At 30.9% G+C, this 71,468-nt stretch overlaps 2 protein-coding genes and 1 pseudogene across 4 annotated transcripts; 2 read left to right on the top strand and 1 right to left on the bottom strand.

Annotated features, from left to right (window-relative positions):
* The first annotated feature begins 31,429 nt into the window (after nucleotides 1-31,429).
* Nucleotides 31,430-34,862, top strand: LOC113517275 (cytochrome P450 18a1). The gene is made up of 6 exons (XM_026901909.3): nucleotides 31,430-31,968; nucleotides 32,367-32,488; nucleotides 32,571-32,795; nucleotides 32,880-33,084; nucleotides 33,324-33,588; nucleotides 33,676-34,862. Exons 1-6 carry the CDS (start codon nucleotides 31,584-31,586, stop codon nucleotides 34,094-34,096), a joined length of 1,623 nt encoding a protein of 540 aa, XP_026757710.2. The 5' UTR covers nucleotides 31,430-31,583; the 3' UTR covers nucleotides 34,097-34,862.
* A 3,756-nt stretch (nucleotides 34,863-38,618) lies between these two features.
* On the bottom strand, nucleotides 38,619-51,073 carry LOC113517412 (cytochrome P450 306a1). 3 transcript variants are annotated; one of them, XM_052894632.1, is made up of 10 exons: nucleotides 50,921-51,073; nucleotides 46,533-46,599; nucleotides 46,093-46,245; nucleotides 45,306-45,630; nucleotides 43,746-43,891; nucleotides 42,078-42,277; nucleotides 41,418-41,868; nucleotides 40,955-41,104; nucleotides 40,413-40,587; nucleotides 38,619-39,920 (listed from the first exon to the last, which is right to left on the bottom strand). In XM_052894632.1, exons 4-10 carry the CDS (start codon nucleotides 45,622-45,624, stop codon nucleotides 39,739-39,741), a joined length of 1,623 nt encoding a protein of 540 aa, XP_052750592.1. In that variant the 5' UTR covers nucleotides 45,625-45,630; nucleotides 46,093-46,245; nucleotides 46,533-46,599; nucleotides 50,921-51,073; the 3' UTR covers nucleotides 38,619-39,738. The 3 variants fall into 3 exon arrangements, with proteins under 3 accessions (XP_052750592.1, XP_052750591.1, XP_052750593.1); XM_052894631.1 differs by lacking the exon at nucleotides 46,533-46,599; XM_052894633.1 differs by lacking the exons at nucleotides 46,093-46,245; nucleotides 46,533-46,599; nucleotides 50,921-51,073 and adding an exon at nucleotides 45,707-45,828.
* LOC128200613 (uncharacterized) lies at nucleotides 48,068-70,505 on the top strand (annotated as a pseudogene).
* The last annotated feature ends 963 nt before the right edge of the window (nucleotides 70,506-71,468 follow it).

Raw genomic sequence — 71,468 nt, 5'->3', positions numbered from 1 at the left:
TTTACAATATATTGCCGGGTTCAGTCACCGGCCATGATCGTATTAGTCGGAAAAAATATTTATGTGATTGGATTACATTGTTTGTCATTTGCCAGTAGCGTAATTGCGTAATGCCTTCGCTTCCGTTTATTAAATACGTACATACTCGTACTAATGGCCTGCGCTGACGGGGAGTATTTTATCTACGTTAGGGTCCCCATAAGAGGAGTTTTGCCAGTAGTTACCACGCTTGGCAGACGAAATGGCAATCGCAGTTAGGTTTTGGTGATGTTTGAAAAGGGGCGCTGCTGATCATCTCTCTACTATTGAATTTTCTTAGTCACCTTTATGGACACCCACGGGAAAAGAAAGTGTCCTATTATATGATGGGACCACACGGCAAGTTAGATTTTATTACTAACAATCTCTTTCCCATCGACTTGAATTAATCACGATGGGCTAATTGATTTGCTTTCATCCTTACTTATCATCTCTCACTGATGCCCTGTATATTAATAGTACAATCAATGTTACCGTTTCATTGTAATCCACTAGCTATTTCTCTTAGCTTTGGCTGCATGAATTGGTATAAAAAGTATCCTATGGGCTAAGTTAGGATATAAGCTACCCGTGTACCAAACATTCAAGTCGTGCAGCTGATTTAGCATGATTGTGTAATAAACATCCGTGCACCTTCAAGAACTTTTTACATTTCTAATATTAATAGAATTTTAAAAAACTACACAGCTTATTCACAAAAAAATGTCCGTTAATAAAACCAGTGTAAACAATGCACAATTTGTTCACCACCTGAGCAGGCCTTATTGAGCAAAAAGCAGTACTTTAGTAACACGATGCCTGTGGTAGTGAAAATGGATTTCAGGAACGATAGGTGATCATAATACGATAATGTTGGTACTCGCATGCAGTAGCTAATGCAGGCAGTGATGGAATGCTAATTACATATGAGACACTTCAATTAAAGTTATCGAGGTGTCATTCAAATAAAATTAATGAGCTCATTTGCTTCTAAGATATCACCAGCTGTGTTCTGCTGCTCTGACTGCGTGAAATAATATAAAATATATCCCATGTATAATCCGGATGCATGCCATACCATCTGTGTACCAAATTTTATTGAAATCAGTTATTGTTATATGCCTTACAATGGCAATAGCATAAATATTAAGCTAGATAATATAAATATGACAAACTTGATTACGCTAAGGTATCTTAAATCTATTTATTAAAATTGATTCTCAAAATCAATCAAGTTTCGACCACCAGAACTAATTTTTTAATTTGTTTGAACTTCTATGAGTTAGTAAGAAGTTACTAACTTAACGCAAAAGAATTGAAGGTTAACACATAAATGTGCATTTGTAATGTATTAGAAATATCTTATTGGCAGATATTCAATAAGTCACCTTTATCTATCATACAGATATTTATTTAAAGTGTATGTAGTGTATTAATTTTAAGAATTTGCCCTTCATTCGACATTCCTTAAATAAAAAGAGAAGCGCCTTCAAACTTATGATTTTTTTAGAGTAGGTAGTAAATTTTTAAAAATAACTACATCTATATATATATATATATATATATATATATATATATATATATATATATATATATATATATATATATATATATATATATATATATATGAAGCAAAAACTTTGTATCCCTTTTTACGAAATTTGTGCGGACAAAGGAGTATGAAATTTCGCACACTTATAGTTATTTAAATATATGGTCGTAGAGATTGTGAAAAGGCTAAAAATATAATATTATATATTAATATTTTGCTAATTTAGCGAAAAATGCTCAGACGCAATGCTCACACTAATATAAATAAATAGACACTAAGAATAATTTTCAGTTTTATGTTTTCCTTCTTAATAAAATAAAAAATACTACTATAATACATACATAATTTTGTACAGAATTATGTTTCAAGAATATGTAATTGGAAGACCGTATCAGTGACAGGGTTTCGTCAGTAAATAGTAGGTTTTGGTTTAGTCAAGTTGATCACCCCTAGTCTTACTGAATGCCAAACATAACAATAATAAATTCATTTATAACAATATATGTTATGGTCGAATTTCGACCACTGGGCGACCACTAGTTCAATTTTTCATTTTATAAGGTATATCCATTCATCAGTAACCGTGTTCTTGGAACATATTATGTTAGTGGGTTTTAACTTATGCGTACATTACACTTGACTTTCATAAACAAGTGATTCATGATCATGACATTATTTATATGTACGTAAACAGTTGCTTTTCTACGTAACAATACATTAGTTTATAAAATACCTACGTCTCGCAATCAGTGACGTGTTATCAATGTATATATTACAAACAAGCCCATTGAATGAATTCGATATAGGTAAGAAATATTAACTTTTAATAAATATTTTTTTTCTTAATGTAACTTATTTAAAATACAATGTATTCAGAAGAGCTGGCTTTAAATAAAGTTAGGTTTTAACTTTTAAACAACAAAGCCTTTAACTTTATAACATCGAAGCCCTTTAAAAAAAATACAGCACAAAAGAGATGTATTATATCATAAAGGTCCACAGATTGGAGGCATCTCTACATCGAATAATTTCATTAGCTTGCCACACCTTTCAAATTGGCACAAAGAAGCATGGCAGAAGAAACTGTGAGACATAAATATCCATAAAGATAACTTTGTACAAAGTCTTCCTCTATTGAGTAGAGTATCATCTATCATCATCATCATTATATCAACTTTTAACTGTCCACTGCTGAACATAAGGCTTTCCCTTGGGGAAGTTTTGCCAGTAATTGCCATGCTTGACAGACGGATTGGCAACCGTAGTTGGGATTTAAATATGTTTTATGAAATACGCTGTTGCTTATCCTTCTGCTTGCCTTTCCTTAGTTGCCTCTTACGACACACAGAAAAGGCAGGGGTGGCCTATTATATGCCGAGACCACAGGGCAAATACCCTTACTACTTTGTAAATACCCTTTAATAGGAATTAATTACACTATACACTCGCGAAGCCACTTGTCCCTAAAAACTTACAAAATCTCGTTTTTACGAGATACTAAAAACTACTGCTAGACTATATTATGGATATGTAGGTTTCATGATGAATAGAATATTAGTTACCGCTGTCATTGTATTATCAATACTGACTTTTGTAGATGTAAAATCCTTATTATTTAGATTCTTAAACCGGTGGCAATGATGGATGATAAAATCCGTAATGAAAAGACAATAAATATATAAATATTTTCGTCAGTAGTAACTTAAAGTTTTTACGAATACAACAGTAAATATTGTTGGTAGGTAAATTCACTGCGAGTATTCCAGCTGTTGTTTATGATAAAAAATTCGTAAATAGCGTCATCAAAGTGGCATCACATTTAATGCACTAAAATTGTAATACGTAAACAATTATATAATAAATATCCAGTATAAAAGATAAGTACTTTTCGATTAAATTACGCTTGTTTTCCATTAGCGATTAAAGCAAACAAAACGTCGTACTTGAAGAGAATAAATTTTGTATACGCGAAGAATGTTTATGTAATTGGTTACTGTACGCACCAAATAATAAATTGTAGTGGAGAATGACCATGAGTAATATTCCCACTACGGTGTCAATTAACATAACCGAGACACAAGAGTGGAGTATGACGCACGTGCCGATACAAACTGTTTAAATATTTTGTGCATAAACATGAACGTGTTCTACTGATGTTGGCCCTGAACTCTGCGACCTCGTTACGTGCAGTTATTAGAATCAATTGCTGCCGGGATCCCTTCCAGGAATAGATGGGCAAGTACTGCTTGCTACGAGACTAATACTAACGTAGAAAGTAACTCAATGTCAGTGTAGCTCTTTATCTGTGAAGAATTCTATCCTTGTAACTTTATTCTTTACCATTTCTTCAGATTATTGAACTAAAATAAAAATAAGAAATAAAAATGAAAGAGAAAGATACAAATAAAAATAAATACCTATTATGGAACTGTAGGTTTTCCAGTGTTAATGTTGTTCAATACGTGGACATAAAAAAATTTAAAAATCGAATTTCGAAAAATTTTAAACATGGATGATGGTTTTCAAATAGGTTCTCGTGAAAGTTCAATTGACTACTGACAAGCAATGTATCCTATTGCTGGCACTGATTCCATCCCATCACTTCTTTATTATTAGGTGCGTAAATTCTTTTCCCTCTCATATACTTACAATTATTACATTTAATTAATATTACATTACATTAAATGTAAATAAATAAATAAATAAATAAATTATTACATTTAAAAAATAATGAAATATTTATTATTTTATCTGTCGATCAACTAAAGTGATTAACTATAATGTAAAATTCTATTTTATTATAAGTTTATTGCTTTTTAGAGAAATTTAGTCATTAAAGTACATTAATGAAATAAAACATAATTCTTTGTGGCTAACCCAGACTATTTTATAATTAAAAGCATCAAAAGACCCAAGATGTCCCACGGAGCAGTCCACAGCTGTTCAAAGAAAACAATGCATAGAACTTTTTTAATATCTCTTTCCATTTACCTATTTTAGTTATTGAAGATTTTATATCTTTCGTTCAAATTAAATTCTTAACCTGAAAGGAAGTGAATATAATCACTATTCATTAAATTAATTAGTAATGCTAGTAAGTATGTTTTAAGATACTGATTTTGCTAACATTGTTATTAACTTCTTGTTATTACTGTATGTTTTAGTGCAATAAAGAATATATATATTAAGTGTTTACTTTATTAGAGTATCCCTCCGTAAATACACAATATTTTTTTATATACTCGCACATACAATTAAGTACACTGTCGTTTCTTGTTGTTCCTTGGCTATTTTTAATCTAAAAATAGTAAGATATTTACATTCAGAACGTGGAAGTTCAACAAAGGTGTAGGCAATTTGTTTTGCTACTGTTCGGTGTATTTTCTGGTTAGTGACTGGTTCATTATTATATGGGTACTTTCTAGACATGCTGAATTGACAACTGCACAGCTGCAACACTAGGATATGATAAGTTGAAATACTGTAACTCATTACATAAGTTACGAGATATTATTTTATAGTAAGTACGTCTTTTGTTCCATAAATGTATACTTAAAATATGAATATAATTTTATTTTATGTATATACATAAGTGTTTCAATAAAAAAATCGTACTAATATTACAAACACGCTAGTTCGCCTTTTTATCAATATGTTTCGTCTTTTCACTAAATAGATTGTTAATTAATCTAAAATCTAGAACAATAATAAAAAACCATATGATTCAGCAGTGGACTTAATGTTCAGTGGTGTTAATGGTATTTTTAATGGGCGATAATGCAATGGTAACGCGTGCTATCGGTATACATCGGCGGGTCACCAGTGAAGGATGATAGGTGAGGATGAAACAGCAGCCCACCGTGACGAATTCAACAAGGATTGTTCACGATAGTTTCCAGGTAGAACCACGTGCTGGCCGACCTAATAAAGCATATTACTAGCAATGGGGCTGTCAAATTCCATTACTAACAATCCCTTTCCCCCCCAGACTGTTAATGATTGATATGATCATATATCAACCGTTAACTGTCCTTGGGGGACTTTGCCAGTAGTTGCCATGATTGGCAATCACAGTTAGACTTCTGTGATGTTTTAAAATAGATAATACTGTTGTACATTCCTGGAACATTTAGTTCCCTCAATTGTTGTCTTACGACGCCCATGAAAAAGGAAGGGGTGGCCCATTCTATGCCGGGGCCACATGGTCATCGGCAAAAACAACAATATAGCTACAATAAATTTAATTCTATTCTAAAATACATATACGTATTTGATAAGAGTATCAAATAAGTCGTATCATCGATGGATATAGTTACTGCTATGTATAAAAAATAGGAAAAGGAAGTATTGGTTACTAATGTACAAAAAGCCCTGTACGAGTACGTAGACGCTATTAAATATTTTTTCAACTCAGTACCTATCATGTTTTGTATAGTGTGTTTGTTGTTTTTTATATACATGCATTTAATATAATACAATCATAATTACTATATATATATTAAGTCCACAATGAATGTCAGTCTTTTTGTTTTGTCTATCAAACTATTGATTAAATTATCAGATTCAACATACCTACAAACTGGTATTAAATTTATTTTTCTTTCTTCATCACTTATATGATTTTATTTACTTAATGCTTAATGTATTAACGACATAATAATACCCTATTAATACTTGTCTGATACACTTTTGTTGTTTTTGTTTTTTGTCAATTGTGAATCTAAGATAACTCTTCCATTTTATTAATATAAAAGCTTTTTTAATAGTTTTGATTTTATAAAAAATATAGTTTTCTTTTACAGAATATTATAATAAATGTTAGATTAAAACTGTTACCTAATAGTTGTAAAATTTTATCTATATTTAGCCCGAATATGTATTGTATCAAATATTTTTAGCATTTAAGTAAAAAAAGAAACTCTTTATATTTGATCGTCTAGTTATTTTTACGAATATAAAATCTGAGATATTTTGTTGATTAAGAGCTTTATTCTTCAATAATAATGTAATAATATTAATAGGAAATAAATATGCTTACAGCTATAATCCCTAATAGGTCAAAGGCTATTATAGTTGTGGTGAACGTAACAATCGGCATGCTCACAGCACGTGCTGGTACAGATATTTTAATGACGATGATAGACTCAGGAATAATAATAAACTGCTATTTTTTCCAGTAGTATGTAGATATGCATCTGAGTCATTAACTTTTTATGAATCGATGATGTTTGACCTTAATGCAATGACGAGTAATGGTCATTGTAAGGTCAAACAGTCATTTCGCCAAAAAATTGCATCAACTTTTACAAGGTTGTTGCTAATGCAGACTGTTGACACTTATCGACGTCACCTTTTGATAGCAGAACACGGAATGCACACCGAAACCAAATATAGTAGATAAGTAAGATAAGAAAACATAATAAAGATAGATTTTATCTAGAAACAATTACTATAGTACGCTGAAAAAATTTTATATTTTATATTAAGTGCAGTTACATTATTAGAAGAAAATTGCTCTTAACAATACAAAATATATAATTTATAATTTTGTTTTTCCATTTTCAATTTATTCAACCTATCTTTGTTTACAGTCGCCGCAAAAATCTACTAATTATAAATAGTACAATAAATATTATTGGTAAGTATTATTAGACAATTACGATTATTGTCATTATAACTATTACGTTAGCTGAACTAGCAATGAAGAGAAATTTCCTTCATTGTCTAATATTTACATTAAGTAGGTACGAATTAAATAAAATACTAAGTAGTAGTAAAATTAATATAATAATACGTAATACAAAATGCAAAAAAAAAATCACTTTGCTCCTCAAACAGCGGCTTCAATCGTAAAAAAACGATGAACAACAAGCAAAGTAATCACGTAACATAGCAACAACAAAAAATACAAACCTACTGGTGACGTATCCTTTTTAAGAGTCACTTGAAAATACTAAAAGAAATAACGAATATGTTAAGTACTTAATGCAAAAAACAATGACGCCATTGATACGTGTATTTTAATAATAACATCGGCGTTGTATTTATCTAAGTAAATTATCATTGTAAGTGCACTGTTGTTTATACTTATCAATTACTTTTAAATTTTACTTTAAACTGTAATCTTAAAGCATAAAGTATGAACACATACATGGCCGGTCAGGTCACAGAATACAATTAAATAGATAGAAAATATGGAAGTGGAAGTAGATTTTTTTATGCAACTTAGAATGGCAAACAAGCTGACGGCCCACCTGATGGAAAGTGGTAATCGTCGCCTATAGACATGAGTAGTACCATGGACATAACATAATATACTGTTTCGTCCATGATACCCCTATGCGTTGCCATTCCTGAGGACTCAGATGTTATTCTTTTGTACCCTGTAAATTCTCTGCCATAACTCACCCTTCAAATCGAAACAGAGCCATGCAAACACAACTGCTTCACGGTAGAAACACGAATGGGACAGAGGTGCCCAAGCAAACGACTTTTGTACAAAGTCTTCTTCTGGTGAGTATAAATCATTTCTCATAAAAATGAGAACTATATAATTTTAAAACATCTTCAAAATTTGATATTTTTATTTCGGTTGTGTAAATTATAATCTTGTTATGAATGCGATATCTTCACCACACATAAATTTGTTGAACGAACAGATCGGTTAAGCGTTTTTTTAATAGCTATTATTTACTTACATAGAGATTTCAAATTAAAAATTGTTCTCAATTTCTTTAAATTTGCTCATTTATACAAAATAAAATAATCAGTAGCGTCCATTTAAGAAAGGACCCAAATTTCTTTTTAGAGACAGATGTTAAGTTTCCCTGGTAGAATAATAAGTACCTTAAAATTAACTAATGGATTTAATTTGATTGATATGTAAATACATAAGCTATTGATCTATTTACAAGCCTATTTGTTCGACCTAAACAATAGATAACACTACAAATTAAAACCAAATTATCTTTATCTTCCATTATATTCCGTATTTTCCGTAGGCAATTAAATATACCTAATTACGTTTACAATTTGTAGTAGTGTAAATGAATATTGATATAATTGACTTTATCAACAAGGTGACCCAACGTAAATACCCACAAAATTTATCAGTGTTCGGTATCCAAGTGTCCCCTATCGTTAACGACTAATAATTAACTTTATCCATTCAAATTTTGCTGTGTTTATTCCACATCTTTAAACAATTGTAAGATATTATTATCTGGATTTGAGATAAACTCCACATTGTGTGTGAGTAAGGTTGAGATATGATTTGAGATTCATCACAAAATTTATAATTATTTATTTATTATTTATAGTTATAAAGGTTGAGATTTTATATCTTCCAAAAATCTTATAATAATAAGATAATAAAACAAAGATACGTAACAAGCTGGAACCCAACGAATTCATAAATGAATTTCGCCTGCAAGGAAGGTGAAGGTTAATATTTTGGGAATAATGATTCTAATGATAAGGTAGATTACTTGTTATATACTTATTATTATACTTATTAGAGAAATTTCAAATAAAGACAAATACTAATTTCAATCAAGACAATTAAATTAGTGGTAGTTTTCCAAAGGGAATATTTTCCGTTGACAGCCATTTGAACTTTCAACTAATGTTTGTGTAAAATATGTAATATTCCATTTGTTACCTACTTAGATACCGATATCGTACGTATCTGAGCTAAGATTCTATGTATTGTTAATTTTTGCAACGCAGTTGATTGAACTGGGTTATCGGTTGACCTACGACGCGAGCCGTTGCTCGTTTTGATCTCGTGACGTCACAGAATTTGTGCCACATCAATTTGGCTAACGGTAATCATCTAAAACACAATTAAGTTATATGAAGATTACTAGATATAAATAATATCTGATTGTCGTCACCTTATTTTATCATTAGGTCGAATATAATTATAATTTAAGGCAATCGGCAAACTTAAATATTGCATTCATATCCGGAAAAAGAAGATAAAAAAATTTGGTTTACTTTCAAATAACAATTATTATCATTTTTATACAAACAAGCTGTTGGCCCAACTGATGGAAAGTGGTAACTGCCGCCTAGTACCGGAATATTATAAATAAATCAATTTCAAGAACGATTAAACTAATATCGTTTCGAATTTTCATTGATAAATATATTCTTATTCCATAAAAATCCAAACGATACAAATTTTTAATAAGAATTTAACGATAAAACAAGAGCAAAGCCGAAGAAAACATATGAGATTACAATAATAACTCAATCTAATAGTATAATTATTAGAGATATATTTGAATTGCAATATAAAAGTTTTGTTAAACACATAAATTAATTTACCGGATCGGTTTCACCGTGGTGTCATTCCAGGTCTTTGACATTTCCACAACAATATGCAAATTCGATATTACCTGTATCTAAAATTCCATCCCGATTCGGTCATTCCTAAAGTTGTATCTAAATCTCTCAAATTTTACACTAACTTATATATTTCCATGAAAAATAAATTAAGTGATTGAATAAATCAACTAAATAAATTAAGTCAAATAATATTTAACTTGTTCACAGTAGCTTTCAAACATCACTCGTACATTCACCACGATGTCAGGTGGTAACAAAAGGCCTCTGATTATCATATCCAGATTCCATATATATTATAATATATTTTTAAATGATTCCAAAAGGGTAGAGGTTCTCAATTCGTTTATATTTTCTTAATACATACTCCATTGATACATGTTTAAATATAATTGCAAATTAGTTAAGAATCGGCAAAGATATTTTGATATTTTCTTATTAATTCCGGACCAACTTTGATGATACTGTTTTTAAAAGATAGAGTTTACTTCTCTAATTATCTTATATTCATATTTTCTTATTTCATTTCTGATTTAGAATCTAGGTAGATTTTTTTCTTTTATTTTTAACGAGCGAAATCATAAAATTCTCATTTATTTGCTTCGTTTTATATAATATTATTAGTGAATGTGGATTTTGGAAAGTAGTAATTCAGATTTGCATGTTTTCTGGCACAAGAACACTTTAAGATGAATCAATATATAATCTTCTGTAATGAAAAGTTAGATTACATTAAACTTCGATCATAATCAAATATGTAAGGCTAAAATATTTAGTGAAAACTGACCACGCTAAAACGACTATAAATAAATTATACAAAAGTAGTAATAAAAATATTTTTTTCAAACATATATATAACACTCTATTACTTTACAGTAATTAATAGTAATCAAAAAGATTGACGTTGATATTGAGAGTTTAACAAGTAATAATTTGTTTGAAAGTGGAGAAAAAGAAAGCGAAAATATCATAATGGATTTATAGAAGAATGTTGTTATTCTCTGAGGAATAAAGTTCTTTGACTGTTCCGGAAATTTTCCTAACTTTATATAACAGAAATTATTATAAGGAAACGATTCTTGAAAGATTTCGTATAGTTACACCCTTAGCAGGGCGTACCGTGCGCTTACGCAAGTGGTCTTATCGATTGGTCGCGGCTGCGTAACACTCAGTACTAAACAGGCCATTCACCCCGACCATTCACGCAAAATACGTAGATTTGGAAACCTATGGACCGGCTGCGGCAGCTGCATTCATTTACTTCCTTATCTGCCAATTCTGTTGGAGCGGCCGCAGTTGCTCCGCTTGGACATCTTGAATTAATTAATGGACACGACTAAGATTTTTATTAATTTCCAAACAAATTATTGTTTTTAAGCAACTTCAAAAATACCTCCTTTTCAAATCAATTCGTCTGTTATTTTTTTGTTTCTGAATAGATTTATACTCGATTTCACGTTCAATTTAATTATTTGATAAAAATATTTTATATCATATAGGACTATGAAACATTCAACTACTCAGTCTTATAAAAGATAAATACAATAAAATTTATTTCGGCGATAGGAACGACAATCCTTACTAATATTATAAATGTGAAAGTGAGTATCTTTGTCTGGTTTGCTAACTTATAACACCTTAACGGCTTAACCAATCACTATGAAATTTCGTTTACATGTACTTTATTAGAAGAAAAAGGATATAGGCTACTTTTTATCCCGGTCAGAAAATATATCCCGGTCACGAGGACTAAATCGCGAGCAAAATCTAATATGGATATGATTTAATTTGAAATACGGGTATAAAACAATAGAGTCAATAATTTAAATGCAAAGTATACTAACATGTCATCCTTTATAAGTTTTTATTCGCCAGCTTCCATGTGCATATTACTTTAAAAGACGAAACTAAACAATTTTCAGAAATTATAGGAACAAAAAAATGAAGTTCGAGAAAAGCTGCGGGAGATAACTATCATGCCATATGAAATGCCATGCAAAAATATCGTTCTTAAAAGATATTATAAACGTTAACATTTTTATAATTGAGATATCGTAGTAAATTCCGAAGTAGTATAATATTTTTTATTCTTGAGGCAACATTGTTATGCAATAATAGATATTCTTCGCTTATCAGCTTCGCTTATGTAAGTGATGCTAATTGAGAACGCATTGCGAGTAACGTTTCAGGTCTACATGCAATCCTGGGAAGACATTTCATTACCACATAGCTTAGAATATGTAGCGCTAGTATGTAGTCATTAAAGATGTATTTACAAACCTAAAAAATATTTTTGATGACTTCCGACAAGAGAGATATTGATTATCTGTGTCTTTTTAATGCGATTAGATTCTTTAGCAATTGTGAACTGATTTTGATTAATTTTGCAATTGACAGAGTTTACTCCTGTATTTTTCCAATCTGGCGATTGAAACTGGCTTTTTTTACAAAGTAAAATCCTACCTAAAAATGCATAGTAAATGAAAAAGTGTAAAATTATAGATATACGATATTGCACTTTAAATTCAAATGTTTAAATTCGTTATTTCTTTGCAGAGCAAATTCTATATTTTTTATTTTTCGGCTTGATTCAACATTTAATTGATTGTTTACACCTCTGGCGTCGGTTATCGAACCCAGGATAACAAGTTCAGTATCCATAATAGAAGATATGTCGAAAAATGACAAAAAATAGAATTGTTTACGCACACATGCAGCTGGACACGCCATGTTTATATGAGAGGCATAAATGTTTTTGTCGTTTTTCGATTCTTTGAGAATGTGACCAGATTCACTTATAGAATCGCTCTTCTAATTCCCTTTGTAGTTGAAATCCAATTACCAAGCGTCATTAGATCTAAATACCATAATAATTACATTGTTTAAAAATTAGTTTCGACTAACTCCAAAAATGAGAATAGTATTTACATACAAGATTGTAGGCCTTAAAATAAAAAATAAAAATATAAGATTTTTAGAAAAATTACTTACTTTTATTGTTCAACTATTTTGATAAAAATAATATTCAAAATCGATTTTATGCCTTAAAAAAAGCATATACGAGAATAAAGAAAATAGGGGGATTAATAAAGAAATCCTTTTTTGAAATCTCTTAAAAATAGATGTCCATACAAAGTTATTATGCATACCATCGTAGAGGATAGGTGTAGGAAACATTGCTCATATAAGAAACGCCACTTGGAACCATAGTAAAATATTTGCCAATTACAGGGACCACTACAACTGACATCGGATCACAGTAGGTACCTACAAGATATTTTTGTTTACGTTTAAAGTTAAAGTTCGTAATCATCAGATTGAAACATTGAGTAACATAACATGATAATAACGTTTTTGTTACGTATTTTGCTTACTTGTTTGCGTAAATAATGTTGTAATATTGTTTAAACTGACGATAAACAATATTTTTATTATTAGTATTAACGTGTGCTTGCCTTATAGTAGAAACTCATAAATTGTTACAATTATTTACTTTAATAAAATCATATAAGACCAACTCTTTACCCGCTACTTGGTAAACATGGATTTCAAAATAGGAAATACAACTACTAAGACCAATTCTAAATAGCATATTAACATATAACATACACCACTTTTTTAAGTTATAATAAGGAATACAACTGTGAAAATCGCATCCAATTTGATATAGTACTTTTTTGTATGATGCTAGAATAAACACACCGACAGAAAGAGAGACCATTTTAAAAATAATTGTTTTGACTTCTAATCTTTTAATTAGGACCGTTCACATCAATTATATTTTTTAAATATTTCTTATGTACGGCCATTACCTAGTTATAATCTTGTTACATTAGTAAGAAAATGCGAAAACAAAGATTTACGTAATCTTGTACACAGATGAGTAAATTGAAATAATTCTAAAACTCCTGCAGTCTGTGAATAAAATAAATTTAATAATAAAAAATATCACAATATATTAAAGGTTAACAATATGTTAGTATTTTTGTAAGTTATACACAAATAAACTATGTTATGTGTCATTTAAATATATAATTTGTAATGCCAAATATAATGCCAATATTACAAAATAATATCTCCCTTGTAAACATATGCATATGTCATTTTCATAATATGGTATTGAGTTATATGCATGTTTAAACAAGTTTTTTTTTACAAAACTTTAGACTAAAATAACATGTTTATGAACATGACCTCAGCATTTTATTATCAATTAAAAGGTTAATTATCTATTTAAAAAAATACAAATGCCTATAAAGTTAATCTACTCGTACAACCGACCGACCAATTTGGTAGTACCCACTTTTTTATATAAAGAATATTTTAATTTCATATAAAATTGTACCCTAAAATTCACAATTTTAAAGGTAAAGTTAAAAAATTAGATTTAGCAATATCCAATGAATTTAAAAAATTAAGATAGCGTCTACCAAGCGTGACCACTATTGGCAAAACTCCCTTTATGGGGAAGGCTTATGTCCAGCAGTGGACAATTAACGGCTGAAATCATAATAAATAATAAGAGAATATCTAAAAGCTTCATAAATGTTGTACTCATAATCAAGTTTGGAAATTCTGTTTTCATTTCATACTAAAACAAAAGCCTATATATTTTATAATTAGCTATATTTTTATGCAAACAAAAATACCCTTTGGGGTTCTCAAGGTCTATTGGAAAACCACCTGTGTACATTGTCGTTCTAACCTAGTATCTATAATAAAAGGGAACGTACAAAAGCATGTAAATACATAAATCCAACTATTTCTTTAGATCATACCACAATTGTTTTAAAGAAAGTATTGTTGCTACGTTATTATCACGTGCAGAACTTTGAGGTTTATCAATAAAGTTATCAAGAAGTTGTAAGAGAGTGCAAAAATGGTGTCACCTACTTTTTACACATTGAAGGTCGCATCGTATGTCATTTTGAAATATAAATTATTTTATAATCATTTATTTTAATCTATGTGACCCCAGCGTCACGGACAATTAGATAATCGGCTCAGTAAAAATATTTTAACTGAAATAACCTCGACTTCTATGTCTGTATAAACATAATTACATCCCGTATATATTTTTTAAAACTAAATTCTGCAATATATAATAAAATAACTTCAAACTTTGTAAAGTTAACGGTTTTTAGTTTTTCAAATAGAGTTTACTATTTTATTATTCTGATAGAATTTAAATTATTTTATTAATTTATGATTATTGAACTTATACATGTGTAAATTTAAAATTTACTATAATTATGTATCAACTTTGAAAGTGCTGTATTTTAATGATAGTTTTGTTCGTTAATATATGTATACTGTAATACATGACATGTTAAAAATGTATAGAAGCTTTTTACATGACTAATAAAGGAAATATTAACATATATATTATTTTTAATAGCATGATTATGGCAAACAACGACAGTACTTTCTGATATTATCGTAACCCAAACATAGGTGTTTTGTATGCCTTACCTATCATAAACATCTACTATTTGAAGAACCACTGTTTTGGTCTATTTGGTCTCAAGGGAATATCTATGAAGAAAGCTCACTCCATAATTGCACTGTATATAACGACCACTTACATTGTAAGGTACATCCTACTGAGTATTATATAATATGTACTAAGTACGTAAGAAATTTATACATAACCGAAATAGCTTAATTATCCTCGAAATTCGGCATCGATTATACTTGTGTTTATACCCAACTTTATAACTTACATAGCAATTATTGCAATAAAAAAATAAATAATACACCTGTATCTGTAAAAACATTATATAAATTGAAAGAAGTAGGTAATTTTATTGTAAAATCTAAATTACCTAATGACTAATTTTACGCTATCGTATCGTAACCTCAAACAAAAACGTGGGTATTGCTACTCGACAATAAAATCGAGAAATAAATGTGATTATAAGACAACATACTTCGGAAATGCTGATTAAGCAATTGTCATAATATTTGGACAAATGAGTGGATTGAGGTTAATGATTTTTGTATCGACAGTATTCTCATCTAATACTTTTTTTAACAAGATGTATATAATTTTAATCGCTGTATATAATTTAGCATTTTTCGTAATGTAATATATTCATGAAAGTCGTATTTAGTATTTTTTTTTTAATTTAAACAAATTAAATAAAGCTGTCTTATCCAACAATAACGGTGACAATAGTAACAATATATATGGTAACAATACTTGTACATAGGTTGAAATTACTTTAGTCGGATAAATTTTGAAGTGTTTTTCTAGTTGGCCGTACGAAATAAATCAAACAATAAACCTCGTGAACAACAGATCAATATTCAGTTCTTTTCCTACTTAACTTTCATGAATACAAACAAACTCGATTATACTGACAAATAATCCTGTATATCAAGTAACCCCAGTTCCCTTAATAGTCTGTTTTGATTTGTCGAGTCTGAGCGTTCGCCGTAGCGGCGCCTACAAACGAGACAAGTGATGACCGATGATGAATCGCTTTTCGCAATCAAGATCACGTATTTTATCTCTAAGTGGAACACACATGCGTTTTGCCTAATTTCACTTTTTTTTTTGCTTGTAGCAAACGATGAAAGTGAGTACGATTTATACGGCAGTATTGTTTATGTCTACAGAAACAGGTGAAATAGAGAAATTGGTTTCCCTATTGTGCTGACGTTTGTATACTGTATCGCTTTTTTCATCTTACTTTCAAGGAAAAATATTCATTATTAATTACCTACTTTTTCTTTCATAATACAAACTTGCCTATCACCTTAGAGTATTATACTTTTTACTGATAATATGAGTAAATGATTATAAGGAAGAACTGTATGGTAAAATTTTGCCAACTCAAAACAATTTCAAATAATCGATAAAAGTTTTAAATTTCGAATTGATACTAAAGAGGATACCATCAAATCTAATCAAGCAACAACAGTAAGCTGGTCTATCCCCCGATTAAACGATAACACTGTAAAATGGGAACAAAACAGAATGTTACCTTCTACGTCATCACACTACAATGGTAATCTAATAAACTAAAAAAACTTATAAGACATTTTTTGACATTATTATGATAAAATCATATTTAATTAAAGGGAATTCAATTCAATTCTAACAGAATAATAGTGGGAGTATCGAATCATCACAACTGACAACTCTAGATCCTCTAGATCAATGGAAAAATAACCTATTGATAGAATTGTTTACAACTTGTCTAGGCGGGTTGGGCATGAGTCGCTCCCCTCAATAACAGGAGAATATATTTAGCCTATTTATTACTAGGCATAAACACGGAGAAAAAGAGAAATAAATAAATAATTCACATGGTACTCTCATCTGTGGGGGGAAAGGGGATGTTAACAATGCATTCTAACAGCCCCATTGCTAGCAATATACCCCAACAGGTCGAACTCGATGCGGTTCCCCCTAGTAATCATCGTGATTTTTTTTTTGATGGGTGAAAGTGGTATGGTAACCCCGCCTGCGCTAACGGGATACGCTGGCGGGGCACCAATGAAGGGTGATTGATGAGAATATAAACAGGCCCGTTAGCCCATCATGATGAATTCCTTAGGAATTAACCATGATAGTTTCCAGGGGGAACCGCGAGGAGGTTGACCTGTCGACCAATATACCCAATTGCTAGTAATGAATGAAAGGATTCTCAGTCTCCATTACTAACAATCCCTTCCCCCAATCATCGTGATTAATTCTTATCGAATTCTTTACGATGGGCCAACTGACCTGCATTCATCCTTAATTATCATCCATCACTGGTGCCCCGCCAGCGTATATCAATAACCCAGGCGGGATTACTATTTCATTTCTACCAAAAAAAAAAAAAAACATTTATCTTTAGTACTAGCAGGAGAAGAGGTATTGTGAGTAATGTAGATTTAACAGACTCATTGCTAGCAATACACCCATCAAGTCGACCTCCACGCGGTTCCCCCTGGAATTCTTCTTGCTTAATTCTTGTGGAATTCAACACGATGGACTACCAAAATAACCTCCTTTAATCAGTACCTGCTCTCATTGACACCTCACCACCGTATACCGATAGCACAAGCGGGATTAAAATTCTATTATAACCTATTAAAAAAAGCACTAGAGCGGCTTTCTTAAGAACTAAAGTATGTATATTATTATGCCTGTTATCAGTGACTTCGTTGACTACCTTCTTTCCAAATGATGTGACCATCTATTACCTATACATTAGTACAAAGATGGTTATCCAGTTGATATCCACTTAGGCAAATCACATAAAACTCTCTCGCTAGATACCTACTGCCAGCATAATTACAAAAGAGTTATTATTCAATGTTTGCAGTTATGTATATCGTGTATTTATTTAAACATTGACGTTGTTACATTACGCAAATGTGTTTGTAGCAAGAGCAATAACCCAATTTATATAAAAGATATAAATGAAAAGCGTAAGTGTCTACGTAGATTTATGTAAAGGACATCTTTAGCGCGCCAAACAGCTGATAGTTAAACAATTCTACTGGGTCTTCCAAATTTATTTTAAACTAGCTTTTTGTTAGCTGCTTCGTTCATGTGGATTTTAGAAAAAAGAAATCAAATTAAACTGAAGACTTCTAGATGGAATAGCATGTTAAAACATATACCACTTTTAATTTAGACCGTCAGAAACACGATTACGAAAACAGCATCCAATTTGGTGTAGTAGTTTTTGCGTGATGTCAGAATAAACATACAGACAGACAAAATTTCTGAAAATTATTATTTTGACGTTTATTAGTAATATTAAAACCGCTTCTTTCTTTCTTTCTATGTACCTTTTAGTTGAAATTTTGTTATATTATTGAGACAAAAACTTTATAAACACTCCCTTATTCATAAAAACATCAATCCTCTCATAAACCTATTTTAGCTATTAAGAAGTGGGTTGTCCTTTTTCTTTTGCACCAATTTCTCAATTAGAATGACAGTCACAAAAATAGAAAATATTTTTTTTGAAAAAAAAAAATAACAACGTTTCTTGTCCGTTCTTCTTGGCTGAAATTGCGTTCCGAATGGGTGATAAAATAATGATAAGTCGGTCAAGTGCGAGTCGGACTCGTGCAACGAGGGTTCCGTGCAAAATAATCAAGTATATTTTTTTTGTGAAATAACTACTTTACGGTTTTCGAATTTTTCCCTTTACCTTTGATTTTTATAATTCTAGGAATATAGGTTTTGATTCCCTTTATGAATGTGCGATATAAATTAACATAAACGGCCGTACCTTTTGATTACGTAGATCTAGATGCAAATTTTTTTTCATCGCTTTAAGCGATTGTAGACCTAAATATGTGATATTAATTTCTACCTGATATATCAACGCGTTCCTAAGAAAAATGATTTTGATAGATGGACGGAAGGACAGACCGACAACGAAGTGATCCTATAAGGGTTCAGTTTATTTCTGTGGAGGTACGGAACCCTAAAAATTACTATTAAAAAATGTAAATCTAAGTTTAATTAAACGTCGTATAACGTTTAATTTTTACTAATAAGGGGATAATTATCTAGTATAATAAAATATAAAAACTAATATAACAAACTCTTGACTATCTTTACAGTTAAGCCAGCCTCGGCAAGTGGCAGTAGCATTTATATGTTACCAGAGGAAGATTTTGTACAAAAGTCGATTGCTTGGGCACTTCTGTCCCATTCATGCTTCAACCGTGAAGCAGTTGTATTTGCTGGCTGTGTTTCACCCATGAAACTCCCCATGATACTTAGGTGTTATTCCTTGGTAATTCAATGGTAGTAAATTCACAGGGTACAGAGGAATAACACCTGAGTCCTCAGGAACGGCAACGCATGGGGAGTATCATGGGCGAAACAGTATACTCTGTTATGTGCATGGTACTGCTTATGTCTGTAGGCGACAGTTACCACTTTCCATCAGGTAGGCCGTCAGCTTGTTTGCCATTCTAAGTTGCATAAAAAAAATTATATTATTTTAGACAAGCGGTAGCGATAACGTACATATTTGTCGTTAGATTAGTTTATCACTTGTTTGCTTAATTGAACTTTCAGAAATTTATAGTTTTCACTTTAAAATAATATTGTGATTTAATTTATTATCAGTTTACGTATACGGATATTAACAACTATATTAGTTGGTAGTCTCGATAATTTATTATAGGTGACCTCTGAAATAACATTTTTACATAAGACCTTCAACGTTTGAAATAGGAAGTGTGATAATAGAATAAAATTATTTATTTATCATTCGATATAATTGTCTGATATAAAAATTGGGTCATTGAAAACATATAACATCATTAATAATTTAATGAATCTTAAATTAGTAATTTAAAATACTTTAAACTCTTCCGTTACCTGTGCCATAAATCTAATTTTACATCATTAAGAGCAACGCTAAAATAAATGATAGGAATATTTTAAACTAACTTTTTTTACTTAATAAAAATAAAACTCCAATGTATCCAAGGATGGGTCTACACACTAGGAAATAATTTTCTAAATAGTGTATATAATACCCCTTGTTTTATATATTTTTCTATAGGAATTTTACTAAACTTATTTGCAAATATGAGGATGATATGGGGGCCAATATGGTTTCCGAATATGAAGACGTAATAAAAAATTATAATTTCAGTTTAATTTTAAAAACTTTTCAACAACATTGCATTCATATTATAATTATATAAATTATTTTTTAATCTAAATCTCCGTACTTATAAAATATTTTAAATCTTTTTGTAAAAATCATAAAGTTTCTATTTTAACTAAATATTATGATGCTATGATTTATGACGGTTAGACAGACAGATATTGTTAAATTATAAGGGTTCTCTTTTAATATTTGGTACAATACGCTAAAACTGTCACGAGGACGAAGTCATGCGTAGCAATAAACAGATGGGAAAAAAAACAAAGAAACGAAGTGCTATAACCGCAATGCGCTAATCTGAAATATCAACCGGTGGGTAAAACGATGATAAATAAGACTTAGTATTATGAACAGTACAGCATGCTATAAGACGATTGTAAAAGAAGCAATGTATCTTTTAATTTTTTATTTGTATAAAAATTGTGGATATTTATATTTGTTATTTTCATTGCTAATCTTAATTAAACTTAGCTCTATTAAAAGGTACAAAAGTAATAACCTGACCGTGTTTTTAACAACAATTTAAAACATTATTTTACAAATATTCTGAGCTACAATGTAAAGGGTGTTTTTTTTAATGGATTACAATGGAATAGTTTCCCGCCTGCGCTAACGGTATACGCTTGTGGGGCACCAGTGAGAGATGATAGGTGAGAATGAAAAGGTAGATCAGTTAACCCATATCGTGCGGAATACACCTGGAATTCAACACGGTGGTTTCTAAGGGGGCCGCGTGGAGGTCGATCTGATAGGGTATATCGCTAGCGATATGCCTGGTAGTCCGCATTGCTAAGAAACCCCTACCCTCCAAAGGGTTACCTGTGAATATTTTTTTTTATAAGTTTACAGGTCTGCTATTTTCAGAAAAAATTAAATACTGTCTGTATTATATATAATATGTCTGTATATAATAGTTAAAACATAAATCAATAAATCCTGTTGTGTTGGTATAATAAAGTGTTAAATAAATAAATAAAATTCTAAAAAATAACAAAATAACAATTTTTACGTAGTAAGTTTTTTTAATAATGAAAAATTTTTACTTCCGAAGAAAGAAGGTTTTACATTTTTGTTGTTGTTGTCGATACAGTTTACTCCTTTGTTAATTTTATATTAATTTAATGATGATTAAAACCACTGCTAAATACAATATATTTACGAAATATTTCACCGCTGAATTTTTTTTTTTTTGTTTTAAAACATATTCCCTAGAAACTACAGCGTGGGGTTCTTCAATATGGATGTATAAAGATTTTTTCAGCGTCGGCAGCGCGCACATACTACTTTCAATGTTCTAGGCATTCATAGACTACAGTAACCATTTACCATCGTATACTTGTTTGCCAGCTTCGTTATTTAAAACAAAACAGTGATATCACTAATCAATATTAATTTTGTTACTATTGATGTCACTATTTTTAATTCTACGCGCTATCCTATTGTGAATGCTCTAAAACTGATACATAATTTCTCTTAATCAAGACGGCAACATTGTTTACCACTGCCGGTTTAGACTATCTCATATCAACAGTGCTACGCTAAGCTTTTAGCCCACTTCTGTATCAGTGAGATACGCTCGAAGCATTCTCACTAATGCACCTATTGTTCACTATTTATGCTTAGAAATCTTCATGAACAACGCAGGCAGATAATCTTGCTTTGTCGACGCATACCTTTAGTTAGTGCTGTCACGTCTCAATTCTGAGTATGATGGTCTCAGTTTATCTCTACCTACGTACTTATTTCTAATGTACCTGTCATTATATTATTAATAACTTAAAACATTAAATATAAATTAAGATAAACATTATTAACTCGAGATAATATAATTCTTATTTTTTATTAATTAATTTTGATTATTTCGAAAATATTCTGGAAGAAGTGATATTTTAATAATTTACCATTTAGTACTTTAAAAATGTGTGATTCTTTCGTTCTCTTAACATTAAAAAATTACAATATACTACCTAATATGACACTATTTCTATTTAAAATAAAATGTTTATATGATTATTTAGTCATAATTAGTTAGAAACGAATTAAATTTTATATACGGATAGAAAATATTTTTCATTAGAATATTTTATAATTATAATTTCAAAAGGTAAAACCACAGGATGCAGTTAAGAATATTATGAAATAATTATCATGTTTAGCATATACATAGATAGTATTAACAGTTAGCATTTTGACCAGGAAAAATAGATACTTATCCTGATTAAAATTTCATCATTAAGCGGACTCAGCTAGTATTGTATTATACTCACAAATATAATTTAGTTCTTATTATACTAGTTAGATATTTTGTTGACTATTGCCGTCGTGGTGAATGGACATGCTCACATTACGCAAGCGGGATTTAGTATCAATAATCTGTAATGCCCACATATGGCGAAGCTTATTCAAATATAACGTAACAGGAATTCTAGAATGAATGAACGAATGAATGATTGATAAAAAAAGACAAAATGTTTATATTTATAGACATCGTTTGTATATGTTTGTAAATATATTACCTATAAGCCATTCCTGCATTATTACTACCAAGAAGTAAGATTTTTAATGTTTTATTTGTTTATATTTACAACTTTAATAATTACAGTACATGTAGTCGACTTTACAAAATGGGGAATTTTCTTCCACTTAACTATCAGAATACAAGAGAAACGGTAACAATAAATACGAGTAATAATAGTTAAGTAATATTTATTTTTATAGGAAGCAACTCTTTCTCAGCAGATGTCTGGTTAAAGGAGGAACAGTTTCTCGTTCTAATCTCGATATATTTCAAACTCGCAATAGAAGATTTAAATAGCTATCAGTAAAAATAGTTACATAGAATAAATGAATGACTATAGAATAGAATAGAATAGAATAGAATAGAAATCATTTATTCAAATAAACTTACATTCAAGCACTTTTGAAAAGTCATTACATTTTTTTTAATTTACCGCTCGTTCGGAAAGCTGTCTCATCACAAGAAGAACGAGCAAGAAACTTGCGTGATGCTCTTTTAAATATTTTTATTATTACTTTACATTTTTAAGTTTAATTGTGTGAATACAAACCACCAATTAGCACTAATTCAATTAAATACTCAAAAAGAAAAAAATATTGAATACATAACCAACTGGTTAAACAATTAATAAGAGGAAATCAGTCATAGTGATTAGAGCAGACCAGTCCCTACAAGCAGCACCCGTTCACGAGTATGACGGATGAGCCAGCCATCACTGCGCTCGACCATATTTTAGGGAGCCCAATGACCCGGCCCACCACGCCGCCACAAGTCTGGACATTTTAGTGAGCATGACTACTCAAAATACTAGACCACGTCAAAGCTACTCACAATTGCCATCTGATAGTTATAGTATTCACATTTTACATAAGAATGCATGCGGCAATTAATACAAAAAACCGCTACGCTTTCATATTTCTAAAATTAATCAATTAAATCAAGAAAGCAATGAGAAAATAAAATTACAACGTTGTATGCTAATAAACTAATTATTTACTTGATATGTTGTCATCTATGAATTCGTCTATCCTGTAATAGGCTTTCTTACATAAAAATTGTTTAATATAAGATTTGAATTGCCTCTCTGTCAGATTTAATGCAGATTCCGGCAGTTTATTATAAAATCTTATGCAATTACCATAGAATGAATTACTGATTTTGTGCAGACGGCATTTAGGTAAAATAAGCTTATTTATATTGCGTAAGTTTCTACTTGTACAGTCTTTGAGTTTTTTAAAACTCTCTAAGTTCTTCCGTGTATACATAATATTTTCATAAATGTATTGTGAAGTAACTGTGAGGATATTTGAGTCTTTAAAGCACTGACGTAATGACTCTCTTGAACCCATACCATAAATAGAACGTATGGCTCTCTTTTGTAAAACAAATATAGTATTTATATCGGCTGCTTTACCCCACAGCAGTATGCCATAAGACATTATGCTATGGAAATAACTGAAATATACAAGTTTAGCCGTCGCCACGTCTGTTAATTGCCTAATTCTTCTAATTGCATATGCAGCAGAACTGAGTCTACTGGCCAATTTTGAAATATGGGGCCCCCATTGTAATTTCGAGTCCACTGTTATACCTAAAAAAACTGTATCATTAACAAAATTTACTATTTCGTCATTAAGCAATAACTGTGTATTTATTAGTCTTACATTAGGAAGTGTAAATTTTATACACTTTGTTTTGCTGGAATTTAATAATAGGTTATTACATGTAAACCAATTTAATATTGCAGACATAGCACAATTTACATCGTCTAATTGATTACTTTGACGTCCAATTTTAAATACTAACGAAGTATCATCCACAAACAGCACTATATCTGCAATTTTCTCTACCATAAAGGGAAGGTCATTTATGTAGATTAAAAAGAGAAAGGGGCCTAAGATTGACCCTTGTGGAACGCCCATCTTAATATTAGCTCCCTTAGATTTTACACCGTCAATATCTACAGTTTGAACCCTATCCTCTAAATAAGTTCTCATTAATTTTAGATCATTATCTCTTATACCATAATGTTCGAGCTTGTACAAAAGCGTTTTATGATCCACACAATCAAATGCCTTTGATAGGTCACAAAAAACTCCGAGTGCATCCTGTGACCTCTCCCAAGATTCGAAAATATGTGTCATTAGCGCAACACCTGCGTCAGTGGTAGACTTGCCGGCGGTGAAACCATATTGCTGACTGTGAAGCAGTCCGTTAACCCTGAAGTGATGTAACATTTGATTTAAAATTATCTTTTCAAACACCTTACTTAGAACTGGCAAAATAGATATAGGTCTATAGTTCCCTGGCTCAAATTTATCTCCTGATTTAAATAGTGGGATTAATTTGCTAAATTTCATTAAATGTGGAAAAACGCCATTATCAATACATTTATTAAAAATTGTGGCTAGATATGGAGCAACAATATCTATGAAAGAACTAACTACTTTTACAGACATGCCCCAAAGGTCTTCCGTATTTTTTAAATTTAGCTGTTTGAATATTTTTATGATATGAAAGGGGCTAACATGTGAAAATTTAAATCTTAAAGAACAACAACCGATATTAGTCTCTAGTAATTTTTTTGCTCGAGATTGAGATGAGTCCAGAGAAGATGTAATATCAATCGGAATATTAGCAAAAAAATCTTCAAAAATATTAACTACATCTTTTGTTGTTGTTATTAATTTATTATCATAATTTAATGTAAATTGATTACAGGCTATTTTAGATCTTCCAGTTTCTTTATTTATAATGCTCCAGATGGTTTTAATTTTGTCAGAAGACTGCTTAATTTGTTTATTAAAATAATTAGACTTAGCCATAATACAAACTTTTTTAAAAATTTTAGAATAATTTTTTACATAAGTGGTGAATTTGTCATCAAATCGATATTTTTTTTGATCGTATAAATCAAACAAAATATTTCTACTTTTAAGTATTCCTACTGTTGCCCATTCCGTGAATTTAGATTTAACATGAACTTCTTTTTTCTTGAAAAATTGATCATATTCTCCGGATAAAATATTAATTAGCTTGGTGTAAAGATAATCAGGATTATTACTAGATTGTAACAGCAAATCCAATTTATTTTTAATCGCGCTTTTGTATTTATTAATATTGTAAACATTTATTTGTCTTTTTGATTTTTTATTATTGTTGACTTTATTGATTTGACTGCTAAACTTAACAACTTGACCACAGTGATCTGAAGGAAGTTTATTTATTATGAATTTTTCTGTATACTCGCAGTTACAAAAAACATTGTCAAGACAAGTAGCAGACGTGGCAGTTACACGAGTGGGTTCATGAAAGACATGACATAAATCAAACGACTGAAATAAACTAATAATTTTTGTACATGTGGGTGTATTACAAAGAATATCAACGTTAAAATCTCCACATACAATAATTTTTTTAATACTATTAAATACTTTTTTTAAAATATCCTCCATCACCCCTTCAAAAACATTGTAATCACTATTAGGAGGCCTGTACACACATATAAGGATATAATTTTCTAGTTCTATACAAGATAATTCTATACAACACTCAATAGAAAGTCTAACAATGTCAGCACGTTCCTTTACTTTAATATTATTTCTTGCAATTATCATAGACCCGCCTCTGTTAACTGACTTTCTATTGAAGCAGCTGACAACGTTATAATTATTTAAATTGAACATCATATTGCTTTCTTTAAGCCAATGTTCTGTGAAACAGACAATATCAATATTATACTTTTCTAAAAATAATTGTATAATTAACTCGCTGCCGGGAAAACTTTGTATGTTCTGATGAACAATTATTAATTCTGATTGCTTTCCCTTTGTCTTTGTGAGCAGTTTAAATCTGCAGTCATAGTACTTATGTCACAAATATTAATAGAATTATCTGTTATGTCAGCATTTTTATGTTTAAGTTTACCATGTAAACTGTTCATGTAGTCAATATTATAAGCCACTAAAGTGGCTATTTTATTTTTAGATGATTTAGAAAGATACATTGTATCTTTTGTCAAATAAAAATCACTAATAAAACTATTAGTATCAAAAAATGTCAAAATGTCACTATGACGACATGTCAATGTATGTAATAAGTTATTTAGGTAATGTACCTTACTGTTAATTTTTATATAATGCGTTGTACAATATAGAGAATAATAAAAGAACGTAAACAGCAGACAAAATGTATAAGTACAATAAGACATATATCATATTGTATATCCATAATTATATTCTTAGTTAATTGCTATAATGGTCCGGCATTCAGGTGTCTAGTCAATGCAGATATTATTAGCATTTATACAAAGACAAATAATGGCATCATATGTTTATAAAGAGATAACGTTAGCTAATAAGAAGGAAAATGTTGAGATCGATAGTTTACAATGAATATAATATACTAATTAATGGAAATAAACTGATTACGGATGTGTATTTGAAAATAAGGATAAAAGATATCTATACATGATTTATTTATGACAAAAATAGACTGATTTTAATATTAGTAAATTTACAAGATACTTCAACAGCAAGACAGATTACCCAAAAAACTTGACAATCGATTATGGAAGAATAAACTTAACATATGAATAAATATTATTTCATTAGATATCAGATTTTTTTTTCATTCAGACAATACACAGAAATAAGATTTTTTTTCTAATTATTGAATATAATAATCTCTGATTGTAATACAATTAAAAAAAGTCAGAAATACGCAACAGATTCAAATATGTAGATTTTTAATAATAGACGTATACATATCTTGTGTCATGTAATACAGTTGACACAGGTACAGGTTTTTCTTTTTTCGATAATTTTAATGTATATTTTTAGGTTTTGATAATATAAATTTTTTTACCAGGATTTTTTTAAAACCCTGTTATGAATATAAAAATACATAATACCATTGAAAATGTCTATTTACTTATTAATTTTTTCAATTATATAATTTAATTTACATAATGCGTATAATAATATCACAGTACGATTACAGTTTATTATCTAAAAGCACGTGATGAACATTTATGTTTATCCGAACGGCATTTTCATTGACAGATAATATAATAACTTGTAATATATACTTGTAACAAATTTTTATCATTAACTTCGTCTCTGTGACCGGGATAAAAAATAATGGTGTTATTCTCTATTTAAAATACTTAGTGTTACTTGTTGAGCTGTTTAATAAACTTAAAAAAAAATTTCACAATTTTTTATTTAGTAAGGACATTATTCATACCTAGTACAAGTTTGTTAACAATTACTCAAAATATCTAATAAATAATATATTATTATTATACATAACTATATATTTTACATACTTGTATTGTATATACTACTTAAATTTATGTTTCTTTAAATAAAAATCTTTTTTATGATATTTCTGTATAAAAATTATGAGTCATAGTATTATCACCTATGGAATATAAAAATACTAATTTTGTTTATTCTACAAAATATTTGTCATCATGAAAACACGATTACGATAAAAAAAATTATAGAAAAGTAATTTAATTATATTCATTTAAATAGAACTGATCATATTTTGTTGCAACCTCTGCGTGGGTTGGGAATGTCGTTATCTGTATTTTTTATAATCAGCAAATTTCTGCAACTACGATGCCAGAGACGTTCATGTACCTATGCTTTATAAAAGTGATGACACAGTTGAACTTGATGAATATCTCCATTATGCATGCTACTTCTGTTTATAAGATGAACTATCTGTTCGTTCATTGTCCGAATAATAGTTTTATAATGGCTATTTAACTATTTACTCTTTAATATATCAGTTACAAAAATAAGGATTACAATAAATATTCATAATTAGATGAAATGATAGAAAAAGTATTTACTATTATAAATAATTGAGGTTTGTTATTATTCAGTTATAAAATTACGTCGAACCACGATTACCACTTGCAAACAGTTGGCTTGTAATACAATTTTTTTTTATATAAGACAGAATAGCTATTTGCTATTCTGTTTTATGGATTTTTTTTTACACAATCCATCCAGCCATTTTCCATTATAAATATAACAAACAGACAAACAGACATTTATTTCAAGTCTTATTATTTTACATTTTATATATCTAGATAGGCTTTTATATAAATGTCATTAAGTTAAACCGATTCGGCTTTGTTTCGATATAAACAAGAAATTGTAAATCATCGTTCTTTAATTGCTATCGTACTTGGATATTGTTAGAGCTATAATCTTACTGTTCCATCTTTTCACTACATAAGAACAAATTTTGTGGGCTAATTTGACTGTTGTTTTTTTTAATACACGAGTATAATTTAATTTACTAATATCAGAATAAATACGTATTCTGTATTTATATTTCTCAAGTTTCTTACATAGAGCTGTCTGTTCGTTAGATAATAGTTACTAAAATATTCTCAACAGTAAAGTAGCTGTTCGTATCATATTTGATTTATATTATTTAAATAAATAAATAGCCTTTATATTTTAAACAATGTCTATAGTATAAACAAAAGCTAAACATGACACATTAAAATTATCTTGCTTACACAAATAAATCAATAAATTTATTTTTTATAATAAATTTAGTTTTTATAACTTTAGTAATTCAAATTTAGTGATGCTGAGTCAGTCAGTCGGGAGTTACCTTTTCATATTGGTATAGATAATATACAATAAATATATTGAGTAGAATGATTAAGTTAATTATAACATATTTATATAATTAACTGGTTATTGATACTTTGCAATAACGAATGTCATACGTGTTATTAAGTATAATTATTATCATTTCCAATAACATATTAAAGTCCATGGATGAATAATAATACCTAATGCTGTCGGAATCATGACGTTTCTATTTTTATACTAAAAATTATATAATTATCCTTCTAATATTATTAATGTGAAAGTTTATGAGATTATGAAGGTTGTCTATTATTTAATCACACTTCAACAGCTGAATGAACTTGAATGAAATTTTGTATATGTGTAGATTAAGTATAAACTTAGTATAAAGTACTATATACTTCACAAACTAAGACATTAAGATACAAAACATGTTACTTTATATACTGATACATGCGGGTGAAGCCTCAGTAAATAGCTTATTCAATTATTTGTATGATTATGAATGTATTAATATACATAATTATGCAATTGTATATATCTATTATTTCGAGTATGACGTACTTCTATGAGTTCATATACCAAGGCACTCGCTCGGCCACGAGTCGTCGACCCGGCCGCCGTCACCTTGCCTCGCGCCAACTTACGCAATTTGTTAATCTTATCATCAGCATGCCCATCCAAACGACCTCGGAGCCACTCTTACCCTCGCCGAATCTCAACGCCTACTTAGTCCAAGCGATAATTGTATAATTAAAATATAAATTATATTTTACTAAAAAATAAATATATATCCAGATTTATATCTTAGATTATATAGATAGAGTGTCTCCATACAAAAGCTTCAAGAAAAGCGGGTCAACTTTTCATACAAATTTGCGTGATAAATAGTAGAGGTGTTTCCTTTATAACGTCTATATTTATTTCGTTTTATAATTTTTGCATCTTTTTAATGCATGAAACTCATTTTATTTATTTGATAATTAAATATAGAAAGATTAACATACATTATGTACGTTAATATGTAGAACACTGATAAAAAACGAGTCAACTAATTTGAGAATTAGCTGACTAAAAGTTGATCCGTTTTTGAGACTCTATGCTCTATCTATATAATTTAAGAGATGTATCATATACATCACAAGTCAAATCAACCAAATCTTATATATGAAATAAAAATAATTAATATATATATTGCTTACATTATTTATATTACGGAATATTTTTGCAATTTCACCTATTCATTTTAAGATATATTAAAAAATCTAATATAATAATACAAGAGTTGGACTAATACTATACATTCTATTTTATTTGTAAATTTAATTTTAGAAATATTTAGTAAGAAAAACAAAAGGGAGTAAAATAGGTTGCATGAAATTATTTATTTTTATCTTCTAATAAATGTGTTTGAATTTGTGCACTGTAATATATTTATAAACGCTTAGAAAACAAAATATTTTTTTATCAAATCTGAGGTTACACATGATTTTATAAATGAACACGTAGCCTAATATTAAACTATCGTGTTTATAAAAGTAATATTCAAAACTAAAAAAAAAAATTAAGTACAAAACTAACACGAAAGCAGTCTACGCTCGGTGCTACGAATCTCGTAGCACGCTCGCGGAAAAGTAGCGGAGAGAGGAGAGTCCACATCAGAGTGCGGTGGGACGAGCCTGCGTGTGCGCCACCCCAAATGTGAGAGTATTTATTGGCAAGGCCATACTAGCGTCGCGCCAGTGTACAGGCAAACGCCGTACGAGATATACAATCGTATCGTTCTTGTAATCGCACTGCTGCGATCTACGGTCCGCGCACTAATGTTACGGGCAGTTTACCATTAATAAATATCGTTTTAATCACATAAAAAAGAAAATATGATAATAATGCTAACAGACTCTAAAATACTGTGGGGACTATGGCAAGTGGTGAGCTACTGTGCATCGCGAACTTCTTTAACGCTGCTGTTGGCAGCCGGCGTCTTGTTCTTGGTGGCGAAGCTGGTAACAACGTGGAATGATATTCGCAAACTACCACCGGGCCCGTGGGCTCCGCCTGTAGTCGGCTACCTTCCATTTCTTGGAGTTCGGCATAAAACCTTCCTGGAACTTGCTCAAAGTTATGGCTCACTATTTTCAACTAGACTCGGTAATCAACTGACAGTGGTTCTCAGTGACTATAAACTTATTAGAGAAGCTTTTCGTCGAGAAGAATTTACTGGCCGTCCAAACACACCACTGATGCATACATTGGATGGTCTCGGTAAGTCTTAATATATACTATATACATATTTATAACATGTTATTACATATCTTTCATCTCAAAATTAAGTTTTTTTGTGCAGAACATTAAGGAAACTATTTTTATTATTATAATTTGATCTACTCGTAATTAAAAAAACATTTAAATTGCATTGCAGTTGTTTTAAGACTGTGACCATTAAAGCACTCTTAATAAAAAAAAAAAACACTCTATTTAAATTATGAAAATGAAATCGTTATTTACGTATAAGTTGACCTTCTAAATAAAAAATAATAATATGAGTGACAAAAGTATGCACATGGGCATGTGGGCGTCACATACCTGCCCGTCCCACCCGCTAGCACATTATGCACCTCCCACTTACGTTGATCCCTCACTTAACGCCTCCTTCTGTACAGGCATTATCAATAGCGAGGGTCGCCTTTGGAAGAATCAACGCCGCTTTTTACATGAAAAACTTCGCGAGTTTGGAATGACTTATATGGGAAATGGAAAGAAGATTATGGAGAGTAGAATTAAGGTCTGTATAATTTGAAAAATATTTTAATGTTTGTGGTTGTGTGAGATAAAAAAAATCTGACTTTCTTTTAATTTTTTAACAGAATGAAGTATACGAGCTTATCAATAATCTCTATCGATCAGAAGGCTCCCCGGTTGACGCAAATCCTTTGCTCTCCTTAGTTGTATCCAATGTTATCTGCGGCATCACTATGTCCGTGAGGTTTACTCCTGGAGACGCTAGATTTAAAAGGCTTAATTTTCTTATTGAAGAAGGTATGCGCCTTTTCGGAGAAGTCCACTATGGAGAATATATTCCACTTTATAACGTAAGTTCTTCATATAATACTGTTACAATAATATTAATTTTTTTTTATTGAAAAATATAACTTACTTTTCATTATTTCTTGCAGTATCTTCCTGGAAAAGCTCAAGCAAAGGAGAGAGTTGTTAAAAATCGCGCAGAAATGTTTGAATTTTATCAGACGTTGATTGATGAGCACAAATCTACATTGGATTCAAATAATATAAGAGATCTTATCGATATTTATCTTATTGAGATTGATAAAGCTAAAGATGAAGGAAGGGAGGACGAACTCTTTGAAGGTAGAAATCATGGTAAGTTATTTAAATCTACTATCTTGATAATATTGTATTATATTTATGGAAGTTAATAAAGATGTTTAAATATTTATTATTTAAATAAAATTTAGTACATAAATGAATCATATCCTTGATTAACACCTTATCATCTTGTTTTACGCGTGCAGTCTTAGCTTACTAATAATTAGGTATATATATTTCGATTCTTAATTATTTGTATTTATTTTTAATATAAAGTATCTATTATTTTTCAGACCTGCATATAAAACAGATTTTGGGAGATCTATTTTCCGCTGGTATGGAAACAATTAAATCTTCTTTATTGTGGATGATTGTATTCATGTTAAGAAATCCCGAAGTCAAAAGACGTGTTCAAGAAGAAATAGATACCGTAATTGGACGTGAAAGACTTCCATCTATTGAAGATATGTCTCTATTACCGTACACTGAAACTACTATATTAGAGACCCTCCGCATGTCTAGCATCGTACCTTTAGGGACAACACATTCACCGACTAAGTATGTTTAATTTTTTTTTAATAATGTATACGAAATAATAACAATTAAATTTCTCCGTTTATACTAATATTCTATTTTCTTTCACAGAGATGTCAGTCTCAATGGCTACAAGATTCCAGCTGGCTCACAAGTAGTGCCTCTAATCAACTGTGTACATATGGATCCCAAACTTTGGCACGAACCTAAACAATTCAACCCCAGTCGTTTCATTGACGAAAATGGAAAGATTAAGCGTCCAGAATTCTTCATGCCCTTCGGAGTAGGACGACGTATGTGTTTGGGTGATGTGTTAGCGCGCATGGAAATGTTTATGTTTTTCGCTTGCATCATGCACCAATTTGATGTTCAGATGGAAGACGGTGACAGCTTACCATCTTTAGAAGGCACTGTTGGAGCGACAATAGCACCAAAAGCTTTCCGAGTAAAGTTCATATCACGTGCACCACTCATACTACCGCCGCCGCCCGTGCCTGACCACCCACATCTACGTCACGTTGGCGCACATTAGATGGCACTGATGTTTTTTTTGTTATTTTTCATACCCACCAGTATTTAATGATCACTCGTTTTAGAGCGCATCGTCACCATTTATTTAAGTATATATTATTATAAGTGACGACATCGTTTCTACGATGATCGAGGCTGTGCATAAAGTGTTCAACAATAGTAAACTGAATGTTAAGTTCAGTTCATTTTAGATATAATGAATATTCCCATCGTTGATATTAATGTTGTAAGTGTATTCAAACGTAGATTTCTTTTATTTTATGTCTATGCGATAATAATCACACTATAATATTGTTTTAATTAAGAATATATGATGATTAAGCTCTAGTACCTATACCAAATTAATGTATATTCTAGGTCATTATTTATTAGAAGCTTTGATTGGAAGAATGTGTGTTGAGTGTGATCTCATGTTTGTTGAATTGTAGTTTTTAATTTGCAATTCGATATATAACATCATATTTTTAGATACCTATCATGAACAACATTCCGTAGTCTAACCACTGCAAACTAGTCTTATTAATTTGATTTGAATGTAATCTGAGATACCTATCATTATTAAAACAAACTCTATATATAGTTATCAGTATATTTTTTAAATTGTTAGCAACCAAGTTGCAGTAAAGTTCAAACTTATAAAAAGTCTGTACTATTTTAAACTCACCGTTATTGGATACCAATACCTATTTACCATGCTTTGTATATAATGCCTGTATTTTAAAACTAAGTACTTTAAAATAAAAAATAATGAAATTATTTTAAACCCACTTTTTGTTTGATTTATTTTCTATTAAAATAATTTTATATCTTCTTAACAAAATCCACTATTAAAAACTAATATGTAGACGAAACTTTATTTGTTATATTATTTAAGATAAAATTGAACCGATTTAAATGAAAAATTGAGAAGGTCGATTAACTAAGAAATAGATAGATAATGAGGCCATGAAAACCTACTTTCCTTTCTTAAAACAAAATTCCAATTTTTATTAAATTATCAATAGGACACATAAATTTTTACTATCAATAGTGTGCAAAGAAATTACGTTCAACGTATATTATTAATGTAAAAGTCTTTTAGTTTTTTGTTTTTGATTTATCTATTACACCTAAATTACTAAACACAGATTTTTATGAAAAATAGCATAGATCATCTGCTTAAGTAGCGGTCTTGCACTGTGCGTTATCAGGGCACTTTCCTTCATACACAACACGCTTTGGAATCAATTTCCAGCAGTAATATTTCTGAACGAATACGACATCGTAACGTTACAGAAAAGAGCATATTCCTTCTTAAGAAGTCGACAGCGCACCTGCAATGTCTGGTATTACGGGTGCTTATGGGCAGTGGTAGTCACTTACCATCAGAAGAATTGTCCAGAGAAGTCAAAAATTAATATACAGATAGATACATACATATCCGTTACACCTTTCTCCCACTACGCCGGTTATGGGTACTTTTAATTCAGCCCTTTTCTCTGCATGTGGTGCATTTAGTCGACATACATTTGTTTAAAATGGCTATTAACGACATTTTCATTCATTCGTGCTTGATAAATCTCTTTTGTAAATCTTCTTTCTTTCATCTCCTTTAAATTGCCAAAGCAACGCTACAAAGATATCTAAATACAAGATATTACATTGATTAGAATATTTTTTACTGACATTAAGTAGCTTAAGAAATGGAGAAAGTTCTCGACTTTCACAATTAAGTTTATTTATATTGATGCCGGAATTTTATTATATTTAAATTTTTATAGAAAAAAAACACAACCTGAGAACGATGTATTAAATAATTGTTGTTATATATTAACAACATCTTTTATCTGGAGATACAAAAATATCTTGTAGGTACGTTTGTATATCAAAATTTTTGAGTGTTCATCAATAAGTTTTATATCAATCAACAATGCCGTGGCCCTTAGAATAAATAAACCAAAATAAACCTTTGAGAACTGCACATAAATCATCCGGTTATAGTTGTATACGTATCAAGAACTCGTCAATTTTATTTGCTGCTGTTACCTGTGCCAGATAAATTGCTAACAATAATGCATACATTATATAAAAGTTAAGGAGAAGATTATTGTTAGTATTCTAACATCTGAACTACGACAATTATCTCTTGGGCCCTACTTTTTAATGTAATTTCAATGTACTATGGCATTAGTTTGTTGATTCTTTTATGTCGTATAAAAAAAGTAAAATTAACAGAACATAGTGAACAGAACTTATTTTGTATATAATGTCAGAACTCACCATCACAGGTGAGATTGTGGTCAAAGACACTCAAAACGAAAATTAGAACCGAAACCGATATTTCAGCTTCAGTTGCAGTGACGGCCTGTATTTATTAATGGAAGAAATTCTTATTCTTACTTTCCCAGAGGGAGACTTTGTTTGACAAAAGTCGTTTGCTTGGGCACTTCTGTCCCATTCGTATTTCTACCGTGAAGCAGTTATGTTTACATAGCTGTGTTTCGGTTTGAAGAGTGGGATATGGCAGTGAATTTACAGGATACAGAGGACAGGATACCTGAAACCTCAGGAATGGTAACGCATGGGGACTATCATGAGCGAAATAATATACTATGGTACTGCTCATATCAATAGGTGACCACTTTCCATTAGGTGGGCCGTCAGCTTGTTTGCCATTCTAAGTTGCATAAAAATAAAATTTTACTAATTATAAATGTTCGAAAGAGTTGTGTTTGAATCGAAGCATTTGGCGTTCCATTGTTTCTGCCTACCCTAATGGGAGACAGACGTGACAGATATGTATGTATGTATTATAAATGTAAAAGTGAGTTTGTTAGTAAGTAAGAAAGAGAAGGCCATAAGCAACATTTTATCTCAGTCAGGATACATATCCCGAAAAAACGAACGAAATCGTGGGTATTAACCATTAATTAGTATTAGTAGCCCTTAACTGTCCACTGCTGAATATATATTCTCCATAAGAAGGGTTCTGCCAATAGTCGCTACGCTTGGCAGGTGCGTTGGCAGTTTGGCTTTTGCTGATGTATTAAAAAAGACGCTGCTACCCATCCCTCGACCATAAGTTTCCTTAGTCGTTTCTTACGACACCTACAGGAAAGAATAGAATAGAATAGAATAGAATAGAAATCATTTATTCAAATAAACTTACATTGAAGCACTTTTGAAAAGTCATTACATTTTTTTTTAATTTACCGCTCGTTCGGAAAGCTGTCTCATCACAAGAAGAACGAGCAAGAAACTTGCGTGATGCTCTTTTAAATAATTTTATTATTATTTTACATTTTTAAGTTTAATTGTGTGAATACAAACCACCAATTAGCACTAATTCAATTAAATACTCAAAAAGAAAAAAAAAATTGAATACATAACCAACTGGTTAAACAATTAATAAGAGGAAATCAGTCATAGTGATTAGAGCAGACCAGTCCCTACAAGCAGCACCCGTTCACGAGTATGACGGATGAGCCAGCCATCACTGCGCTCGACCATATTTTAGGGAGCCCAATGACCCGGCCCACCACGCCGCCACAAGTCTGGACATTTTAGTGAGCATGACTACTCAAAACACTAGACCACGTCAAAGCTACTCACAATTGCCATCTGATAGTTATAGTATTCACATTTTACATAAGAATGCATGCGGCAATTAATACAAAAAACCGCTACGCTTTCATATTTCTAAAATTAATCAATTAAATCAAGAAAGCAATGAGAAAATAAAATTATAACGTTGTATGCTAATAAACTAATTATTTACTTGATATGTTGTCATCTATGAATTCGTCTATCCTGTAATAGGCTTTCTTACATAAAAATTGTTTAATATAAGATTTGAATTGCCTCTCTGTCAGATTTAATGCAGATTCCGGCAGTTTATTATAAAATCTTATGCAATTACCATAGAATGAATTACTGATTTTGTGCAGACGGCATTTAGGTAAAATAAGCTTATTTATATTGCGTAAGTTTCTACTTGTACAGTCTTTGAGTTTTTTAAAACTCGCTAAGTTCTTCCGTGTATACATAATATTTTCATAAATGTATTGTGAAGTAACTGTGAGGATATTTGAGTCTTTAAAGCACTGACGTAATGACTCTCTTGAACCCATACCATAAATAGAACGTATGGCTCTCTTTTGTAAAACAAATATAGTATTTATATCGGCTGCTTTACCCCACAGCAGTATGCCATAAGACATTATGCTATGGAAATAACTGAAATATACAAGTTTAGCCGTCGCCACGTCTGTTAATTGCCTAATTCTTCTAATTGCATATGCAGCAGAACTGAGTCTACTGGCCAATTTTGAAATATGGGGCCCCCATTGTAATTTCGAGTCCACTGTTATACCTAAAAAAACTGTATCATTAACAAAATTTACTATTTCGTCATTAAGCAATAACTGTGTATTTATTAGTCTTACATTAGGAAGTGTAAATTTTATACACTTTGTTTTGCTGGAATTTAATAATAGGTTATTACATGTAAACCAATTTAATATTGCAGACATAGCACAATTTACATCGTCTAATTGATAAAGAAAGGGGTGGCCTGTTCTAGGCTGAGACCTACACGAAAATCGTAGGTAAGAGCTACTTATTTTATAAATCTATAGCATTATTGCTTTAAAAAGTATATATAATCTATATATATATAATATAATCTACATGAGAGAAGAAAGACAATTATTTAAAAACTAATGAAAAGTCCCATCTTTTTTTCATTATTTTTATTTGGTTATTGATTATTCGCATTACGACTTAATTTTACAACTATATTAGACGATTATGTCATCAATTCTGTACCGATTTTCACAATCCTTATGGGAATCTATAGAAATTGCTCCCTTGTTCGTTTTAATTTAATAACGATTGAAGTTGCCGTTTTTGTTGTCAGGGATCAAAAATCAATCTGTAGAGAGTTAAAACACTCAAATAGATGGCCTAAATTCAAATATTTCCAAATAATTTTTTTTTTTTTTTTCGAAACAAAATGTACTTGCGAAATATATATAATTAAAATATACGTTAAAAAGTAAAGTGATACGTAACTATAATTAATTTCCAAATACTCCTATGAAGTTCAAATAGTAAATTATTTAAAATATTAACAGGAATATCAAACTGCGAAACAGCGTAAGCACAGGCATAAGGCTGAGATATCATCATAAACGTTAAATACAGGAACATCATGAACCAAAACATAAATGTCATTTTGTACTTAAATAAACTTCTTACTGTTCTTAAAAAAAATGTGTAGTGTTTTATTGATTTCTTACGATGTTCGATTTCCATGCATTGTTTAGAATGTATAAAGCCAAATTACAAAAAGGTTTTTTTGTATTATCAGAAACAAAAACATTCGGCACTTGTCAGTTATTAAGTGAACCCTATCCACGGATACAAAGAGAATTCATAAAAAATATTCTAATATAATAATATAGTGGGAAATCGCCATATTACTTTAGTAATATAAAGGTTTAAATCTTTTAGTTTTAAACTGTAATCGACATTACTATTTTCATATTTTTAGTAATAGTAACAAAAAGAAACACTATTACTTTTGCTTTGTTTAAATAATTTTATGTTTATAATTTAAACTAAAAGAATATAAGAAAATTAAATAAAAGAAATAAAAACCCGTCAAACATCATCGCAGTAATAATGAACTGCAGGGGGTGTCAAGGTAACACCGACTTTGCCTTGCATTTCCTCAAGTGTTGGGGGGTTCGAAGCTAACCTTACGCGCTTGCGTCTGAACAATCTAGTTACCAGACCACACGACAACATACGAGATAATTCATCTCCGGGACACATACGTTTTCCTGAAAATTTTATTAAAAATAATTATAAACCTATAGGTACACTAAATTTGAATTATTAGCAAACATATTTATTTCATTATTAGACATTTACTGGGTACAGAGGAATAACACCTGAGTCCTCAGGAATGGCAACGCATGGGGGGTATCATGGGCGTAACAGTATACTCTATTATGTCCATGGTACTGCTCATGTCTATAGGCGACGGTTACCACTTTCCATCAGGTGGGCCGTCAGCTTGTTTGCCATTCTAAGTTGTATAAAAAAGAAAATATAATAAAGTTAAAAAGGTTAATAATTAAATAAAATGTAACATTACGTTAAACATATATCTATATATTATAAACGCTTTATCGAAATAAAAGCATGCGCTTTTTAAAAGCCTTGCCATAGAATAATTTACATGTAATAAAAATTTATTGATTAGTTGACGTTTTGAAATATACTCTGTATTTATAATGTAAATTAATTGTAATTTACCAATGCATAAATACCTGTTTGGAAAGGGATAAATTCTTGTGGTTTTAGTAAGCTTCCGTCTGGCGCTATGAAACGACTAGGGCGAAATTCTTCAGGGTTTTCCCAAACATCTGGGTCCATATGCAGAGCCCACTGTAGAGGAATTACCATGGCTCCTTTAGGGATTTTGTAATTACCCAAAAATGTGTCCTGAAGTTAAAAAAAAAATTATCTCAATGTTTTTAAATACAACTAACATCATGGATAATCGATATCTAAATTAAAGGTTAATATTAATAGATATTATTAATCATCAATGTACAAAAATTACTTATACATCGTACATTTTAAGTATGACAATATAAAAGTTACATAGTATAAGTCATAATTACTAATAGATATTTATATTTACTTTATACAATACAAAAAAAAAACAAATACTTTATACTTATATTATTATTTAAAATGACGTCAAAAACTGGCAATTTATTCAAAAGCAATATTTATTCATTGATCAGGTTTCTAAATATTTGAGTCAATGATTAGGTAATTTATTAATTGACTATATTTAACTAACTTCAACACATCCATGTGGAATGCCAACAGGTACGATGGACCTGATTCTCTGGGTTTCACAAATAGTTGCCATAAGATAAGGCAATCTCGATACGTCCACTTCTGCTCCCTCTTCTGGATAATTAGATAAGATTTCTTTACGGACCAGTTCCTGTAAATTATAATAGTTTATCAACATTTCTTTCTACGTATCTTATGAGTAGCAAATAAACTAACGAATGTAAACCAATAAACTAAAGTTAACTAATAATAACATCACAGAATATTGTGTGACGATGGTGCTATTCTCCACGCATTTTTATCTTAGAGGAAATATTTTATTTTGAATATTTTAATTCATTTATCCTTTTCACTAGAGTCTATATTAATGAAAGCATTTCTATGAAATCTAGCATTGAACTATAGTTTACTTTGTTCGCAGAGGAATTTCGATTTAAAATAAGTATTTTAATACAAAATCTCACCTGTTCGTCTGGATACAAAGACATATAAAGCAAAAACCAGGCTAGAGTAACAGATGTGGTATCTAATCCTGCACCAAACATATCAGCCAAAAGATACAGCAATTGTTCGTCTGTCACATAACGTGCGGTTTCGTCGCCCTTTTCAAACCTTTTTTTCTGCTCTTTTAAAAAACTATCCAAAACACACTCTCCATCAGTTTCAATAAGAATATTCGGGTCAAAGAAATGTTCTTCAGTGTCTGATGCATGTTTGCTATATTTGATACATTTGATATATCCATCGGGATGATCGTCAAATATACGACTGTGAAGGGGATACTCGGCGCCTTTGGGAATTTCTAACCCTAGCATTTTGCGCCGCCTTGCTATAATACTAGCGTAAAGTCGGTGGGACTGAGCTTGCCCACGTACTATTATTTTTATAGTATTTCGAGTGGATGGTGAAACAAATCTGTAATCAAAAATACAATTTCAAGTAATTATACATTTTATTTTTATCTACATAAATATTCAACACAATATTTAGTTTTACACGAAGTTAACATTTCTTGGGAGATGGGAAATATTTGAATCAATTATGAGTTTTATTCGTCAATAATGGATATTATTGAGATGTCTTCTTTTAGAGCAATTATTAAGTAAAAAAAGCAATTTCCTCACCGCACAAAAGGTAAGAAGTTAACAACACCAGCTACACCCATTTCATGGCACCCCTCTTCTTGAATCTGCCGACACCAATTCCAAGTTTTGTCATCCGGAGGAAATTTGAATCCGAATATAATTTCATTAACAACATTTCCTAACGAATTTGTAAGCATGTGAGAAAGGTCTAGTGGTGATCCGGACAATTTTTCCACATTCTAAAACAATTATATTTAAAAATATTATTTATTACATTATAATATACAAGTGTCTCTTAGTATCTACAAGACGAGTTTAGATTATCCGAATTGAATAGGTATAATTCTGTCATAAAGTTGGATGCGTGCTTTATTGTATTTAGGCTTAAGCTGTAAAAATTAGTAAAATCACTGTTATAAGAACTTTTGTACTTATCCCTTAAGTGTTGACGTATCATTGATATTCACAGATATCAATGTTGTATTTTTTTATAATAATTTTTTTAAATATATAGTATAATATTCGAATACAATCATAAATATATAAGTTCTATTCCTTTTCATTGGGAAATCTTTACTATTTAAATAGAAAAAAAAAACAAATAATCTATATTTTTAAGGTAAATAAACAGAATATATATGAGAGGTGAAAAATAAAACGAAGAAATAAAACACCAAGTCGAATATTCTGTTTTTTTTTTTTATCATTCTGCTGCTTTGAATCACAGCAACATTTGGCAGCGAGACTCATTTTCAAGAATTAATGTGGGTTTGACCACATTTGTAAAGCATTTGAATTTTTGCCCGCAGCCCATATATTATTTATAAGCGCATTATTTAAAATAATTATTATGAACTAAGTTCGTTGTTTCTTTTTTTTTTTCTTTACTCTGGTATGAAAATGTGTGCTTTTTGGATGTTGTATCCATAAATATGAAAATTTATATACATATATATGTGCAGTTTCATGGACATAAGAGAGTATATTGTTTCACCCATGATACTCCCCATGCGTTTCTATCCCTGAGGACGCAGGTATTATTGCTCTGTACCCTGTAAATTCACTGCCATAAGCCACCCTTCAAACTGAAACACAGCTGTGCAAACACAACTGCTTCACGGTTGAAACATGAATGGAAAATAATAAATTATTTGTTATCTCTTGAGACTAATTACTCTGTCAATTTTTTTTTATACCACTGAGGTGGCAAACAAACATATGGCCCACCTGATGGTAAGTGGTTACCGTAGCCTATGAACACCTGCAATACCAGAGATATTACGTGTGCGTTGCCGACCCTAAAGAAACCTCTTTACCCCCCTTTTGTAGAACCTCATGCTGTAGTCTCTTGGAAAAACCTCGGCAGGGAGCTCATTCCGCAACCTGAGTGTTCGTAGGAGGAAACATCTCTGAAACCGCGCAGTACGCGACCATTGAGGCTGTAGGACATGAGGATGAACTCCCTGTCGATAGCGAGCCGTAAGATGGTAGAAAGTGGCTGTGGGCATCATATTGAACAATTCCTCTGAGCACAATCCATTGTATAGGCCGGTAGAACACGCAGAGTGATAAAAGTTTTAATACACATAATTTTTGGGATTAAAAGAGATAAAGATTGTTTTATATCCCAATCAATCAACGTATCCTAGTCATGCAGACAAAATAGTGGATGTAAACTGATAATATAAAATAAAAATATATATTTACCTCGAGGAGTTCAAAAACACCAGATGCAATTCGTTTCTCCAACTTTTCACGAGATACGCCGTGCTTGCTCATTCCAAAACTTTTAAGCCATGTGGTAATTAACTTTCGTTGGTCCTTCCATAATCCACCCTCGGCGCAAATAATACCTTTAAAATTCTAACTTTATTACATTCTTCTTTAACTGTGAGTGTTACTTGTGCAGTTTTAAATTATGAGTATAACATGTAGAGTTTTTTTTTTTCTATTTTATGAATATATTTCTACCTTTTACTAAGAAAAGATTATTCGGAATTCTTGTTTAATTATGGACTGTGGTAAGAAGTAACAAGTACGGAAGAAATAATAAATTATAGTTCTGTGGTTTTGTTTTCTTGCAAAGATTAATAAATTTAATTATTATTAATTAATTAATATATATTCTTTATTGCACTTGTAAATTACATTGTTAATGCATTTATAAATACTGTGAGCAAGGGTAATCATCATCATCGTCATATTAGCTTTTCACTGCCCACTGTTAAACATAAGTTTTGCTTGTAGTTGTCTGAAATATGACCAACGGTTCCATATTCACTTTGAGCAAAGCGATCACTGCAATCCTATTTTCTTTAACACCCCATTCCATATTGTAATTTGATAATGAACATGAAAAAATATGTAAAATAGCGCGAAATCGAAAAAAGTTTTTAAAATAATTTATTAACGTGTTCTAAATTTAAAATAATTAAAAAGTTTAAAAAAAGAAAAGTTTTTATGTGACACTAACTGGCCAGACTAGTTAGGTATTTAATTGATTTATAATAAAAATAACATTTAAATCAAAAACTTTTATTACAATTGATTAAGGATGATGTAATTTTATTTTTTGCCTTTGTTGCATTCTAATATTATTATATTTTTTTTTATTTTAATTTATATAACTAATTTATGTATAATTATTATAGTTGCATATGTAACTGCTTATTACCTTTATCAATTTGTAGTATCAATACTACCGATAAGATGTCATTGACACTTATAGGCAATCTCTAAGGAATTGAAGTTAGCATTTATAGATATCACGTATTTGTTATTATTTTAATGTAAATACTTAAAGCTTCGGAGTATTAATTAGTTTAAATGTGATAATTTTCTCCAAATAATTGTTATGATTCTAAATATTGTATTAATAAGTGAAATATTTCGTATAAACCTATTTACATGTACAACAAGAAATTACAAGTATTTTATCTGTTATTTATGTTACATTGCAAAACGTAAAAATAATTAGAAATTATTTTGTTCATACTCTCGCTAAATCAACTCTGAGCATATATTATGTAGATATTGTTCTATTGTCTATCTCGCTCTAACATATAAATTATTATATTTTCTTTATTTTACATTGTGAATTCATACACCTTATATATATATATATATATATAAGGTGTATGAATTCATAGAATGATGAAATAATAGAGAAAACAAAAATATCAGTAACATTTTTTAACAAATGCAATTTCCGTTGCTATTGAAAGATTTTACAATACGATTGTTTTACAAATAAGTACTCGTACTTACCATTTCCTTGCATGATCCCATGCGTCAAATAAAGAGGAGCTCGACCCGAAAAATTTTCTTTGGCGAATGCATCTCTTACCAATTTATGATCAGATAATACCACTCCATAAACACTACCCATGCTAATTCCATAGATAGGGCCATACTCTTTAGACAACTTTGTTAAAGTCAGATGCGGATGGTTCCTGTCTATAAATGGTAAATATCCTACGATAGGAAGACCCCAGGGTCCAGGAGGTAAATGTTGCCGTTCTTTTATTTTTTTAAAAATCCAATATCCAAGCACTATTGAGAATAACCACAATGCGATGAGATCCATTATTAACTGAAACAAAATTAATGTTTTTACAATTCAATCAAATTATTATTATAACAACCAAATTGCAATGTTTACTTTTTACCTGATGATAACCAGCACGTAATGCAGTACTCTTTTATTAAACAACCTTATTATTAAAAAGTAAACAAAATTACCAAATCTATTTTTAGAATAGGTTATCGCTGTATATAAATATTTATCTACGTATAGAGCGTTCATATAATCTAGTCATTATTTTATATAATCTCCAGCGTCTATATTAAAAATGCATCATTTATTTAACGTGTTACCTGCCTATAATTTGAATGCCAATGTTACCAATATGAAAATATAAATGCGAATTGACGTAATCATGACATCACTATACGTATCATATTACCTAAAGTAGGTATGATAAGGTTTACGTCTTAGTACTTATAAGTACTATAAAACTATATAATTATTTGAAAAATTAAAATATGTACGTACCTGCAATATTTACAGTCTAATTGATATTTAAATAGATGTCGAAACTCAAATTATCTTGCTTGCGCCACAAACGTTTAGATATCAGACCACTTATCACGAGGGCTGACGCACTCAAACTGTTAAAATCTCGATACCAGGTAGATGATTCCTGGACTGAAATTTGAATAGCAAATAAATACTATTTGATTTTTAAATTTTAAATTAAAGTTTATTTTGTACCATTTCAAACACACACGTATAGAATGTTACGGTAAGATCACAAAGGAGACGTCCATTGCGTGTTTATTTATGGCGTGCTACCTTTAAGTACTTTTTTTAGTCGACATAGATACAGCTCTTTTTGCGAGATCGTTATTTCTAAAACGATATTTCAATCGGGACTAGGGTAGTTTATATTCCTTTTTAGAAATATATGCTACAAAGAGGGATTACAGACTTACATTTGCAAGCTGCTCAGATATTTTGTAACGGTAAGTTGACCCATACAATACATAGGTAAGTAAAAATCTGAAAATTAAATTAGATATGAATTTAAATTATTTGAGACTTTTCCCCTATACCGAACACTGTAAACGACTGTTTGTTTTTTAACTAAAAATTGTTTTTATTATAATTTAATTGTACATAAGTACAACAGTTATTATAATAAAAACAAATTTTGTTTAAACATAGACGTAGTATAACGTAAATACTAGATTCTGTAATCTCGAGTCTTAAAAACGGATGAACCTTTCGTCAGCCAATTGTCAAATTAGCTGACTCTTTTTTTTATTAGTGTTCTATATACTGACGCACACAACATATCTTAAAGTGTCTATATTTAATTATTTAATAAATGAGTTTCGCTCACTAAAATGACGCAAAAATTATAAAACAAAATATAGAACGAAGAAAGCAATCACTTACAATCGGTAAGTATATTCGGATTTAAACATAGTTATAATATATAATATATATAGTTATATAAATATTAACATTCATTTTCAAGAATCTTAATATTTTTAGCTTCGCAAGTATCCAAAAAGTTTTCCACAATTGAATTAAAATTCCTGAAATGACGCGGATATTTTTTTATAATAATTAAATTATTTCTAATTATTATTTGTATTATATGCTATTTTCTTACATAATATGAATATAACACTTATGTAGTTATGTATATAGAGATATTAGTGAGTATTATGCAGACTCTTTAATATTATTCATATTAAATTTAAGTATACTGTTATGATACAATTACTTGAATTATTAATAAAATAGCTATGATTTCCAAGTAAATTTAAAAAGGAGATGGTAAATTGGACTATATATACATATGTTTTATCCAAATGATCTTTATTATTTGATTGATTATATTCAATATCGATTTCTTAGGATCCATATATACTTCAAATATGGATCCGGTGTCAGAAATAATCAAATTGGCCGCCATTATTATTTAAAGTAATAAAAGTGTTTATTACATTTAGTCAACTCAATTAAAATAACTCATTTTCTTTTCATACGTAGGTATTTACAAAAACCCGCAAGAAACTAAAATAGCTTCCACTTCAATTAATTCTAACATCAATATGTTTTAAATGTACAAAAATTCTAAAACATTCGTATTCAAAAAAATTAGTTAAGTAAAAATTATTTAAAATGATCATCACTTATAGTGACATTATCCGTGTATATTTATAGTATATACGAAATATAACACATGAACTTTGAGGACCGATGAGAAAATTTGGAGCTGGAAGAAGAGGTGAATAAATTACACTGAGATATCATAGAATTATCTGAAGTCCTAAGACAGGTAGAGGATACGATGATCCTTAAATCCGGTAACTTGTTCTATCACTGTCTCCGCAAGTCCCTCCTTAATAATGTTTTAAAATTCGAGAGTGTATCGGCAAGGATGGTATATCTTAAAATTACCAAAAGGAAGATTATATAGGTATATGCGGCGACCGTGGTACACTGCGATGATCAGATGGAGGCAATGTACAAGGACATTATAAGAGCTATACTTTACTCTAACACTCATTACACAGTATCGATGGGGGACTTCAATGCTAAACTGGGCACAAGAAAAGACGATAAGATGACAATAGAGAACTACGGTACCGGGCAGCGAAATCCTAGGAGACAGCAGTTGGCTGACGTCATGAAGAAGGAGGAATTCTATGTAGAACTCCTTTTTCCAAATCGTCCACAAAGAACCTGGGCTAGCCCCGACAGATAAATAAAAAATGAGACAGACTTCAACATGATCACTAATCGCCTTTTGTTCAATGATGTCTCAGTGATCAATAGGTTGAAAACCAGATGTGATGACCTAATTGTAAGAGGTACATTCCATCTGAATATTAGGTTAGAAAGGTTTCGTCTGATGAAGTCTACGCTCCGACCTTCATATGTCTATACAGAAAACCTTGAGAATTTTAAACTCGAATTATTAAATTGCGTTCAGCGCCTGGTAAACTATAAAAAAGACGAAATATTAATGATAAACTAATGGAAACTTTCCAAGCAGTAAGAGCTAAACTTTGTAAACCCCAACGTTAAAAAGAAACCCAAAATTTCTCTGATCGTATTCTAGATTTTATGAGGAAACAGCGTGAATTATGGTCCCAGTCTTCAACGTCTACGTAAGAATATAGGTAGCTCAATAGGTAAATTTCCAAGTGTATACGGCGTGATATATTAATTACATACAGATTTTGAATGTGATTGAGGAGTTCTATGAACAGCTGTATAAAACGTCATTAACACCGCATACCAATGCGAATAAAGACCAAAAAGCTGAACTCATCCGACACTATAACGATGATATTCCGAATATCAGTTTGAAGGAGATTGAAATGGTTCTCAAACAGCTTAAAAACGGCAAAGCACTGGAAGAGGACGAAATTACTACAGAGCTTCTGAGAGCGGGTGGGAAATCAGTACTTGTAATCTTTCAGAAGCTATTTAATTTCGTCATCAACAACAATGTTACACCCGAGGCGTGAAACAGAAACGCGGTAGTGCTGTTTTTCAAGAAGGGTAACAATACCCTTTCGAAGAACCATAGATCGACGATGACGATATTACTTCTGAATCGCCTTTACGTATTGTTTTCGAGAGTCCTGAATAATCGTCTTACGCACAAACTCGATGATTTCCAGCCACCCGAATAAGCTGGATTCTAAAAGGGCTTTAGCACCATAGACTACAAACATAGGCTACGGCAGATTATACAGAAGACCGAAGAGTACAATCTGTCACTACGTCTGGCGTTTGTGGACTATGAAAAAGCCTTTGATTCGGTCCAGACATGAGCGGTACTACAGTCACTCCAGTTGTGCCAGATTGACTATAGGTATATTGAAGTGTTAAAGCGTATATACAATAAGGTTACAATGTCTATCCAAGTACAGAACCAGGGAACGAAATCCATCCAAGTGCAGAAAAGTGTAAGACAGTGTGACGTCATATCCCCAAAAGTCTTCATAGCTGCAGTGGAAGATGTTTTCAAAGACTTGGACTGAAAAAGATATGGTATAAACGACAATAACAAATACAGCACTCACCTTTGATTTCTCGACGACATAGTAATCATGGCGGAATCCCTGGAGGATTTGAATACTATGCTTAATGACCGCAATGGTACTTCTCAACAAGTAGGTCTTAAGATGAACATGGACAAGACTAAAATCATGTCTAACGTCTATGTCACATCCACACCAGATAGGATTGAGAATACTATGCTCGAAGTTGACGACAAGTATGTATATCTAGGACAACTTGTCCGAATAGGTAAGTTCAACTTCGACCGAAAGGTCAACCGATAATTCTAACTCGACTGGGCAGCGTTGGAAAACTAAGCCACATCTCTTCATCCAAAATACATCGAAGTTTAAAAACGAAGGTCTTTAACCAGTGCGTGTTGCCAGTAATGAGTTATGAATCCAAGACATGGCCCTTGACACGAATAATATGATTGCCTGTATGCAAAAACTTCAAATTACTCAGCGGACTATGGAGAGGGCTATGCTCAGAATTTCTTCGTGTGATAGAATCCGAAACGAGGATATCCGCAAAAGAACCAAAGTAACCGACGTAACCTATTTATTATTTTAACATTGCCATATAATTATCTATACTTATATCTAACAAATCTGTAGAGTGGCCAATTCTGTATATGAAATATATTTCCAAAATAACTATCAGGGGGTGATTAGTGATTGATACTGATGCCAAAAATGAAATCAGTAAAATTTTTGTCTGTCTGTCTGTTCGTTATAGAAACAAAAACAACTCGACGGATTTTAACGAAACTTGGTATAATTATTCTTCATACTCCTGGGCAGGTTAAAGTATACTATTCATCACGCTACGATCAATAGGAGCAGATCAGTGAAGGGAAATGTTAAAAATGTCCACCCGTGCGACGCCGGGACGGGCCGCTAGTCTAAACTAAAATTGTAATAAAGAGGAAAGATTCGAATTTTTGATGAACTAACAACTATTGCAAATTTAAATTCAAATCATCTTTTTTCAAATAGACCTGTTTACAAGCACTATTAAATCGCCATTTTTTTTAAATCTATTGTAAGGGTCGGAATGTTGTTATCTATTGAGAATAGCTCGCAAGAAACTCAACAGTTACTCTTTTAAATGTCTGTAAACATTATGTGTATTTATTTAAATGTACTAAATCTAAAATTACATGGTCATTAAAAAGCCCGTACATAATCGACCATACACGCTTGTTATTCAAGTAATCGTTTAGAGGCTTTGTTCAATAAGTATTTTTTTATAACAGTTTAAAATTTATTAAAAGGTAAATCAAAAATCTTACCATTATAGTTAAGTCACGAAAACCGTTTTTATTCGGACTTTTCAAGCGAAATACAAGTAAAGGTACATGTAAAATAATATTTATAACACAGATTTCCTGACGTTTTGCAACACAGGTTCTCCGTATAAGAACCGGCGACAGACTGCCACGCGCATTTCACGCAACTCTCTGATACTGGTAATTAATATAAATTTAGGATATTGTATTAAAATTTTGGTCAAATTTAAACACACAGATTAAAAAAATATATATCAGCTGTAGGTATGTACATGAATTTAGAAAATCTGTCTATTGATTTTGACGAAATATCAATTTTAAGAAAATGATAGGCGTTTTTTCTTTGTTAAATTGATGTAATTTATAATTCAATAAAATTCATTTCAAACACAATTATTATAGTTTAAGGATCACATCTTATTAATTTTTCACTTTTTACTACTACTCTAATCTGGAAATAATATTTTACAATGACCTTTTCAGAGATATAGCGCTTTAAAGAAATAAGATTAAAAGCATGTGAACAATGTGCAATTTTGTAATCTTTTACCTAATTTATATTCTATCTAGGAACAGCATATTTAATTGTAATCAATTATATCCACCTAAAGCTAATTATATTTCAAAGTTTAAAAGTAATAAAAATTTATTTCGTTAATAAATTTATAATCCCGCCAAATCAGCTTCCAACTTGATTGAATGTTCTACCTATCTATTCACTCTACCCGTGAAATAGGATTACCCGCCACCATTAATTTTTCAGCTAATTCATAGTTATATTATAATAACTTTATTTAAAATTCACAACCTACTTAATTTTTTAAACTAATAACGACATCTTCACAAATTTGTATACTAACTCGATTGTCTCGTCAATAGATCTCTCAAAGATAAAAAAGTACACTCGTGTGTCTAAAATAACATAGTTAATACTACGTACGAGTATTTTTCAAGGTAAGATTAAAAGCCTTCTAGCGTTTCATAAACACAAATGATATTACTGCCTAATGGAAATGAGTTGAATATGTTGATTGAAAAACACAGATTTAACATTACATATTTAAATTAAATAGTCAACAAGCTAGATACTATTTTGAATTCTTAATTCTCAGCCAGCAAAAAACTAATTGGTAAACAATAAAATTTAATTACTAATAATTTATACTATAGAAAGACTTATCTAAAAGTAAATGAAATAAGATACAAATTATAAAGTCTTCTTATTTACGTAGCTATGTATATTCTGGTCTCATGTTTTAATGTTATGTTTATGTTCTTAATGTAAAATTTTGGTAAAAGATGCTTTTTACCGATGCTTTTTAATTGTTCATTATTAGACAGTCAAAAGATGTACTTGTATAAGCTACTTTTCTATCTAAAAAACCTTTTGCGTCCAAAATTAATAAGTTTTGTATCAATCGAAACCGTCAATCTATTAAATCATTATAATTATTATTGAAATATTTTTATTGAATTATTGAACTTACAATGAATTCGATTCAATTAAATTTTATACGATCATATTTCGTAAATATTTTTAGTGATCTGTTAAATCACACCAAGCTACAATATTTTTCCAAACCTGTTTCATCTAACAAACATAAATTATTGTATAATATAACTTATTATAATTGTAATAAATTATAACGGGCGAAAATTAACACTTAAAAATTTATTTTTCATCCAAAAAAGGTACTATAAGAAGTAAAAATGAAAAGATTATAAATAAAATATAGAAAGAAGTAATGTTATATTAAATAAATTTAAATTTAAAATGTATTTAAAATTTAAAATGTATTTATTGGAACTATAAAAAATTACAAAAGTAGGGTAGTGTACGATAACAGCCACATTAGTTAAAAATAATTGTGTCGTAGCTGTCAAAATATTATTCAGAAACTGAGGAATAACTTAGATATAGTGAGATTATTGAGTTATCGTTTAATAGAATTTATGTTAACATAAATAAATGTGAATTTTTAAATGTATATTAGATGCCGAAAATTAGTGGTCGAAATCTGAGACTGGTGTCACCATTTTCAGACATATAATTTTTCAGCTTATTTCCAAAAAATTGTATTCACACAAATTTATATGTATAATAAATTTGTGTGAATACAAACTAATAAGCAGTATCAAAATCAGTAAATTAAATTAATAAAATAAATCAGTTGAGGTTACCAGAACAGATCAGTCCCTACAGGCAACATCCGTTCACGAGTATGATGAATGAGCCAGCCGTCTTTGCAGTCAACCATATTTTAGGGAACTCAATAACCCGTTTCACCACGCCGCTACCTGCCTGGACATTTTAGTCAGCATGACTTACTCAAGGCCCCCAACTATTCATGATACATACTATATAACAGTAACAATAATGTCATACATTAGCTAAACACTTAAAGCGGGCCTTACTATCCCATATATTTCTCTTTTATGATACTAATCTAAAATAATAACTATCCTCTTATTTTTCCATAGCACAGTGTAAACATATCTGGAAGTAATCGATTATTTTTAAGCAATTTCCACTAAAACTTGTTACGTGCCTCAGTGATTAATACTTTTGCAATTCTTTTTACAATGGATAGAATTTACTTTCCTGTTGATTCCATTTTAATTTTGTAACGATTGAAGATTCCGTTTTTCTTTATACAGCAAGAATTTGCGAAGCAAAATCTGAGTGTGTATGGTATCTATAAAACATCTCTACATTTACTTTCACGATTATAAAAAGTATGTCCAAATAAGTATTGTGACTAATTTGATAGTAATACCTATTAAATCAATTGGCAGCTACGGCAAAGTCAAGCTAAAACTTGTTTGTGGAAATAACGTATATAAAAAAAGTATTGGACACTGCAAAATAAGAATGTAATCACCTTTACATTGTATCAACGTACCGGTACTAGTTACTGAATACCTACACAGTATTTATCAGATAAAAAAATACTTTTAAATTGTTGTATTTAGCAAGTTGAATACTTGCATTATCATATCAGCCGTTAACTGTCCACCGCTGAACATACTCGTAAGTCTTCCTCATAAGAGGGGTTGAAGCAGCTTAGTTGGTCCATCGTGATGAATTCAAAAATAATTAACCACGATGGTTTCCAGGGGAATCCGCGAGAAGGTCGACCTGATAAGATATATTACTAGGTATCGGGCTGTTAGACCACTAACCCTAACTAACTAATCCAACAATCTATTTCTCCCCTACTAGTTAGGTAGGTGTCCTTGCCATATACGTTAATATGCATATTGTAACATATTAAAGATCGTCACGAAGAAGCACTACTAAGACTGATAATAACATACCTGCAGTACCTCATGGGTGGCGGTAGTCACTTAACATCAGATGAGCTGCATGCTAGTTTATTGTAAAAAAATATGATTTCAATATAGCCTATATATTACGTCCTATGCTGAAGCGTTAGGTTTATTGGATTTCCCTTCTAGCAACTCTACCGATAACTGTCTTTGTCTGATGACTCTAATTTAATTATTGTTTATATTTGTTTATTTGTTCAATTTGATTGTTATTTGTATATAATTAATGTGTTTATTATGTAAATAACGTCGATTATTGTTGATGTGCAAATTAGTGACATAAATTAATGTTATAAAATTTATCGGACAACTTTCAAAGTTCAGATAACTTCCGACAGCAATATTGTAAATTGCTATAATTTTTTATTGATATTACTATTATTATATATACTTAACTACTTACATTTTATATAATTACTACAAAAAAATTCACTCAATAATGAAGATCGAATGTTTTTGTTGAGGGAAAACTATATACCCACTAACTCAAAACTATAAATATAAAATAAATCAAGTTAATAATTTAATTTACATATTGATACAATGACTCATATAATATATTAATATAAAATAACAAGACACACAGCAGTCATCAACCACCCAACAGACAACTAACAACAAACAACATTCAACAAACATATCAGAGTCAACCTACACACTTCATAAACCGAACACACAACCATTCACAAATTTAGTACACACTCAACAAAGGAGAGGGCAAGGTAGAAGAAGAAAGACGTAGAAAAAATTATTAGGGAGCGTAAGTACCTTTTTTTCTATGGGTTATAGGACGGGGTATACATTAAAGCCGACATAAGTCGAGAATGTGAAAACCATAACTAAATCGAATAATAATAAGAAGTATCTATTATATAATAATATTTTGTTATTTGATATTAACAAATTGTTGTTGTTACAATTTTTTATTTCACTGGAGATAGATAAATGTTGTCTACTTAAAGTAAATCTTTCTAACAATCCAAATTCCTTCTCTACTGTAAAATTGTGTACCGCACCTCTTGATTTTATAGATCCCATTGCCTTTCTTGGAATCACTCATGATAATAAACTTGAATGGGGTCCTCATATTCAAAATCTTACCACCAAAATAAGATCGGTGGTATATGCTGTATGCAGGATTAAACAGTATACTAATGTTGAGTATGCATGGGATTTTTAATAACGATGTAACTGAGATTTAAAACATTAACTGTTGAGTTTCTTACGGGCTTTTCTCAGCAGATTTCGAATTCTGCAGTAGATTCATAAAAATGACAATTTAAAAGTGCTTGTAAACAAGTCTATTTTAATAAAAATTATTTGATTTTGAAGATCTTTTTAGAGATAAACTCTTTGCTCATATTATTTGTAATTATTATTATTAGTGTATTTCTGAGTACAATACAAATATTACTATATTGCATAACAATACCAAATCAATCTTTAAACGCAAAGACAAGGCAGCGTGCGAGATGTACGGGCGAGGTCGGGCGAGTCGCGGGCGCAGCGGTGCGCGTGTGAAGGCCGGTCAGCGGCCGCGCAACTCTTATCGAACCAATCATAACGATCAAGTAGTACCACTTGCACAGCAAAATAAATATCAACAGCAATTCAATCTTATTTGTCTCAACATACAAAGGTTCTAGTACATTTTTTTTTTAAATGAAAGGATGGTAAATGAACTTGCGATCAACCTGATAGTAAGAAGTAATTATCACAGCTCACGGATATTAACATCATTGGAGGAATCGATCTTCATTGACAGAATTTTAAGAAGATATATATTCCCTTCTTGAACGTTTCTAATTCTCCATGTCTAGTATACAGTAGTCCTTAATAAACATATCAAACATATAATAGCAACGGTATCCCGCGGCTCCCGCGTACCAAATTTAATTTCATTTCCGTTCAGTAGTTTTTGAGTTAAAAAAAATATAAAAAGTATTCATCTATCCATTGTTACAAAATTTCGCATTTATAATATTAATAGGCTCGACATGTTCCAGCTAATTTACTAATATAATAATTACACTTAACTTGAATTCTTGTCGAAGTACATATTCTGTCATCATATCGCATCAGTCCATAGACTATCATAAGGAACGATTACGAGCCAAAAAACTAGGGGTCATTTCTTCCTGATAATGTTAAAATGTCTGTAATTTATAACTACGAAGCTTATGTCTTAGATTCATGATTAATGCTATTTATGAGTATTTTCGTAACAATTTATGGTTTTCAGACGACGTAAGTAAAAATAGGAATGTATTATTTACTATAAACACAAAAATTTATTGTTTTGTATTTTATTCACTTTTTACTGAAAGTACATGACGTAATTTTAGATAATTACCATAACTAACTACGAGAATAGATAGGCACTTAGCATTTTGTAATCTGGCAACTTGTTAAGCTTTTATGAATGTTTTGTGTGAAGTTGAACTACTCGAAATATGGTTATTCTCTGTAACTAATTTAATCGTTGGTTTGTCCACGTGCCGACTTAATAATACGCAGTTGCATTCATTAGTTTAATTGAATTTGTAAATATAGTTATTTATGTACACGAGTAGATATTAGATATAAACTATAGACCAAATACATACGTAGTTATCACCACTGAAAAGGAAAAAAGAAAATTTAAGTTGTTCTATTGTTAAATGTTTTGTGAGTAGGTACATATTACATTTTAATTTTGACAATAACTGAAACGACTTATAGTACATGTATTTTTATAGAGAAAACATTAACAGTTTCGGGAGCCTTTAGGATCCTCAAAAACCTTGTACCGACCTTATATCACAAAATTTAAAGAAATAACTATTTATACTGTAATTACATGAAAAATGCGCATTATTTTGTTGTTTTTTTTTTTTCAATTTATGTTATATCCAAGAACAACACATTTTACTCTAATGAACTATATTCTTGTTTCATTCATTCATTCTTCGAATCAGCTTCAAGCTTATATTGAATAGGATAATATCCTACTTTTCTATCTCGCCCTCACATGTATGTTATATTTTTTTCCTATCCATACATTTTACCATCCAAAGAATTAATCAAGCTATTGTTTATATAAAATATAATATCTAATTGACATTCAATAATTTAAAAATAACGTTTATTTGTTTTTTTTTGTATTTCATATTTTACAAAAAGTATAATTACAAGTATCACAGATATATTATAGTTTATAATTTTGTGTGAAATTTCGAAATAAATTTTAGTGGGCATGCAATTTATGAAAATAAAGTAATTAAGTTCACCTATCGTAACGAATTAACCACAACGGAGAACCGTTGCGGTTAATTCATCAGGTGAATCTCTCCGAAAACGAAGAGAACCATTTCGAGGTCTAACTGACAGGATACAATCCCTTCCTCTTTCTGTTTATACGCGATATAGATTTGTATCATTGTAACCTTCTAAAAGCTATTGTTTGCCCAATTTTTAGAACCTGCTGTTTATTTCTGTTAGGTACATGAATTTTATGATGTTATTACGAGCGATTGTTTTTATTTTAAAAGAGTAAAAATTACTTTTCGGAACAAATTTGGTTAAAAACATCATAAATGGAGCAGCGTCCCTTATAAACCATCCCCAAAGTCAAACCAAATCACTGTGGTTTCCAACCCACATGCCAACGTGACAACTACTAGCAAATCCCCGTAATGGGGAAACCCACGCTCAGCAATAAACAATTAACGGCTGATGTTGATAATGATGAGTTAATAAGCAATTTTCTTCTTAAGGATATATTAGGTTAAAAGTTAACTTCCCAACAGCTCGATCTGATGGGATTCGAACTCATAATAGTTCTAATAACAGTACTAGAAATAATTACAGCTACTATTTTAACATTCCCAAATAAAGGAACAGCATTTAAAAATAATTTCAATTACATCCTATGTTCCATAGATATGGTCCTCCTGTTATATTCTACAAAGTTGTATGTTAATTATTTACTGACATTCAAGAAATTACTATATGGTTACTAATAGGTAGCTGTATTTGCAAACAGGTGAAACAATTATCTAAGTTATGAATACGAAATACTCTTATACCTATTTGTAATCTATTTTATTTGTCTTCTCTATCAAAATATAAAGAGGTCGTAGATTAAATTAATATAGTGAGTATATACTAGTGTTTAATCAATTTAGATTAACTCAATAGAATAATATTATTCTTATCAATTCGAATTTAATATTTTTATCTTATTCCTAAACAAAGGATAATGACGAAGTTGAAATTTGGGTCGAGGTACCACTTTCATAAACTGAATGTAAAATGAGTAAAAAATAGTAATAAATTTTAAAATAAAATTTTTGTCTTAGATATAGAGATAAAGAATGGGCTTAAGAATCGGGTTCCACACCTTTACTACTTATATAACACTAGATCCGAAGGTTTTTACAAAAGCCCGCGACAGAAGGAAAAAGACCTCGTTCGCCTCCACTCAGTTCTACATTGTATCACAATCCTGCGTTTTTGCTGTTCTCAATTCTCATTCAGCCACCGTACAGTTATCCCCCGACTAGTGTTACTGACACAATGCAAGGTTAACGTGAGGTGGACGCCCGCACTCAGACCGTATAGCACTTAAAAGGACATTTATGTTATATCAACTCGAATGGATCAAACAGGACAAGCTAGCCGAAATCCGTTCCCAAGCGACTCATGAAAATGGGTTTTTGCACTGACAGCACCATTTCCTAGTTAATTTAAAAACACATTTGTGCAGTTCGCCACTCGCTAATCCTTGTGCTAAAAATGGAATTTTCCCTGTACTTTGCAGCTTGACTGTCTACTAAATAAGTATGCATTTATATCAACCGATTCGCGTAGCTGCAATACTACTTTATAACTCTATTTAATTAATCTATCCAAATCCATTTGATATCGTAGTTTATATCAAACATAAATTGATAAAAAAGTAGATATTCCACCTTAGTAGAATGGGGCCCATCGCAAAGTCGATAGCTTCATCGCATAGCGCCGCACGATGTAGGTGCAGTCACGAATCAATGGAATTATTAATAAGACATTCTTGTCAATGAACGCAGTGAATTGTTGCAATCCAGTGAGTCTCTATTCTCTTTTACTTTCGATCGCACTTCGAGTCGGAAAAAGTCGGCGGCCGTCGTCTCCGGTCGTCCACTCTAGCCAGGGCCAGTGAACGAACTAGATTCTTTTATTTCTTTTTTAGTCCTTACACCCGCAAGTACAGTCTAGAATGCCGGCATCCCGTGCAAACGTCTTCCTTCTTTTATTTTTAGTCCGCGCGAAAAAGGTGGTCGACCAGTCGTAGCGACAGGGTCAATGTATCCAAGGATTTTACCCTTAGCCTATGCAGCTGTTGCACAATAGTCTAGAAATTCCAGGAATTATGAATACAATTAATTATCAGTTTATTGCTATGTTGTACTATGGATTTATAAGATATATAAGAATTTTATTATTATTATCTGATTCACATTAAAAGTTTTTTTTTAGGTAATTTAATATTGGAAAAATAAAATGGTTTTAAACCTTTAGCCAGAAGATCTTGTTTTATTTAATATACATTTTGCATGTAACAGTATGTAATAGGTCATTGAATACATCATTATCAGTAGTATCTCTTAAATAGCTAATCATATATTTAAATTAGATTGTCACTTTTCTAATATTAACAGTTCCCATACTTTTTTTTATTGAAACCCACTGATTGTTGTCTCAATACAAACATAACTATTAAAGTCAAAATTGCCTATTTGAAAATCAGTTGTAATTAACCCAAGAAGATAATAATTAAACCTATGATATAATTATTTAATCTCCAATTAAAATCTTGCAATTGCACTCCTCTCCTTCAAATACATATCGTTAAAAATCCGGCATGAAGATATGTAGTTTCTCCGTTTACTTACCTAAAAACCTTTAGCATATTTACAAAATATAATGTTAAGTTGTCCTAAAAGGTAGTTTCGAAATATGAATGTTTGGGAAACAAACATGTCGCGCAATTGTTCGTTTGCGGGCAGTCAGCGACAGCGAGGGCGCGTAGCGGCCAGGCTGTGCGGCTGCGCCGGTGAGTCGCCGTGTGCCGCTCGCGTACTCAGTGGTCCATCGGTGTCCTTGCATTCTTCAAATGAATAGCAGAATGGTACCGGTTCATTGACCCTTGACAATGTGAAGGGACCAAAGCCGTTCTTGAGCTTTAGGCGTGGTAATTTTACGTAATAAAGTCAAGCGTGCATGAGGGTCGAGATCATTCGACGGTCGTCGGCGATATTACCCTTGTGTTTTAGATAATGCGTCTGCTATTATTATTTACACGCTACTTATGTACTTGTATATGATAGGCACCTGACCTGCAGTTAGTCACAGGATTATTCAATATGCCTAACGAGAGAGGCGTTCGCGTCATTGCGTGAATAAATATCTGAGTATTGAGGTCAGATCTGACCCTGTTTATATACTCACGAACTGCTAAGATGCTAAAACAATAAGGTGTAATATTTGAAGAGTAAACTGTACTGTAATCACACGTACAAATTTTGCAAGTTATCATTTTAGTCAATATTTTACCACAAACTGTAGGTTTTATTTAAAATGGCATTCGTAAATTAAGTCGTGCTACTTTTATATTATTATAGCTTTATCTTATTAAAAGAAAAATGTACTTAGTCACTTATAGGATTATATTTTTTTAATTTAATTTAAATATATACCTATCTTAACACGAACAATACTAAAAAGGAGCTAAAATTTTGTAAAGTGGTTAAAATTATTTCAAGTTAATAAAAGAACTAATTGAGATTATTAGAATCATTAAATCTATATCATCATATTAAACCTATTAGGTATATACAAGAAAATTATGATTTTAAAGATTTCCTTCTAATTAAACATATTTAATTAATTTATTATTATTACTTATTTAATTAATTATATGTAATAATAATAAATTATCCTATTTCTTGAAATATATATAATTATGTATATGAACATAGGATCGATATCTCTTAATTCCTATACCTAATTTTTTAGATTACATTTTGATTACTTCACAAAATATTCCGGAGAAAAATATTACCAGGAAAAAATACTATAAATATATTAAAAAATTGTAGTATCTTTGCATAGGTGTTTTTAGTAAATACATACAAATATTTAAAGAGGAGAAATTTTAACGCCTTTCTCAGTGACATTTTGTGAACTAAGTTTAATTCTAAATCTCACATCTTTTTGAATTCAGAACTACATATGTATCTTTCTAGAACATTATTTATTAAATTACTACTAATTTTTAATATATGCGCATTTCCGTTTTGCTGGGCACAAGCCTCTTTTTATAAGAAAAGACTACTTAGTCTACTTACCACGCAAGGCCAGTGTCTTATTGTATGGAATTTTATTTCGTGTATTCTTTTATGTACTTACTGAAAATTAGTGTATTGTGCTTCTATCGTTGTTCTCCTACTCATTATTACATTGAGGAAAAAATGAATTTCTGACCTACACGATTATATCCACCATACGTTAATATTTTTGCCACAAATATTTGCAAATTATCTATTACTAGAATCTATATAAATATAATTTTCTAACCGTACTGAATCATGTAAGCTCGTTTCACGTAGCAGCAGTTAAAGTGGAGGGCGGCGGCGGCGACGCCATGTTTACAAACAAAGAGATCAACGCACGCCAAGTAGGTTAGCGCAACGTGCGCCCGCGCCGGGCGCGCCGCTCGCCGATCGACGCCGCCGCTCGTATTGCGCGGGTCGTGGTCTCCAATTGATGGCTCCCAAATTGCAATAGCCTCTTACACTAAAATTGGCTAGCGTCCTACTTCCCGATAACGTTTTTGTCAAATGTAATTTAAAGTACTTGTACATTTACATGATTAATAGATTTAAAATGATAGGTATACAATAGAAATCATTTACATCATAGAGAACAACAAGAATATATTGAATACAATAATATATAAAAAATATGGCATCAAATGAAATAAACTTAAATCCTATGGATTATAATAAGAATTTTATTATCGAAATCGACAAGAATTTTGAATTTTCACGAATAGTGGCGAGCTCGAGAAAGTAAACTAGAATAAAATCGAAAAAATATTATAATCATTTAATAGATTAAATTACTAATTAATTACTAATTAAATAGTTAAAATTTGCATGTCGTCTATAATGAGCTATCCTGAGCCAGCTGCATCTACATACAGAAACAAAATAAAAAAGTTAAATAGGAAAATGGTGGTATGATGATGTAGAGTATAGCGATCAGTGTAATACAATTACTTATAAATTATTTTCAACTCATACAAAAAATGAACTACCTGCAATATATAGGTTATTTGCCTTTTTATAAAAGGGTTTTATTTCATAAGAAGGTATGTAAGTAAGGTGAGGTATATATTATATATGTAAGGTATATACTTATTTAAACCATCCAACCGTGCAATAATTATTATTTTAATTTTAACATTGCATAAGATTGGATGAATAGAAAATATCCTATTTTACATAAAATTGTTACATTGCGTGTATCAAATTATGAAGGAAATAAACTAAATTAAGAGTATGATAATACTGTAGCATAAAACAATATTTAGATTTAAAAATGTTTGTTTTAAAAATATAATAAGTTAAATTGCAAGTTCGGGAAGGCGAAAGCGATTGCGGACAAGACAGTGAAATCGATATAATGCCTTCTCACAGTATACCGGAAGAAAGTATCTAACAATTTGCATAGCGTTCGGCGAGCGAGCGATCCCGCGGTGCGCCTGCGCCGGCACTGATGGCCCACATAGACACGTTTTATAGTTTATTGTCGCGGACCCATTTCCGTGGGTGCACGACTACCACTGGTCGCGGCCCGACACACTTCGCTCACTCCGAAAGTTTCTCCGGAGAAACCTACAATATCTAATAGCACCGACATCCGTCTATGCAGATTTCCAGATCAAGCCTCCACAGACTGACCTAAATAAGAACGGTACAAAGCGAATAACACAGGTGAGAGGCTGTTTATTCAGCGCGTAAGTATCATTCATTTCTTACCTACCCATTTGTATAATGTTATTAGCATAATTATTTAAAGCGAAACTCTCGTTCTATTGTCATGTAATTACTACAATTATGCCAGTTATTGATCAAGGGACATTTACAATAATAATTATACCTAGATTTTAACATAAAAAAATATATTTTCCTTGCAACAACTAATATTAAAATATACAATAATATTTATTTCATCTATTCACAATATATTCTCAATAATATCTTATAGTGACAAGAAATAAAATAGCAAGAAATTTAATCTTCACCAATGACACAAAATAAGCAAACTCAATGACAGCATCAACTCGATTTCATTACAAATAGTAGGCGACGAGAAAAACTTGCACTAGTGTTACGTTAGAAAGCGTAGACATTTCACCATAAAGCCTAGAAAGTGTATATGGGAAGAAAGTGAAGAAGTAGGGTAAAAATGCATTGCAGTGCATGAAGGTGCGGGAATGCGGTTCTCAAGACAATAGTCACTCCGAATCTAAGTTTCCAGTTCGTAGTCACTTTTTCTCCAAAGATGAAACTGCAGCGTTCGCTTGCACACATTTCTCCGCTCGACTACTTAGTTCTTATATCAATGCACTCATTTTTACTTTCCTTCCGTTCGCACTTATTCAGTTGTTAAACGCAATGCTTTTTAAGGTATACTTAATTAGATATATCTAATGAAATGGACCAAAAACATTATGTAAAATATGTAAATTGTAATTCCTAATACATACGTTAAATAATTAATATTGACAATAGAGTTGCATAGCTAATTAGATATTATTATTTTAATATAAATATACGAAGACATATGCTTCTGTAAGTTGATATAAAAGGTACTTTTATTTAATCAATATATCTTAAAATTAGGAACATTTTCGGTACATACAAATATGTAACTTATATAATAAATATTTGATGATGAAATGAAATGTAAATATTTGATGATGAAATGAAATTAGATGTTTATTATCATAATAAAGTAGATGAATTATTTATACCAAAACTCCAAAACAAAGAAAAGGTTAATAAAAATAAATTGTTCGGTTTATTCATGTCTGCCAATATAAATTTATAGTATATACTTATATTTACATTTTTTATTCCTTTTTCCTTCAGAAAACGCCTGAAGTATTTCAGCTGTAAAATTACAGGCATGCATTTTCATGAACAAAACGAAAATAAATTATTAAGAAAAATCATCATTTGTTTACATAAATTTAACTTAATCTATACTGTAATTTAATTTGTATCTGAAAGTGAAAATGGATTGTTGTTCACACATTGTGCTTTGCTAATAGTACGTAGGTAGATCACGCATGCCAACAGCGTCGGCGCCGAGATACCTATAATACTATCATTTATTACGCCCGCCTGCCGGAACACTACTATAAGTAAGTATAAAAATTAACTTAAAGCAATTTTATACGTGTATTATGTATTAACAATGCCAATAACTTAATAAAAAAATCAATATGCAGTGAATTCCTGCAACGATTGTACACATATACCGATATTACCGATCACCGCTTCCATATTTCTTATTATTTGATATTTTAATGACTGTTTCTCTAGTAAGTGCAAGTTCCGTCGAATAGTTCGGATGGTGACATGCGAGCTGCGTGTCCAAGAGAAAATACAAAGATTGACGAGCCAGCACGAAACCGCACCTACTACTATATTATGCTAGTAAGCAAAAAAAAGTGTTTTATTTTCTTTTAATGTGCCTACTTACACGTGCATTGTAGTAAAGCAAAATGCTATATATTATTGAATTTGTATATTTAAAACGCTGTGCGTCATAGTAAGTAAAAAGTGCACGTGTGGTAATATATTGGATGGGAAAGCCATTGGTTACTAAGCAAAGTCGAGCGAAAGAGCATAAAGGAGAGAGATGAGCATTTCACCGCGCGGGGTCAACGCGCCCGCTATACTGTCGCTGATTGTGGCCCAATTGCTGTATGTGGGTCTAGGCCGGCGTTCGTCGACCCGAGTGACACACTTAGTGGCGCCCGCGCACGTCCGCGGTGCTTTCACGCCCCACGCGAGGGTGGGGGGCTCTAGCTCTTTCACGGAAAGCTGTGAAAACAGAACACACACAAACCTGAACAGAAACTAATGTTTATGCATAATATGTGCATAATCACATGTCCTCACTAATATTAACAGATGTGAAAGTGAGTCTGTTTGTTTGTTTGTTAACTCTTTGTGCTTTAATGTATCGACTAATCGTTATGATTTTGGCATACTTACATGTATTGTTTTGGACAGAAAAGGACATAGGCTAATTGTTACTAGTTAACTGATGTATTCTGATCCCGGAGTCGCGGGTAAAAACCAATATTTTTTTTTATGCAACTTAAATTAGCAAACAAGCTGGCAGCTCTGCTTATGGAAAGTTAACCGTCGCCTATAGACATGAACAGTACAATAAACATAACAGAGTATACTGTTTCGCTCATGATACCCCTACGATGCGTTGCCTGAGGACTAAGATATTATGTCTCTGTACGCTGTAATTTTACTGCCATATTCCACCCTTCAAACCAAAACACAGCCAAAACACAGCCATGCAAACAACTGTTTCACGGTAGAAACACGAATGGGACAGAGGTGCCCAAGCAAACGATTTTGTCGTCTGCTTCTGATAGATAGTCGTACCTTTCATTACTTTGTATTGCATTTATTATAGCTAATATTATCTATTCGTATTACATTTTTCAATTTGTATTAATTAATGACAATCTGGTCACGAACTGCCATGTGTAAACCTTTATAATAATACCTTACAAATTGTTAAAACAAGAATGTCATATATACAAGTACGTAATCAATGTTAGCAAACCTGAAGGAAAATTACATACCTATGTAAAATAACGGATCACTCGTCTTTGTTATAAAATGCCATTATCAATCTAAGTAGAGCTTAGCAAAGCTATGAAGTTCTATAGGTCGCTTAAAATTAGAAATTGTTCAGTTGGTAAAGCACCTCGACCTTACTAAAAGATATAAACAAAAACACTATTTTGAAGGTCAGCAGAAATAGTACTTACGAGGAAAGAATTACATTGTCAAATCTCAAGCTACGCCTTTAAAATTGTAACAGGTTATGAAGGCTATATATGAGTAAAATACTCGTTTATTGTCAAGAATAAGGTAATTGCCGTATGGTCCCGGCATAGAATAGGTCACCCCCTTCCTTACACCTGGCTGTCGTAAGAGGCAATTAAGAGAGGGCGAGTGATGGGCAGCAGCATCCTTAAAACATTACCCAAGCCTAACTACGGATGCCAATCTACCTGCTAAATATGGCAACTATTGGTAAAACATCCCAAGCGAAAGACTTATGTTCTGCAGTGGACATTTAAAGGCTAATATGATATGATCCTCTCTTATATCTTGTCCACGTCCAATTAACTAAATATTTAAAAATTACTTTGTACCTGCCTAATCTTTTCAATTATCTTTCAATTGTTATATTAATATTTTTTGCTTACTAATATTCTTACTTGTAAATAAGTATCATTATTATAATAAAGAAAACGTTCGAAATAGATAGAATAATACTTACAAAATGTGTATTAACACATACATGCATATGTATGTACAAGTAGTAGTTCTTTAAAATATTATAACATAAAAGTGGCCACGGCACGTTTCTATGTAAAGTAAGTACAAGCTGACAGTTTCTTATTGTGTTTTCCTTGCAATTTATCTTCCAAGAAGGTCTAGGAAAATAAATTGAACATCAGAAGTCGGTACCTTTATACAGTGTTATTTATCTTACAATATTACCATGTAAGGCATATAAGCCGAGACAAATAGCTCGTAACATGTGTACTAATATACCTAACAGTATAAAAATAAGTATTAACTAACATGTTACTATGTTTCAATGTTTATTTACTCCAACCTACGAAGTACTTCTAAGAATTTATTTATTTTTATCTACTATTCTTTGATTTATTTGTATATTGAGATTTATTTCATTACGAATAACACATTATTTAGTTTGTGTAATAGATTCATCAAAATTTAGTGGACGGCATAAGCTTTCTTTCTGAAACATATGAACTGATCCTAAGTAACCTCATATGAATGAAATCATATAAATCAATCTCTCAGACACTGCTCTGTGAAAGAAAAATATAGTTAAATAAAATTGTCCCGACTCTTATTTTCGAAGTTATTTGTCTTAGCTAAATACATTTCCATATACTCCTTGGAAGAAGTACTGACAATTAGCAACATAGTTTCTTTTTTAAACGACACCCAATAGGAAAAACTTCTCAAGTCGTCAATATTTTCTGTATATGTACTACGTGATATCTTTGACAATTCTGAATTTGGTTTAAATAATTCTTTTGGCAGTATGTAAGATTACTCCCATGTCGGTCTCATATTAACTATGTTACATTTGAAGTCGCTGTTGTTTTGCAAAAAAAAAATACTATTGATATTATTAAAAGTTACATAAATGCTATGAAACGTTATAATTAGCAGCTTGTGATTATAAATTACAGTTGAAAAAGATTTCATTTTATAAATCTTGGCGGAATAGAAAGCTTTAAATTATCAACATTAGATAGAAATAAATAGACAAATACTACTTGATATATTACACAAATTGGCAATGAGCTGGTCACATATCTCGAAGAACCGACAACCGATGGGGAAGAAAAGTTCTTGAGTAGTGACCCCGTACAGGAAAACGCAAGATGACTCCCTACTATATACATCTACAACCTCAAATGCATTGTATTGAGACAATGAATGCAGGTAGCTCGGGATCGTTCCTTAAGTCAAACTATGGGGGAGACCTAACTACAGCAGTGGACAGTTAACGGCTGAAATTATCATGATAATATTACATAAAGCTATCTAATTTCAAACTAAACAGAACTTGTAGTAAATTAATGATAGTAATGTTTAAATACTTTTTTATTACATATATAATTATGCAATGAAAACACACAGACCAATTTAAACATATTTGTTTCTATTGTTTGGGAATCGTACCCGCGACTGTCGGTAGGTGCAGATATCTGCAGCTTCACGTTTGTGTTGGTTTGATGTTTAACACAAATTTATTAAATCGCTACACAAAATAATTTAAAAAACCAATCTAGGTAAATACTTATGTGTAAAACTGCCCTACATTCATTTAGGTAATTTATTTCGGAAACAGTATTAAATTATCATTATGTTCTTCGTTCCCACCGTATCTTATTAGCAATTATATACTACCTCGCTGACATTGTGGTTAGAAAGCCCGTAGTTCGTCTGATCTCCACATCTCGATCTTACCCAGGTTTTCCTTCCTTAAGCTTTCGCTTTAGTGTAACTGGATATTTATTTTATCATATTTCGCTCCCTTTAAGAAAATCCCTTTCAAATATATAATACGTTAATCCTTGAATCCTGTCCCAAAACTTCATGAAAGGTTATAAAATAATATAATGATTATCAATAGGTACGTACAAAAATTGAAGAACTATGAATTACTTTTTCCTAAGAATGTAATTCGATATTAACTAATATGTAATTTCGATATTAATAGTATGAATCATTTTACGCTTTATTGTATACAAATACAATGACACGGAATTACAATTTTTGAATCATACGATGCGATATTGTATTCATAAGGGAATTACCACTTAATTTATTCATTAATTAAGCACAGTGGGCCAGTTAATGGTCTAAAGGCCTTTTTATATGGTGTCTTACTATTGTATGCACTGCTACGATGTTAATGTTATGTTCTTTCTAAAAACATATATATTATAATAGTTACACCTATATATTGTTTACTTGGCAAAAAAACATGAACTGCATTTTTAGTTTTGAATTAAAACTGTACGACATTATTATTGTGCATTTCGAAATTACATATGCATTTAAAAAGTTGCTAATATCAATGGGCAGCGCAGCAGCTAGTGAAAATTTTATAAGAAAATAATAGGTTTTTACTGCCTTTGTTTCTAATCTAATTATCCACATTATTCCCATAGAATGCATCTGTAAAAAGGGCCTAAGGTACAACTACACACGATAAGCATTTGCTCGTTAGCCACTCTGGGAGAACAAGGTCGGGTGATGTAGAGCAAGGTCACATAGAGCCAAGACTTCGAGTGATAGCGTGACCTCTGCATTCATTATCAACTCGAGATCAACTCTCGACGGTGATTGACGTATGTCACTGGTAGGTACATACACTGTATGTATAGGTTATATGCTTTTTACAAGTCACTGTTTAATTGCACTTTGTAATGTCTAGGTTAATAACAGTTGGGTTATACTTGTTTATATACCTTTTTTTCACGAGAAACGTAACTGAACCACCACACAATTACCACTCTAAAAATATTTTTATACCACTGAGGTGGCAAACAATCATACGGCCCACCTGATGGTAAGCGGTTACTGTAGCCTATGAACGCCTGCTATACCAGGGTATTATGCGCGCATTGCCGACCCTAAAGAAACCTCTTTACCCTGTGGGGGGAAAGGGATTGTTAGTATTGGAGACTGAGAATCCCATTGCTAGCAATATTATACCAAACCAGGTCGACCTCCTTGCGGTTCTCCCTGGAAACTATCATGATTAATTCCTGATGAATTCTGGCCTGTTTTCATTCTCATCTATCACCCTTCACTCGTGCTCCACCAGCGTATCCCGTTAGCGCAGGCGGGGTTACTATACCATTTTCACCTATCAAAAAAAACCTCTTTACCCCCCCTTTAAAGAACCCCATGCTGTAGTCCCTTGGAAAAACCTCGGCAGGGAGCTCATTCCATAGCCAAAGTGTTTCTGGGAGAAACTGTTTCTGAAACCGCATTGTACGCAACCATCTATGCTTTAGGATATGAGGATGAACTCCCTGTCGATAGCGAGCCGTACGATGGTAGAAAATAGTCGTGGGCATCATATTGAACAATTTCTCTGAGCACAATCTATTGTACAAGCATTAGACCACGTAGAGTGAGGCAAAATATAACATTATATCCACATAATTTAGTATACAGATTTGTATAAGGTACATTATTTTTATTGACGTAATGTATATAAAATAATAATTTATGTAGAGAAAAACAAACAGTGGATTTGCACGTGGGTTTCTGTGATATTAAAACGCAAATCAGATGCTACTAAAGCTCATAACAAATCGGCTATAAACACTGTCAATGAATGAGGACATACTCGCATTTTAATTACTTATCCATTGGTTTACAGTATTTAAAAATTTCTGGAAAACCTTAATTTTAGTAATTATATATTGTCAAGATGAAGACGAAATTAGAACCTTTAAATTTTCAATCAATACGCTTAAATATAGAGAAGATTCTTCGTTTGACGGCATCTATTTTTGTGTGTATTATATATGATATCTCTATCAATTTTAAACTGATTTGCTTTTCTTTTTATTCAAATTTGTTGGTTCGTACTAATTTGGTCAAACATGAGATCGATTATTTATTTTCCAAGAAATCTTTTTATTTATTGTGATTATTTTTTATTATGACTTATTCTATTTTTTTTAAATAATATAAAAAATAATAATATATATTTCTTTAGGTATAAATAGAATATTTATTTCTAGGAAAAACATAATTACTATGAAACAAGTCAGTAGGTCATCGATTTTTCCTACATAGAAAATCGTTAGTTACATAAATGTTTCAGTAAAAAGACTATACCTATTGTAGCTAGTAGTTCCTGCACCTTCATTAGAACGTATATTAATTTTATATATAGTTATATGGTGCATATTATTCACATCTGCCCACATGCATACGTAAACAGCAGTGCACTAGTATAATAATATTTTTTTATACCACCAAGTTGACTAACAAGCATACAGTCCGATTGCAATTACTGTATTACGAACAATTATCACAATAATGCTTAAAAATTATTATTTATTAAACAGAAATGTAAACGAATAACAGCTTGATCATTCTTATTACAATCAAGAGAATCTGTTTCCGTATTTGTTCCATTGGCATGGAATAAATATTAATATTTTATGGAATAAAATATTTTTTTTATATCATAATTAACTTCAAAATAAAATTAAGTTTTACACAGTTGAAATTGAGATAAAGTTATTTATATATAAAACGTCACGTGCATCATGTATCGAATGCACGTGACA

The sequence above is a fragment of the Galleria mellonella genome, unplaced genomic scaffold (genome assembly GCF_026898425.1).
Source record: "Galleria mellonella isolate WM207_F2 unplaced genomic scaffold, CSIRO_AGI_GalMel_v1 utg223, whole genome shotgun sequence".
In the NCBI taxonomy this organism is placed as follows: Eukaryota; Metazoa; Arthropoda; class Insecta; order Lepidoptera; family Pyralidae; genus Galleria; species Galleria mellonella.
The sequence above is the reverse complement of the archived record's forward strand: the minus strand, read 5'-3'. Positions and strand labels throughout refer to the sequence as shown.

Coding starts and splice junctions, on each gene's coding strand:
- LOC113517275 (XM_026901909.3), top strand. CDS start 31,584: ATGATAATAATGCTAACAGACTCTAAAATACTGTGGGGACTATGGCAA. Junction 32,796..32,879: donor AATATATTCCACTTTATAAC/GTAAGTTCTTCA, acceptor TATTTCTTGCAG/TATCTTCCTGGAAAAGCTCA. Junction 33,085..33,323: donor CTTTGAAGGTAGAAATCATG/GTAAGTTATTTA, acceptor ATTATTTTTCAG/ACCTGCATATAAAACAGATT.
- LOC113517412 (XM_052894632.1), bottom strand. CDS start 45,624: ATGGATCTCATCGCATTGTGGTTATTCTCAATAGTGCTTGGATATTGG. Junction 43,892..45,305: donor TGGGATCATGCAAGGAAATG/GTAAGTACGAGT, acceptor AGAATTTTAAAG/GTATTATTTGCGCCGAGGGT. Junction 40,588..40,954: donor TTCCACATGGATGTGTTGAA/GTTAGTTAAATA, acceptor TTTTAACTTCAG/GACACATTTTTGGGTAATTA.